The sequence below is a fragment of the Rutidosis leptorrhynchoides genome, chromosome 4 (assembly GCF_046630445.1).
Source record: "Rutidosis leptorrhynchoides isolate AG116_Rl617_1_P2 chromosome 4, CSIRO_AGI_Rlap_v1, whole genome shotgun sequence".
NCBI lineage: Eukaryota > Viridiplantae > Streptophyta > Magnoliopsida > Asterales > Asteraceae > Rutidosis > Rutidosis leptorrhynchoides.
The window spans coordinates 406,160,819-406,232,907 of record NC_092336.1 but is presented as its reverse complement, the minus strand read 5'-3'; the positions used below and the strand labels follow the sequence as shown (position 1 = coordinate 406,232,907).

The following is a 72,089-nucleotide window of genomic DNA, read 5'->3' as shown; positions in this document are numbered from 1 at the left end:
CCGGATTTACGCCGTCGTAGTAACACCGCGGGCTGTTTTGGGTTAGTTAATTAAAAACTATGATAAACTTTGATTTAAAAGTTGTTATTCTGAGAAAATGATTTTTATTATGAACATGAAACTATATCCAAAAATTATGGTTAAACTCAAAGTGGAAGTATGTTTTCTAAAATGGTCATCTAGACGTCGTTCTTTCGACTGAAATGACTACCTTTACAAAAACGACTTGTAACTTATTTTTCCGACTATAAACCTATACTTTTTCTATTTAGATTCATAAAATAGAGTTCAATATGAAACCATAGCAATTTGATTCACTCAAAATGGATTTAAAATGAAGAAGTTATGGGTAAAACAAGATTGGATAATTTTTCTCATTTTAGCTACGTGAAAATTGGTAACAAATCTATTCCAACCATAACTTAATCAACTTGTATTGTATATTATGTAATCTTGAGATACCATAGACACGTATACAATGTTTCGACCTATCATGTCGACACATCTATATATATTTCGGAACAACCATAGACACTCTATATGTGAATGTTGGAGTTAGCTATACAGGGTTGAGGTTGATTCCAAAATATATATAGTTTGAGTTGTGATCAATACTGAGATACGTATACACTGGGTCGTGGATTGATTCAAGATAATATTTATCGATTTATTTCTGTACATCTAACTGTGGACAACTAGTTGTAGGTTACTAACGAGGACAACTGACTTAATAAACTTAAAACATCAAAATATATTAAAAGTGTTGTAAATATATTTTGAACATACTTTGATATATATGTATGTATTGTTATAGGTTCGTGAATCAACCAGTGGCCAAGTCTTACTTCCCGATGAAGTAAAAATCTGTGAAAGTGAGTTATAGTCCCACTTTTAAAATCTAATATTTTTGGGATGAGAATACATGCAGATTTTATAAATGATTTACAAAATAGACACAAGTACGTGAAACTACATTCTATGGTTGAATTATCAAAATCGAATATGCCCCTTTTTATTAAGTCTGGTAATCTAAGAATTAGGGAACAGACACCCTAATTGACGCGAATCCTAAAGATAGATCTATTGGGCCTAACAAACCCCATCCAAAGTACCGGATGCTTTAGTACTTCGAAATTTATATCATATCCGAAGGGTGTCCCGGAATGATGGGGATATTCTTATATATGCATCTTGTTAATGTCGGTTACCAGGTGTTCACCATATGAATGATTTTTATCTCTATGTATGGGATGTGTATTGAAATATGAAATATTGTGGTCTATTATTATGATTTGATATATATAGGTTAAACCTATAACTCACCAACATTTTTGTTGACGTTTTAAGCATGTTTATTCTCAGGTGATTATTAAGAGCTTCCGCTGTCGCATACTTAAATAAGGACGAGATTTGGAGTCTATGCTTGTATGATATTGTGTAAAAACTGCATTCAAGAAACTTATTTTGTTGTAACATATTTGCATTGTAAACCATTATGTAATGGTCGTGTGTAAACAGGATATTTTAGATTATCATTATTTGATAATCTACGTAAAGCTTTTTAAACCTTTATTGATGAAATAAAGGTTATGGTTTGTTTTAAAATGAATGCAGTCTTTGAAAAACGTCTCATATAGAGGTCAAAACCTCGCAACGAAATCAATTAATACGGAACGTTTTTAATCAATAAGAACGGGACATTTCAGTTGGTATCCGAGCGTTGGTCTTAGAGAACCAGAATTTTGCATTAGTGTGTCTTATCGAGTTTGTTAGGATGCATTAGTGAGTCTGGACTTCGACCGTGTTTACTTGAAAAATGATTGCTTAACAAATTTGGTTGGAAACTATATATTTTTAACATGTGAATATTATGTGATATATTAATCTCTTAACGCGTTTGATATTATGTGATAGATGTCTACCTCTAGAACAAGTCTCATTGACTCACCTAATAATAATGAAGAGTCAAATGTAAATTGGAATGATTCGTGGACTGATTCACAAGTTCCCGAAGAGGAACCGGAAGAAGAGTCGGAACCGGAAGAAGAATCGGAACCGGAAGAAGAATCGGAACCGGATGAAGAAATAGAACCGGTGGGGGAAATAATAAAACGGTTAAGTAAAAGAAAATCCTCAACCAACCGACCAAGGTTAATTATGGTCAATGGTGTTTCCGCCAAGGAAGCAAAATATTGGGAGGATTACCAATTCTCCGATGAATCGGATTTCGACGAGAATTCCGATGATGTTATAGAAATTACCCCAACTTAATTTAAAAAGGCAAAAGAAAATAATAAGGGAAAGGGCATAAAAATAGAGTAATCTAATTCCAACCCCGATGAACTTTATATGTATCGTCAACCCCCGAAGTCCTTAAGTTGTAACAATGACCCGGGAACCTCTAAACCACCAGGTTTTTTTAAACCAATGTGGAAAACGACGGCTCGTATTAGGGGAACATCATATATCCCTAGAAACTTGGCAAAACGAACCAAAACCGAAGAAGAAGAAACAAGCGAGTCGGAATAAGATAGTTGTATTCGTGTGGTGTAATATATGTAATATAGTGTGCTTATGCTTTATGATATATGTAAAAATTGCTTGTATTAATAAGTATTTTTTTTTTATGAATCTAACTTTTGTCTATTTTACAATATAAAAACACAAAATGGATAGACAATCCAATATTTTAAGAGACCTACCCGGAGACATGATTGATGAAATCTTGTCTAGAGTCGGTCAGAATTCTTCGGCACAACTATTTAAGGCGAGATCAGTTTGTAAGACATTCGAAGAACGTTCCAAGAATGCCTTGGTTTATAAAAGGCTTTCGTTCGAAAGATGGGGGATATCACATTGGGAAATCCATAAGTTACGATGTGTTTACTTTGACGCATATATTGCGGGGAACACAAATGCTATTTTACGCAATGGGTTAAGAAATTATTTTGACTCAATATATCCGAATATTGGACTTCGTGATTTAGAAAAAGCGGCTAACATGCAACATAAAGAAGCATGTTATGCTTACGGATTAGTAATGTTCGCTTCTCACCAAAGTGAGAACAAGAACATCGGCTACAACTATTAAACAAAACGTTCCCACAAGTGACGGAGTCGGTAATTGGGGTAAGAAATGAGGTTTTTAGATTGTTACGGGACTGTTGGACATTACGTAACCCTCGTCCCTTTGATGACGTTACAACACGCTGTCTTATCAACGGCCATAACGGTTATGTTCCACAAGACCAAGGATGGGAAGTAATCCTAGTAAAACCAGAATGCATGACTTGTTTCTGGACGTATGAATTACGTGTCTTTATTGCCTTTGCTGAACGACTTGTGTACTAGCTAGAATTATCTTCACAACCATCATGTATCAAATTTATTGTGTGCTATATTTCATGCTATATGTAAAATAAGCGGTATTGTAAGTTTGTAAAATATTGTGTAAAAGTTTGAACGCGAAATATTATTATAATCAGTTTTTCATATAGAATTGTAGTAGTTGAATTGTATATTAGCTACTAAGTATGAACTTAACGGGTAGGTACTACCCGAATTTAAACTTATAAAACGCTAATATGAAGAAAAAGCTTTTATAAATGAGTTCATATTATGCTACGAAATACTATTAACTACTCTTAATATTCTGTATGATTAACTTGTTCCATTTGACTATTTTGAAGGAAATGGCACCGACTACTCGACACACCGTGAATATGAATGAAGAGGAATTCCGTACTTTTCTAGCTTCAAACATAGCCGCAGTACAGGCTGCGCTACATACCAACAATAACTTTGGATCTAGCAGTACAGGAAATCGTGTAGGATGCACCTACAAAGAATTCACTGCCTGCAAACCTTTGGAATTTGATGGAACCGAAGGACCAATCGGATTGAAACGGTGGACCGAGAAGGTCGAATCGGTGTTTGCCATAAGTAAGTGTACTGAAGAGGACAAAGTGAAGTACGCTACGCATACCTTCACAGGTTCTGCATTAACATGGTGGAATACCTATCTAGAGCAAGTGGGACAAGACGATGCGTACGCACTACCGTGGTCAGCATTCAAGCACTTGATGAACGAGAAGTACCATCCCAGAACTGAGGTCAATAAGCTCAAGACAGAACTTAGAGGGTTACGAACCCAAGGATTTGATATTACCATGTACGAAAGACGATTCACAGAATTGTGCCTATTGTGTCCGGGAGCATTCGAAGATGAGGAAGAGAAGATCGACGCGTTTGTGAAAGGATTACCGGAAAGAATCCAAGAAGATATAAGTTCACACGAGCCCGCCTCCATACAACAGGCATATAGAATGGCTCACAAACTAGTGAACCAGATTGAAGAAAGAATTAAAGAACAGACTGCTGAAGAGGCCAATGTGAAGCAAGTCAAAAGAAAGTGGGAGGAAAACGGTGATAAGAATCACCAATACAACAACAACAGCAATTACAACAATAATCGCAACAATTATCCCAACAATCGCAACATCAATCGCAACATCAATCGCAACTACAACAAACGGCCCAACAACAACAACAACAACAACAACAACAACAACAACAGCAACTACAACAATCATCCCAACAACAATAATAACCGCAACAACAACAACAATCAGAAGCAGCTATGCCAAAGGTGTGAAAAGTATCACTTGGGGTTCTGCACCAAATTTTGCAACAAGTGTAAAAGAAATGGTCATAGCGCGGTGAAGTGTGAGGTCTACGGACCAGGGGTTAATAGAACGAAAGGAACAAATGGTGTCGGAATGAGTAATGGCGGAGCAAGTAGTGTCGGAGCAAGTTATGCCAATGTAGTTTCTTATAAATGTGGAAAACCGGGCCACATTATTAGGCGAACCAGGAGAACACGAATGGACAAGGCCGCGGAAGAGTTTTCAATATTAATGCGGCAGAGGCACATGAAGACCCGGAGCTTGTTACGGGTACGTTTCTTATTAACAATAAATCTGCTTACGTTTTATTTGATTCGGGTGCGGATAGAAGCTATATGAGTAGAGATTTTTGTGCTAAATTAAGTTGTCCATTGACGCCTTTGGATAGTAAATTTTTACTCGAATTAGCAAATGGTAAATTAATTTCAGCAGATAATATATGTCGGAATCGAGAAATTAAACTGGTTAGCGAAACATTTAAGATTGATTTGATACCAGTAGAGTTAGGGAGTTTTGATGTGATAATTGGTATGGACTGGTTGAAAGAAGTGAAAGCAGAGATCGTTTGTTACAAAAATGCAATTCGCATTATACGAGAAAAAGGAAAACCCTTAATGGTGTACGGAGAAAAGGGCAACACGAAGCTACATCTTATTAGTAATTTGAAGGCACAAAAACTAATAAGAAAAGGTTTCTCTGCTGTTCTAGCACACGTCGAGAAAGTACAAACTGAAGAAAAGAGCATCAATGATGTTCCCATTGCAAAAGAATTTCCCGATGTATTTTCGAAAGAATTACCGGGATTACCCTCACATCGATCCGTTGAATTTCAAATAGAACTTGTACCAGGAGCTGCACCAATAGCTCGTGCTCCTTACAGACTCGCACCCAGCGAGATGAAAGAACTGCAAAGCCAATTACAAGAACTTTTAGAGCGTGGTTTCATTCGACCAAGCACATCACCGTGGGGAGCTCCTGTTTTGTTTGTCAAGAAGAAAGATGGTACATTCAGGTTGTGTATCGACTACCGAGAGTTGAACAAACTTACCATCAAGAACCGCTACCCACTACCGAGAATCGACGACTTATTTGATCAACTACAAGGCTCGTCTGTTTATTCAAAGATTGACTTACGTTCCGGGTATCATCAAATGCGGGTGAAAGAAGATGATATTCCAAAGACTGCTTTCAGAACACGTTACGGTCATTACGAGTTTATGGTTATGCCGTTTGGTTTAACTAATGCACCAGCTGTGTTCATGGACCTTATGAACCGAGTGTGTGGACCATACCTTGACAAGTTTGTCATTGTTTTCATTGATGACATACTTATTTACTCAAAGAATGACCAAGAACACGGTGAACATTTGAAAAAGGTGTTAGAAGTATTGAGGAAGGAAAAATTGTACGCTAAGTTTTCAAAGTGTGCATTTTGGTTGGAAGAAGTTCAATTCCTCGGTCACATAGTGAACAAAGAAGGTATTAAGGTGGATCCGGCAAAGATAGAAACTGTTAAAAAGTGGGAAACCCCGAAAACTCCGAAACACATAGCCAGTTTTTAGGACTAGCTGGTTACTACAGAAGGTTCATCCAAGACTTTTCCAGAATAGCAAAACCCTTGACTGCATTAACGCATAAAGGGAAGAAATTTGAATGGAATGATGAACAAGAGAAAGCGTTTCAGTTATTGAAGAAAAAGCTAACTACGGCACCTATATTGTCATTGCCTGAAGGGAATGATGATTTTGTGATTTATTGTGACGCATCAAAGCAAGGTCTCGGTTGTGTATTAATGCAACGAACAAAGGTGATTGCTTATGTGTCTAGACAATTCAAGATTCACGAACAAAATTATACGACGCATGATTTAGAATTAGGCGCGGTTGTTTTTGCATTAAAGACTTGGAGGCACTACTTATATGGGGTCAAAAGTATTATATATACCGACCACAAAAGTCTTCAACACATATTTAATCAGAAACAACTGAATATGAGGCAGCGTAGGTGGATTGAATTATTGAATGATTATGACTTTGAGATTCGTTACCACCCGGGGAAGGCAAATGTGGTAGCCGATGCCTTGAGCAGGAAGGACAGAGAACCCATTCGAGTAAAATCTATGAATATAATGATTCATAATAACCTTACTACTCAAATAAAGGAGGCGCAACAAGGAGTTTTAAAAGAGGGAAATTTAAAGGATGAAATACCCAAAGGATCGGAGAAGCATCTTAATATTCGGGAAGACGGAACCCGGTATAGGGCTGAAAGGATTTGGGTACCAAAATTTGGAGATATGAGAGAAATGGTACTTAGAGAAGCTCATAAAACCAGATACTCAATACATCCTGGAACGGGGAAGATGTACAAGGATCTCAAGAAACATTTTTGGTGGCCGGGTATGAAAGCCGATGTTGCTAAATACGTAGGAGAATGTTTGACGTGTTCTAAGGTCAAAGCTGAGCATCAGAAACCATCAGGCCTACTTCAACAACCCGAAATCCCGGAATGGAAATGGGAAAACATTACCATAGATTTCATCACTAAATTGCCAAGGACTGCAAGTGGTTTTGATACTATTTGGGTAATAGTTGATCGTCTCACCAAATCAGCACACTTCCTGCCAATAAGAGAAGATGACAAGATGGAGAAGTTAGCACGACTGTATTTGAAGGAAGTCGTCTCCAGACATGGAATACCAATCTCTATTATCTCTGATAGGGATGGCAGATTTATTTCAAGATTCTGGCAGACATTACAGCAAGCATTAGGAACTCGTCTAGACATGAGTACTGCCTATCATCCACAAACTGTTGGGCAGAGCGAAAGGACGATACAAACGCTTGAAGACATGCTACGAGCATGTGTTATTGATTTCGGAAACAGTTGGGATCGACATCTACCGTTAGCAGAATTTTCCTACAACAACAGCTACCATTCAAGCATTGAGATGGCGCCGTTTGAAGCACTTTATGGTAGAAAGTGCAGGTCTCTGATTTGTTGGAGTGAAGTGGGGGATAGACAGATTACGGGTCCGGAGATTATACAAGAAACTACCGAGAAGATCATCCAAATTCAACAACGGTTGAAAACTGCCCAAAGTCGACAAAAGAGCTACGCTGACATTAAAAGAAAAGATATAGAATTTGAAATTGGAGAGATGGTCATGCTTAAAGTTGCACCTTGGAAAGGCGTTGTTCGATTTGGTAAATGAGGGAAATTAAATCCAAGGTATATTGGACCATTCAAGATTATTGATCGTGTCGGACCAGTAGCTTACCGACTTGAGTTACCTCAACAACTCGCGGCTGTACATAACACTTTCCACGTCTCGAATTTGAAGAAATGTTTTGCTAAAGAAGATCTCACTATTCCGTTAGATGAAATCCAAATCAACGAAAAACTCCAATTCATCGAAGAACCCGTCGAAATAATGGATCGTGAGGTTAAAAGACTTAAGCAAAACAGGATACCAATTGTTAAGTTTCGATGAAATGCTCGTAGATGACCCGAGTTCACCTGGGAGCGTGAAGATCAGATGAAGAAGAAATACCCGCATCTATTTCCAGAAGATTTGTCAACACCTTCAACAGCTTAAAATTTCGGGACGAAATTTATTTAACGGGTAGGTACTGTAGTGACCCGAACTTTTCCATGTTTAGATATATTAATTGAGATTGATATTTACATGATTAAATGTTTCCAACATGTTAAGAAATCAAACTTGTTAAGACTTGATTAATTGAAATATGTTTCATATAGACAATTGACCACCCAAGTTGACCGGTGATTCACGAACGTTAAAACTTGTAAAAACTATATGATGACATATATATGGATATATATATAGTTAACATGATACTATAATAAGTAACCATATCATTAAGTATATTAACAATGAACTACATATGTAAAAACAAGACTACTAACTTAATGATTTTTAAACGAGACATATATGTAACGATTATCGTTGTAAAGACATTTAATGTATATATATCATATTAAGAGATATTCATACATGATAATATCATGATAATATAATAATTTAAAATCTCATTTGATATTATAAAGATTGGGTTAACAACATTTAACAAGATCGTTAACCTAAAGGTTTCAAAACAACACTTACATGTAACGACTAACGATGACTTAACGACTCAGCTAAAATGTATATACATGTAGTGTTTTAATATGTATTTATACACTTTTGAAAGACTTCAATACACTTATCAAAATACTTCTACTTAACAAAAATGCTTACAATTACATCCTCGTTCAGTTTCATCAACAATTCTACTCGTATGCACCCGTATTCGTACTCGTACAATACACAGCTTTTAGATGTATGTACTATTGGTATATACACTCCAATGATCAGCTATTAACAGCCCATGTGAGTCACCTAACACATGTGGGAACCATCATTTGGCAACTAGCATGAAATATCTCATAAAATTACAAAAATATGAGTAATCATTCATGACTTATTTACATGAAAACAAAATTACATATCCTTTATATCTAATCCATACACCAACGACCAAAAACACATACAAACACTTTCATTCTTCAATTTTCTTCATCTAATTGATCTCTCTCAAGTTCTATCTTCATGTTCTAAGTGTTCTTCATATATTCTACAAGTTCTAGTTACATATAAAATCAAGAATACTTTCAAGTTTGCTAGCTCACTTCCAATCTTGTAAGGTGATCATCCAACCTCAAGAAATCTTTGTTTCTTACAGTAGGTTATCATTCTAATACAAGGTAATAATCATATTCAAACTTTGGTTCAATTTCTATAACTATAACAATCTTATTTCAAGTGATGATCTTACTTGAACTTGTTTTCATGTCATGATTCTGCTTCAAGAACTTCGAGCCATCCAAGGATCCGTTGAATCTAGATCCATTTTTCACTTTTCCAGTAGGTTTATCTAAGGAACTTAAGGTAGTAATGATGTTCATAACATTATTCAATTCATAGATATAAAGCTATCTTATTCGAAGATTTAAACTTGTAATCACTAGAACATAGTTTAGTTAATTATGAACTTGTTCGCAAACAAAAGTTAATCCTTCTAACTTGACTTTTAAAATCAACTAAACACATGTTCTATATCTATATGATATTCTAACTTAATGATTTAAAACCTGGAGACACAAAAAACACCGTAAAACCGGATTTACGCCGTCGTAGTAACACCGCGGGCTGTTTTGGGTTAGTTAATTAAAAACTATGATAAACTTTGATTTAAAAGTTGTTATTCTGAGAAAATTATTTTTATTATGAACATGAAACTATATCCAAAAATTATGGTTAAACTCAAAGTGAAAGTATGTTTTCTAAAATGGTCATCTAGACGTCGTTCTTTCGACTGAAATGACCACTTTACAAAAACGACTTGTAACTTATTTTTCCGACTATAAACCTATACTTTTTCTGTTTAGATTCATAAAATAGAGTTCAATATGAAACCATAGCAATTTGATTCACTCAAAACGGATTTAAAATGAAGAAGTTATGGGTAAAACAAGATTGGATAATTTTTCTCATTTTAGCTACGTGAAAATTGGTAACAAATCTATTCCAACCATAACTTAATCAACTTGTATTGTATATTATGTAATCTTGAGATACCATAGACACGTATACAATGTTTCGACCTATCATGTCGACACATCTATATATATTTCGGAACAACCATAGACACTCTATATGTGAATGTTGGAGTTAGCTATACAGGGTTGAGGTTGATTCCAAAATATATATAGTTTGAGTTGTGATCAATACTGAGATACGTATACACTGGGTCGTGGATTGATTCAAGATAATATTTATCGATTTATTTCTGTACATCTAACTGTGGACAACTAGTTGTAGGTTACTAACGAGGACAGCTGACTTAATAAACTTAAAACATCAAAATATATTAAAAGTGTTGTAAATATATTTTGAACATACTTTGATATATATGTATATATTGTTATAGGTTCGTGAATCAACCAGTGGCCAAGTCTTACTTCCCGATGAAGTAAAAATCTGTGAAAGTGAGTTATAGTCCCACTTTTAAAATCTAATATTTTTGGGATGAGAATACATGCAGATTTTATAAATGATTTACAAAATAGACACAAGTACGTGAAACTACATTCTATGGTTGAATTATCGAAATCGAATATGCCCCTTTTTATTAAGTCTGGTAATCTAAGAATTAGGGAACAGACACCCTAATTGACGCGAATCCTAAAGATAGATCTATTGGGCCTAACAAACCCCATCCAAAGTACCGGATGCTTTAGTACTTCGAAATTTATATCATATCTGAAGGGTGTCCCGGAATGATGGGGATATTCTTATATATGCATCTTGTTAATGTCGGTTACCAGGTGTTCACCATATGAATGATTTTTATCTCTATGTATGGGATGTGTATTGAAATATGAAATCTTGTGGTCTATTATTATGATTTGATATATATAGGTTAAACCTATAACTCACCAACATTTTTGTTGACGTTTTAAGCATGTTTATTCTCAGGTGATTATTAAGAGCTTCCGCTGTCACATACTTAAATAAGGACGAGATTTGGAGTCCATGCTTGTATGATATTGTGTAAAAACTGCATTCAAGAAACTTATTTTGTTGTAACATATTTGTATTGTAAACCATTATGTAATGGTCGTGTGTAAACAGGATATTTTAGATTATCATTATTTGATAATCTACGTAAAGCTTTTTAAACCTTTATTGATGAAATAAAGGTTATGGTTTGTTTTAAAATGAATGCAGTCTTTGAAAAACGTCTCATATAGAGGTCAAAACCTCGCAACGAAATCAATTAATATGGAACGTTTTTAATCAATAAGAACGGGACATTTCAAATATAACGGTTGGTGAAGTATTAATGGTGCGAAATTGACCTTTACAGGTTATAGGCTATATATCCGAAATCACCGACTATAATTTACAGCATCAATTACCTAACTACTACAAACTTAGATTAACGGCAATTGGGAACTAATTGAGGAAGATAACTGTGGAAGATAATTATCGAACTCTTGCAGATGCTATAATGGCAACAGGGAACTAATTGAGGAAGATAATTATCGAACTCTTGCAGATGCTATATTTGAATCACTGATGTGTGGTGATTGCATCTAATATTTTTGATTGTAAATATTAAGAACATTTGGGATTTAACTGTTGATACAGAACTGCTAGTGGAACTGCCCGAAGAGTACACATTTGAGACGGCATTGGCTGATTTGATTGGGAGTAATAACGCGCGTTTAATAGTTATCACTCACAGTCAAATCAGCCAGTGCGGTCTGAAATGTGCACTCTTCGGGTAGTTCCATTAGCAGCTCTGTATCAGGAGTTAAATTCCACATGTTCTTAATATTTCCAATCCAAAATATTAGATGCAATCACCACACATCAGTGATTCAAATATAGCATCTGCAAGAGTAAGATAATTATCTTCCTCAATTAGTTCCCAATTGCCATTATACAGATTTAGAATATTTGTAAGGACTGGTCTGATATCTTCAGAAGTTAGACGTAACTCTCTGATGGCTTCCAATGGCGTTTAACGACATCTTTGAAGTATACCTAAAAGATTAATAAAAAAATTCAAATTAGTAACACTTTAATTACTAATTTGTTTGATAATAAACATAAAGGAGTTGTTATTTACTTATTAGGACTCCTTTTAACCATTAAAGTTGTTCGAATATATTTCCTACTGGCAATTCTATCAAGATCGAGCTGAAACCGCACAAAGCATTTAAATAATCAATCTACCTAACATGACACACATGATAACTTATGTCAAATATCAAACATTTTTTAAAAGTGTTACTTGGAGGGGAATTAGCTATGGAGGGGAATTAACCTTTGGAATTGAGTAGTGGATGTATACTTTCCTTCTCCGCAAACGCTCATTTCGCAACGCACGCATGGTAGTTCGAGCAGCACGAATATCGGAGTACGATATCATCAAAAAATACCCTATGTTTACCAGCGTGTGCACTAAATATGTTACATCACTTAATATAGTTGTTTTTTTTTAAGTCACTAAATATAATTATCAAGAATACGACCGACCAAGCATAACTTTAAATCATAATCTAAAGTAAATTAATTTAAAAAGTTTCAATAAATATTATTATTTACCTCAAATAGAGCTCTTAACTATGAATCCTCAACGTCACTGAACTCTAAACCCCAAATCCTAAACCCTAGCAATTCATCTTCTTCGTTGTTATTCAACAGGATAGCCCATGTAAAGCAATTTTCTCTGTTGAATATCTTGTTTGCCTTAAGAAAATCTACAAACTGCTAACACAAATAACTGAATAATTATATGCAGCTATCAACAACTATGATCGATGGATAAAGTAAAGTAAGTAAATATAATAACGAACCGAGGCTCAGATTGATGTATAAACTTAACTAAGAAAGTATCAAACCGTATGGCTGCAACCTGCATTTTGCCCCGCCAGTACACGATTCTATTTTTTTATTAACACTAAACCAATAGCGTTCGAATTGAGCATACATTTTTTATCTTTTCAAACAACAGATTGAGCAATAAAGATCATCGAAAACCAAGAACCACTAAAAAAATGGCTAAGAAACCGAGGCTCAAATCGATGCATAAAGTCAACTAATTAATCCTGAATCGTATGGCTGCAATCTGTAGATTGCCCCGCCAGCATACGGTTGCAACTTTTATGAACGCTTCCGTATCATACAAAAATGACCATCATTTCCTTTTGTATCTTTCCATATAATACATCTGAAATAATGAACAACCATCGCAGTTAAGCAAATAATACTGTTAACACAAATAACTAAATAATGACATGCAGCTATCAACAACTATCGTCGATGGATAAAGTAAAGTAAGTAAATATAACAATGAACCGAGGCTCAGATCGATGTATAAAGTCAACTAAGAAAGTATCAAACCGTATGGCTGCAATCTGCATTTTTCCCCGCCAGTATACGATTTTATTTTTTATTAACACTCAATCAATAGTGTTTGAATTGAGCATCCATTTTCTAAGTTTTCCAACAATAGATCAAACAATAAAGATCATCGAAAACCAAGAACCACTTTAAAACCGGCTAATAAACCGAGGCTCAAGTTGATGCATAAACGCAACTATTTAATCCTAAATCGTATGGCTGCAATCTGCAGATTGCCCATCCAGTATATGGTTACAACTTTTATGAACGCGTCCATAGCAGACAAAATTGATTATCATTGCCTTTTGTATCTTTCCATATAATATATCTGAAATAACAAACAACCATAACAGTTAAGGAAATCTAACAGGAATTAGCTATGGAGGGGAATTAACCTTTGGAATTGAGTAGTGGATGTATACTTTCCTTCTCCGCAAACGCTCATTTCGCAACGCACGCATGGCAGTTCGAGCAGCACGAATATCAGAGTACGATATCATCAAAAAATACCCTATGTTTACCAGTGTGTGCACTAAATATGTTAGGTCACTAAATATAGTGTTTTTTTAAAGTCACTAAATATAATTTTCAAGAATACGACCGACCAAGCATAACTTTAAACCATAATCTAAAGTAAATTAATTTAAAAAGTTTCAATAAATATTATTATTTACCTCAAATAGAGCTTTTAACTCTGAATCCTCAACGTCGCTGAACCCTAAACCCCAAACCCTAAACCCTAGCAATTCATCTTCTTCGTTGTTATTCAACAGGATAGCCCATGTAAAGCAATTTTCTCTGTTGAATATCTTGTTTGCCTTAAGAAAATCTACAAACTGCTAACACAAATAACTGAATAATTATATGCAGCTATCAACAACTATGATCGATGGATAAAGTAAAGTAAGTAAATATAACAATGAACTGAGGCTCAGATCAATGTATAAACTCAACTAAGAAAGTATCAAACCACATGGCTGCAACCTGCATTTTGCCCCTCCAGTATACGATTCTACTTTTTTATTAACACTCAACCAATAGCGTTCGAATTGAGCATACATTTTTTATCTTTTCAAACAACAGATTGAACAATAAAGATCATTGAAAACCAAGAACCACTAAAAAAACGGCTAAGAAACCGAGGCTCAAATCGATGCATAAAGTCAACTAATTAATCCTGAATCGTATGGTTGCAATCTACAGATTACCCCGCCAGCATACGGTTACAACTTTTATGAACGCTTCCGTATCATACAAAAATGATCATCATTGCCTTTTGTATCTTTCCATATAATACATCTAAAATAATGAACAACCAGAGAAGTTAAGCAAATAATACTGTTAACACAAATAACTGAATAATGACATGCAGCTATCAACAACTATCGTCGATGGATAAAGTAAAGTAAGTAAATATAACAATGAACCGAGTCTCAGATCGATGTATAAAGTCAACTAAGAAAGTATCAAACTGTATGGCTGCAATCAGCATTTTGCCCCGCCAGTATACGATTTTATTTTTTATTAACACTCAATCAATAGTGTTCGAATTGGACATCCATTTTCTAAGTTTTCTAACAATAGATCAAATAATAAAGATCATCGAAAACCAAGAACCCCTTTAAAACCGGCTAATAAACCGAGGCTCAAATTGATGCATAAACTCAACTAATTAATCCTGAATCGTATGGCTGTAATCTGCAGATTGCCCCGCCAGTATATGATTACAACTTTTATGAACGCGTCCATAGCAGAGAAAATTGATCATCATTGCCTTTTGTATCTTTCCATATAATATATCTAAAATAACAAACAACCATAACAGTTAAGGAAATCTAACTGAAAAATTAAAATACAAACAACCATCATGTTCATTCACCCATTCTCTAATAACCTTTATACTTAATATTCAAATTTGCAACTGTCCACTCGTAGATGTAAAAACAGGAGCAGTTCAGGCGAATAGATTACAGGTTCATAAATGTCTTTGTTACATATATAATAGACTAAACAAAGAATGACATAAATATTTTGACCAACACTCTACATAGTTAATGAACTAACCAAACCAGCATGAGTAGATATTTTCCATTCTATTACACGATCAAACACTGTTGGTTCATCAAACACTGGTTAATTCAGTGTAGCTAAAACAAAAACAAATATTCAATGTGTATTTACTATGTGGTGGTAAGTTCTAGTCATGCATTTAGGCATTTCGTCAATCTTAACTTGGTATGCTTATAAAACAATAAATTTTCTTACATAGATAGATATAAAGAATTTTGTTTTAGTAGCTATTTTAATCATGCTCCCTACAAAGAAAACATTAAATTTAAAACACATAAACTAACATTACCAAGCGTACAATCTATATCTAAATGAGCTTTTATTTAACAATCAAATTGAAAAATGGGATGAATAACAACATTAAAAACCTACACGATACATTACCTCTTTGAGTTCGTAAATTCGTTGGAAACATTGACAGAGGAAAACAACTTAAAGACTTCCAATAACGGCATGAATAACACCTAAAAAAACAATCATCATCACCTGAAACAATTTTCAGAAATACATGGTAATAAACATTTTCAAAACACATAAACCCCAAAATTAAATCAAAATCATTCAAAGAAACCCTAAACTTACCAATCCTAAATCAAACAGCAAAGTAAATTAAACTTAACAATTAAAAACAAACCTCAAACTAAAAGGAACGAATGTTACCTGTGGAGAATATGCAATCGAAGAAAATGATAGATCAACTTTTTTTTACCCTCTGTATGATGATAGATATCGGATGGTGATGGATCAGAAGAGATGGTGAAGATCAGAGAGGATATGGCTTTTTGTTTACCTAAAAAAACAATCATCATCACCTGAAACAATTTTCAGAAATACATGGTAAAAAACATTTTCAAAACACATAAACCCCAAAATTAAATCAAAATCATTCAAAGAAACCGTAAACCTACCAATCCTAAATCAAACAACAAAGTAAATTAAACTTAACAATTAAGAACACAAACCCTAAAGTAAAAGGAACGAATGTTACCTGTGGAGAATATGCAATTGAAGAAGATGATAGATCGACTTTTTTTTTTTACCCTCTGTATGATGATAGATATCGGATGGTGATGGATCAGAGGAGATGGTGAAGATCAGAGAGGATATGACTTTTTGTTTACCCTAGCACGCCACATTTTTTTTTGTGGTGGAGAGTTGCCCAAGCGTGAACAGTAAAAAACATGTGAGGGGAGCTGCCACGTGGACCAATGAAGTTGCAAAATTTAGTTCCCCTAATAGAAGATGGGTAATGTAACATAATTCAAATATTTCTAAAAAACATTATACATACATAATAGTTCAAAGATATCATACCAATGAAAATTTTTTAAAACATTTCTTCAATTAAGTCTATAAGTGTTGCAAGACTTCTTTATATACCACATTTTTTGTTGTGTTGGAAATTTTGTTATCCTTGTCTAAGATTAATATCCTGATTCCTTCCCGATTAGTAACCCGAGATAGTGCGACGTATAGTTGTCCATGACTAAATAACAGTTTTTGAAGAAATAAACTGACACGCGATAGTGATTGTCCTTGGCTTTTATTTATTGTCATTGTAAAGCAAACCGACAATGGATATTGTCTTCTTTGGAATCTGAAAGGTATTCTCTTGTCCGTCGGTACGATAAGCATACGTGATAACGCTGTAATCTTCCCCACGTTTGAGCCTGTTAAAATTTTTGCTTTGATGATTTTTTCTCCTAAGTGCACAATTTGTAAACATGTACCGTTACACAAACCTCCTGCCTGATCTATATTTTGAAGTAACATAACTAGTACACCAATTTTGAGCCTCATATTGTGCTTTGGTAAACCACCAACTTCAATGCTATTTAGGAAATCGGTAGTGTATAGTTCACTATTAAAGTCAGCGTCTCTATGTGACACACATATACTGTCTGAGCTCAAATATGACATTTCTTCTCCATCCAAACACATCATCATTTTATCATTAATGATGTTAACTACTTCATGAGTTGAAGCAAGAATTGCACGTTGCTGATAATATTCTGGATTGCCAAGATTAAAAAGATAATCTGGATAAATAGTTGAGATGATCGAACTAATTGATTCATCAAGATCTGTTATCAAAAGATCTTGTGGAATTTCAATATCAAAAACTCCGTCTTCAGATTCACCGACATCACCGTTGCATATGTCAAGTATCCATTGAGTAAAACTTCAAGTATTGGCATCAGTTTCAATACCACATAATCTCATGTTAACTGTAAGTTTTAAAACAGTAACATAATCCCACAAATAGGAAGAATTTAGAGATGCATCTACTATATCTTCTCTTTTACCTTTTTGAATAACCGGTAATATTTGTCTAAAGTCACCACCAAACACAACTATTTTACCCCCAAAGAGGGTATCCATACTGTCAGGATTGGATTGAAAACATATATCACGCATAGAACGATCCATTACTTCAACGCACATCTTGTTAACCATCGGGGCCTCATCCCAAATAAACAATTTTGTTCTCTGAATAAGCTCACCCAATTTGCTGCTTGGAGAAATAGAACAAAATGACTCATCCGTAGGATGAAGCGGTATGTAAAAACGTGAATGCGCAGTCCGACCTCCAGATAATAGTAAAGCTGCTATCCCACTTGACGCAACATTTAAAACAATTTCTCTTTTTCTGCGCAATGCAGCTGAGAGTGTTTTCTAAAGGAAGGTTTTTCCAGTACCACCATAACCGTACAAAAAGAACACACCTCCTTTGCCGTGATCAAACGCTTTTATTATCTGATCGTATGCCTCCTTTTGTTCGGATGTTAACTTTGTAATGAAATCTGAATGTTCATTTGTAAGTGAACTTTTGTCGTAGGAGAGCTCATCTATAATAAGATAGTTTTCTGAAATATTTCTTGTATGATTCGATGGGCATGACATTGAACTAAAACTTCTCAATAAACTACTATTGCGTTGAAGTAGTTTGTCAATCTCTTGTAAAGTCAAATCTTTTAATAGTTCAATCTCAATTTGTGTCCCTGCAATCAATTAAATTTAATTTAATAATATAATCCAATATGACAATTGAAGTATAATATAATTTAAATATCCTTACCTGTTCTGTGCGGATGAACGATATCCACCGACAAAAATCAAAATGTTTTCTCAAATACAACTTCAGGTCGACTCATAGTGTTAGATAAGAGTAATTGTGCAAATAATTTTTTGACGAAATGATCACCCTCCCCAAAAAAACGCCTCTTGTATACCTTCTATATACTCCTTATCATCATCCAATAAACCTAAATCGTAGCAGGCGTCTCTGTAGCTATTAAATACCTGACCATTTACTGTGCGGATATCTTCATAGGAAGTTGGACCTTTAACCTTGTTGAGAAGTATTCTAATAAAAAAAAGATCACCAGACGCTGGTGCAACATGATGAATACGACCAATTGCACCGGTGTTTCTTTTATGCCTAATCCAACTTCGATTATCTTTGTTCCAAATAAACTTTGTCGGGAATTCAGCATAAGTCAGTTCGCGTGCTTCTTGGTTAGAAGCGTCACAATTCATCCATTCGATGAACATTGACGTATTGACTGATGGCTTTTCTAATACCTCATCAATTAATTCCTCTTCATCAAAAATGATTTGCTGTTGTCCCTCCAAATGGAACAGTAGTCTTATAACGCTGGGGTAATGATGATGTATATCGAACTTCATAATCCTCCAAACGGTGATATCAGCTAAAAAGTCATGTTTTTACCCCCGATATTGAGTCCCAAAAGCATAAAGTTCAAAACTTTATTGGTAAAATAATTACTTTTTTGGTTAAATTTGTAGGTAAAGTAATTACGAAGACGATGCAAGAAGAATCGAGAAAATCAGAGCTAAAAATGAAGATTCTAGAGCGAAAACGGTGAAAGACAAGAAATCAAGTTACGATCCAGGAAAATCAGTTGACCAGGCAAGCCAAACGGCCTGCCAAATGGCTTGCCTGGATCACAAATGGCCTGCCAAACAGCCAGGGCAAACGACCCTTGCAAACGGGCTGGTCTGGAAAACGGGCCCTGCAAACGGCCTGCCAAACGGCCTGCCAGCCGTTTGTAGGGAAAATTCAAGTCTATTTAAGGGCTTTTTGTCATCCAATTTCAACACGCTTCTCTTCACTCTCTCACTACAATACACTTTCTCTCACTAGAGCTTTCAAGGCCTTCTCACCTTCGAGCGGGAAACTAAGTACCCGAAGGCGAACGCCGAAGATTGTAATAGGAGCAGTCTAGAGGATGTCATCACTTGTAATAGTCCGAATCTCGTCTGTAAACGGTGAACGCTTTACTTGTTATCTTAAGTTTCCTTCATCTTGCATTCCTATCTATCCATTGCAATTGTTTATTATATGTTGAATACTTTATCTGAAACTTATGCTATTGTTATGCTGAAACCTTGACGGTTTAGAAGTTTAATTTACGGATCACCCTTTCCGCTTATTCACGTGGCTATAACCTAGTATTAGGACTTGATCAACCCTAGAATACGGGTTAGTAATTATGTGTGCTTAACGTCACAATAGGGATATAGTACCTACGTATGAATAATCAATTGTTCATCAAAGAAGAGCTGCCCATTTAGGTTGTGATTAGAGTAGACAACATAGAGTTCAGTGAACACTAGCTTGCTTAAAAGCATGATTCGCGTCAGAAGCAACGTTCTTGAGATGTTGTAAGATGATCCGGGGTTGAATAAGTGATCGCAAAGGAGAGACCTCTAATTCAATTAGCAGTACCTTAGAATATCTAAGATTGCACGACTGTTAATGTTAAGGCATAGCGTAGTATTAAGTGGTGGAATATTGCTTTAGTTAGACCAACTAGGATTAAGAAAAGATGAGACTTTCCATTATGGGTATACCACTTTGTTCATGCACCTAGGATTCCATCCATAAGGTCGTTTAAACCCTTAGGTTAACGTTGGGAGTAGGGATATCCGTCTTAGCCAGAATCTTTAAGGCCTAAACTCTTAGTGACAAATCAGTTAGGTTAATAGCCCAGTTGATTGAGGTTTAGTGTTTATCCTAGGAAGTTAACTCCTGCGATAATTCCCCATCAGAATTCTATTCTCCATACCTATCTATCTTTAACCTTTTTAGTCATATTAATATATTAGTAGTTAATCTTAATTTATCACCGCTTGTCGCTAAGGTTAACTATATAGGCACTTTTGTCCCACGTTACTGATCAAACATACAAAAATACGAACCTGAATTATATTTACCACTTAGTCATTAAAAGGAAGACAAGTAGGTGAGTTATAACTAGGAAACCCCAGCTAAATATAAATAATAAAACCCTTACTCTCTTTTGGTAGCCGATTCTGACGTGTTGCGACCTAACAACACCGCACAAATAAAACCGTCCGTTTTGGCCATATCAAGAGAGAAGTAAAGTTTTTTGGCGCCACTGCCGAGGACTTATTTTCTATCTGTTAAGGTAACCGTTGATTCTGTCAAAATATCTGCGATTCTTGAGTGGTGTCTAAGAAAGACAATTATACACGGACTTGGTTGTTGGATTTTCCGAACAGTTTCCAATTATATTGGAACCAAAAGGATCATGCCTCTCCGTTGTTGGCTTGGCCATTTGTTTCAACAATAGATTGATAAGAAACACACATACTTAACAAACAGTGAGTTTGTCGGTAAAGGATTTAAAGTCGCCATTATAGTAGACCTTTTCAAAACTATAAAAACAAAATATAAATTATGGTATTAAGTTCTGTAGATTTCAGTTCAAACTTAACCGGCTACGAAGAAAGTGCGAAAGGCAGTTGCTCTCCCACAACTTCGGAAACCGGAGAAGTTTTTCTTTATAAAACAAAAACAAATCTAAAACCTAATGAATCTCATCAAGAATTAATTATTGATCCTTATAGTCCAAGAAGCCGGATAATTTCATCTGACTTAGAGATTTCATTGCTCTTGGATAAGTTTTGCTCAAACGAACCAGAATTTGACCCTCTTCGCGATCCAAAAGGGTGGCTCAGCCTTAACGAACTCCTGATTATGGAAGATGAAATACGGGAAGAATATCCAACTATTTTCAAATATCCAGACTTGTTTGAATTTAATCCTAAAGAGAAACGACACAATGATAAAACAAAAGCTCCGTTTACTGGAAACCTGTTAAATCCTAGTAGAAGGTTAGACGTCTATAGAGAATTCATTAGGCACCTCTAATCTCAGACTTCTCGTTCTCAACATTTCAAATCAATCTGTTAAAAGAGTTGCGTTCTCAAGTTCGTTCTCTTCACAAACTGTTAAAAGAATGTGGGGATGATATTTTCGTCAAGTATCGGGATACAGAAATTGATTTCAAATTCAATTTAGAGTCATTCATCAGTTTCCTCCCTCACTTCAGTGATAAGGAATTTTCTCAGATTCATATCAATCGTTATGTCTCCGCAATGATTTCTGAATTAGAATTTTGGACTGAAAACAAGAAACCTAACCCTATTTCAAAATACGAAGATCGAGATTTCTTCTACTTCGATCCAGCCTCATTTCTCATCAAAAGATTAATTGAAGTTTTTTCGGATTCTACCGAGGAAAGAATACATCAGAATTTCTTCACAACAAGAAAGGAAATATATTCGGAACTTATACAAATTCTCACTATGTCAAAATTTCCATTTACAACCCCGCAAAGAAAGATCATTCGGGAAATATCTAAAAACTTTAAAATTACAATCGGTGATCCTGACTGCGCGGAAGATCTGTTATTTCAAGACACAGTGTCAAAATTTCTTTTTGAACTTAATTATCGAGATACTGGACCAAGGGATGGAATTTCCAACGTTAAAAAAGTCAGAAGGGCTTTGGTTAAACTTATAGATGACATCGGAGATTTACAAAAGCGCGAGCGTAAAATGCTAAATGATTTTGAAATATTGTCAGTACACTCCGCTGATTTACTCTGGATGGTCAAAGAAGCTTTAAATTTCTCTTTCTTTCCGCGTCATTTCTGGAACTTAGTTGTGGAACCTGTGTAATCTGAGTTATTAATAAAATAAAATATTTTAATTTTACTCCTTCTATTTGTCTTTTAAATTGTAGTTTAATTTATAAAAATAACCGGATTAAGATTCGAAGAAATTTTTTACCTTTTATTAACCTAGTTAAAATTTTAAAAATATAAAAATTTCGCGAGTCGGGTCGGAGAAATAAGCCCACGAGCCGTACGGGCCCAATTTTTCTCCTCTTTTCTTCTCCTCCTTTCCTTTTCCTCTTTCTTTTTCTTTTTTTTCTTCTTCCCTGACCCTTGCGAACGACGGCTCCATCACCACCATCATCCTCAAATCTTGACCAATTTTTGCAATTCAAAGCTCAAATCCGACTCTCTCGTGCCTCCTAAATGTGTTTCCATCATCAATTTGGTGTAAAAGGTACTCTTTCATGGTTAAAATTCGAAGTTTTACTTAAGGTCAAATTTTTGACTTTTGAGAAAAATTGTGTTTTATGCCCAATTTTGAATTCCTTTATGCTTAGTTAGATAATGTGATTGTTGTGTGTTAGTTTTTAGGTTCAAATGAGGCATTTTGGATAGTTTTTGGCTCTCGATTCGTTAATTAAGGTTTTAGGCCAGGAATTGATAAAATTTTGGAAACTAGGTGTTTTTCTAGCTTATTTAGGCTTAGTGATTTAGGAGGCTTAGAAACTAATTTTGGAACAATTTAGGATTGTTTACTTTAAAATTGATGTTTTGGTAAAACTACACTTAATTAGGATTAGGGTTATTCCTATAGTTAAAACGTTTTTAAAACTTAGGATTGCCTTAAAACTAACCCAAATGAAGATATCATTGACTTGCTGATGAAAATATAGCTTAGTCTTTGATTTTCCTTATTTTGTACGTTTTTAGCAAAATGATTAATTTTCGGTAAAACGGTCTTAATCCTTGACTTAAGAATGTTATAGCTCAAGTTTGATGATTAAAAATGTTTAAGGTAATTAAAAATGATCATTAGAATCATTGTACGCTTAAAAATCATCACATTAAGATCAAAATTGCTTATTACGACTAACTCGCTATATTTATTATTTTTAGCATCGTTTATTGCAATCACGGGTACGCTTTGAATTTTGCTTAAAAATAAGTTTGTAGTAAGATTAGATATTGTTTGCGGTAATTTTGGCAATAATTGACTATAACAGGAATTTGGAAAATGCCAATTTTAAAGCTCTCATTTCGAATTTTTTCCGAAAAATATATGCATTTTTAAATTCTAAGTGTTATTTTAAGTCTTATTATTTTGGAACATAACCTATATTACTTGACCTTTGCAGATGGCTAATTATATACCAGCAAAATATGAGTTGTCCCATTACCTTCGCAGACAAGATGATCTAGCAGAAAATGAACAGTTTATGAGAACCTGGATTAATCGGCCAAAAGGGGCCAACAAATATATTAACTGGGTGATTATGGAACAGTGTGGATGGATCGATGAGCTTAGGGCAATCTTGAACGTTAGAGTAAACGGGAGAACAAACAGAGCCTGGCAAAACCTGTTTGAGATAAATGAAAAGGTGTATGAGGAGCCATACGCAGAGTTTATGGCAACTTGGAGGTTTGAGTCGAACGTTAATCAAGAGGATTACAATGATTCCGCCATCAAAATCAGACGTATCACTTATCTCTCGCACGATTCGCAAGGTATCTGGAACTGTACAAGCCATCACAGCTTAACCGTTCTATATTCAAGAGAGGGTACACCACCTTAAACAACATAGACCATCAAGCTTTCTGGCGCGAATACACCTCCGATAATGAACCATGGAGGTCAAGTAAAAAGGCTTCGAAATTCATCAATTTCGTACACCGCATTCTTCGCCACCTCATCACCAAAACCCTTCACCCGAAAGCCCAACATGGTGGTGCCGTTACCATTAATGATATGCGCCTGATGCACACCATGATCCACAACCAGAATATGCAAGTTGCACACTTTCTAGCCCAGACATTCACCAATGAAAGGAATGCCGCAAGAACAGTTGTGCCAGTTTTGGGAACCCTTGTTACCAAACTCCTCTGTAGGATGCAAGTTTTGGGGAGTATTGAGAGATTGGGTTACAAGATCGGAGCCGAGTCAGAAAAGATAGGGTATAAGCTACTGAACACTTGGGAGTACATTCATATCGAGGGTGAACAGCTAATCATTGTAGCTAATCCAGCAATACCTGACTCAGAGGACCAGACAGTACCAGGGGTAAGAGTTACAGGGTTCAAGCCTGATACAAGGACAAGAGATGGTCGGAGACGGCGAGGTTCTCAGGAACCACGGGATGAGGATGATCCCACCACACAGGGACGTCCCACTGACACCCGCCGACACTCATCAGTAGGGGAAGGGGATAGGCCGCGCTTTTCGCCGTACCACTATCACATGGGAGACTTGCTAGGGCATGAGAGTTGGTTTGCCCAACACACTATCTTTTAGAACCTGGACCATGTGATGACCCGGAAATTTTCGACCAAATTTAAACTTAATCTTTATATGATTTCGACACGATAAGCAAAGTCTGTTAGGTTGAGTCTCAAAAACTTTGAACTGTGTTCATGTAAACAATTTTCCTTTGTCTGTGCTCGATGATTCACGAACGATTATTTGTAAATAAATAGGTATAGATATTATACAAATATAACTATAAGTATATGTATAATATTTTGAATTAATAAAGCATACTTTAATTATTTGCAATTTAAAAATTTAAAATAATAAATAGAATAGTTAAGTTACTAATAAAAGGAATATATATGAGTATATTTGATATTATTATAAATCTATATAGGATAGGATTTCTATTAATAACAATTAATATATTGCTATACATTTATAAAATAGATAAATATTAATAAATGTTATCATATAATATAATATTACAAAATTAATAAATTGTAATATTAATATACTAAATGTAATTACAAGTTTAATTAAAATTGTTATATTATTATTACTCTCAAATATTAATATTAATATTAATATTAATATCAATATCGGTATGTTGTTATTTTAATATAATATATAGATATAAAATTGATATATATTTAATTTGTTATATCACTATTATTAAATTGATTAAAATTATCATTATTGTTAGTATTAATAATATCATATTATAATTTATCATTTATTATTACTAATCTCTTTATCAATAATATTATTATTAATTAGTAACATTATTATTAATGTTATTAATAGTATTAATATGTATGTATACTTATTAATTATAAAAATTGGCGAAATATATATTTATATATATATATATATATATATATATATATATATATATATATATATATATATATATATATATATATAAACAGATATATAACCACCTATATATATATATATATATATATATATATATATATATATATATATATATATATATATATATATATATATATATATATATATATATATATATATATATATAAAATCAACAATATATATATGTATATAAATACATATACAGATATATATAAATATATATTACAGATTTATACATATATGATTATAGATATTATTACGCGTAATTACATATCCCCATCTGATTCAATTTTTGTTCCTTTCTTATCTGTATTTCCTGTTATACTCGTGAAACCTGTCAATGTCCATCAACCCTACACAAGACTTTGATCAATTAACTTTGGAATTTAACTTCCATACCGTACCAAATAATCTTTCTCTTCCTCTCTCTATTCTCCTCGTGAACTCACCATTATAACCACCTCACCACGAACAAATAACCGAACACCAAAATCACTGATGTTTTTATTTCTCCTTTCGTTATTTTTCAACTTTTTGCTGCTGCTATTTTGACGCAGCTGCAGTCTACTTTCCTGATTCTCTTGATTTATTAGAACCCAACAACAATGCGAACCACTAATCCTCGACTACCACTGCAAACGAGAACCACCATCAAAACCCCTTTTCTTTCTATTATTTCATGTACTCGCCTGTTTTCTATCCTTCTGTGTAAACATCGTAAAACACCACAACCTACACATCCACCTTGCATCACTACCATCATCATATCCATGCTCGATCAAACTTCTATCGTAATCACCGTGTTCATTCCTGTCTAGTAACCATGAACTATCACCATATTAACACCATGACACTATGATCTTCAAAAACTAACGACCACCATAATCAAAACATCATCAAACCTACAACACCCACTTACTGTTACTTCGAACCTCATTAATCTACTATTTCTAGCTGCTTTTCGAAACCCTCTTTTACTATTGTTTGCAGCTGTTATTCGTATCTCTTTCCGTTAATAAAACCACTCTTCAAATTCAAACACCACATCACCAATATTTTTTTTATGAAACCTATCAATCAAACTTTCACCCAATTCGTGAACCTGCTGTTGCACCCTCCTGATGATAGTTTTTGGTTATGAACAAAAGAGAGGAATGATGATAGTACAATGGAGAAAAAGATCGAAGAAGAAGACGAATAATAACAAAACGATTACGGTACCTGTTGTGTTTCCTCTTCTAATTTTAGCCAACTCTTGCTGATGTCGCCATACTTCTTTCTTGATCCAGCCTACAGCTACCCTCTTTGTTTCTATTAATTATATGAATGGCGATAATGAGTAGGAAGATATGGTGATTATAATGTAAAATGGAGGATGAAAACATTAGTGCTGTTAGGTGTAAAGTGAGTATATAAAAAAAGGGAAGATGGGACGTTCCATTATTATCTTAAAAGTAATTATGATAATGGTGTTGTTATTTAATCCCAGGCGAACCCCACCTAATATTTTCCTGTCAACCTACTTAATTTGCAAGCTGGACTAATTCGATTATGGACCTGAGCAAATCGTTTGGACCAGCTGCTGTTGGGCCGTAGAGAAACTAGTCGATTGTTATTTTGAACGAAGCCCAATCTCCTGCTACCTACGGTTATTCCTGTTGATGCTATATTATGTATCTGTTTTAATTCTCGAATCCTTGCTATCGTTCCTACTGCTGCAACTGCTCGAGCTTATTAGTTTCTATTTTGATTTAAACCGTGAAGAAGATGAAGTATGATGATGAACGTAATATAGCATGATATATTAACTGTACCTGTGACTGCTTCTATTTCTATCGATTACAAAATACCACAAATTCTATTGGGCCATTAATCACTTGTTGGACTGTTTTCTTTCTTGGGCCGAATATATATCGTGTTGTTGGGCCGAAACCCAGTTCATGCTTCTGTTGAAAACGAATTATAGATGATGATGGGTGATTTTATTTTCAATCGATTTGTATGTGCTGATGAAGGAAAAAGGAAACAAAAAGACGGGTTATATAGATTTAAGATGTAAATTAAAACAGAATAGAAGAGACAGATGAATGGCTGGGTGTATTGTCAGGAAACGTGAGGTCTAGTGTTCGAGCCCGGGCAATGACATATTTTTCTTAACAAAGCTTATAAGGTAGTTCCCTTTATTATTATTTTTATTATTATTATTATTATTATTATTATTATGGTTAGTATTGTTAGATTAATTATTATTATTAATAAAATTATATCTTAAGTTAGTAGTATTATCATTAAACGTTATTAGTATTATCATTACGAACAATTTTTATTATTAGTACTATTAATATTTCAAATGAAGATTTTCTATATAAAAATATATTTATGACATAAAGCCTAACCATATTAATGCTTTTGTAATAAATGTTAATTATCTATATAAAGATAAATATATCTGATTAAGTTATTAATAAAACACGTGATATAAAATAATAACTAAAATCACTAATAATATATATATATTCGTCCGATTACCATTACATGTATTAATATACATGATTGAATAATAGGTTCGTGAATCCGAGGCCAACCCTACATTGTTCAGTTATTCAATGCCGTCATATGTATTTTTACTACAAAATACAGTATTGTGAGTTTCATTTGCCTTTTTACCCTTTATATTTTTGGGCTGAGAATACATGCGCAATTTTTATAAATGTTTTACGAAACAGACACAAGTAATCGAAACTACATTATATGGTTGAATGATCGAAGCCGAATATGCCCTTTTTGCTTGGTAACCTAAGAATTAGTAAACCGATCTACTAATTGACGCGAATCCTAAAGATAGATCTATCGGGCCTAACGAACACCATCCAAAGTACCGGATGCTTTAGTACTTCGAATTTGTTTTTATCATGTCCGAAGGATTACCCGGAATGATAGGGGATATTCTTATATGCATCTTGTTAATGTCGGTTACCAGGTGTTCAATCCATATGAATGATTTTTGTCTCTATGCATGGGACTTATATTTATGATAAATGAAAAATGAAAATCTTGTGGTCTATTAAAATGATGAAAATGATCGATTATGATAAAATAATGAACTCACCAACCTTTTGGTTGACACTTTAAAGCATGTTTATTCTCAGGTATTAAAGAAATCTTCCGCTGTGCATTAGCTCATTTTAAGGATATTACTTGGAGTCATTCATGGCATATTTCGAAAGACGTTGCATTCGAGACGTTGATTTCAGTAAAGATTATGATTAAGTAAATGACAGATTAGATCATTTATAGATAGATATTATGAAATGGTATGCATGCCTGTCAACTTTCGATGTAATGAAAGTTTGTCTTTTAAAACGAATGCAATGTTTGTAAAATGTATCATATAGAGGTCAAATACCTCGCGATGTAATCATATGTTATTGTATTCGTTCTTATAGATTAGGACGGGACTTTACAGACCACTTCACACATTACGCAGGCAGACATCTAAATGTTCCGCCATATCCTCACGAGTATCCGGTACTAGTATCCCACAGGGACCCAAGAGGTGCAAGCCCGAGCCGTTAGTATACAAGACCCCCATTTCCTCCTCATCAGCATCAGTACACGCAGCATACAGTCATCCCCACCTCCTCCTAGGGAACCGAGCACAGGGCCGCGGGTTTTGTCGAAAACCTGTTTGACACATCCCACATGAGCACTCACAGAGATACATCCGTCGATGCTCAGGCTTCCGTGTAGGATCAGGCTGCAAGACGATATACGACTGAGGGAGTCACGCAGGGAATAGACGGTATGGGTATGAACCCGCATTTGGGAAGCGATTTGTAAGAGTGGAAAAATTGGCGTACGGGGCTTATGATTCATACAAGCACCTCATCGCTCACAGGACTGATCGCACGGTCAGATGAGATTCAGTTCAGGGTATCTTCTAGGATGAACACGGCGGAATTGGCACATCAATTCGCTACAGATGAGGAGATGACTGATGAGGGGCAATCAGCCCTTCGACCCCCACGACAGCCCCGCACCAGCGTATCGTATTCCTTACCTTACCCTCCACCTCAACCATGACTTCCCTTATTTCTGAACTATTTTTTTTTATGATTACTTATGCTACTGTATTACATTATTATGTCTGTACGCCAATCTTGGCATAACTACTTTATGTTTTTGAGTATGTATGATATTTAGAATAAAATTGCATGAATAAAAACCTCACAAATAAACGACGATCGAGACCGAACAAGATGGAAGCACGACTTAGAGCAAGGACGCACTGAACGAGGGTGACGCCGATACGAGAACTGAAGAAACCATAATTGGACGCCATCCGATTACACGCCTTGCAACCATAGGGGAGTACTACGTCTTCACCACTTTTTCAATAGAATATACACAAAATACTACACCACTTTAAAAACTAAGTGTGAGATTGGAAACCTCACCTAAACTTTTAATAACAAAACACCTCTTTCAAAACATAAAGTGTGGGATATGCAGTATCCCTAACATTGAGGACAATGTTATTTTAAAGTGTGGGATAGCAAATGTTGCACATAACGATTCTTGTAAAACCTCAAGTGTTGATAAACTAAGTTTTCACAAAACTTAAAACTTTTCGAACTATAAAACACCAAGGATTATAAAATTCTATAAAAAATCAAAAAGTTTTTACTACGAAATAGATAAAAGAGTAAAACAAGGTTAAAACTTTTTGCGAAAATCAAACCAAGTATTCCAAAAGAGCATTGCATAACGAAAGGCGCTATTCAACCCATTATAATTGTTGTGAGGCACCCCCAAAATAAGGCTTTATAAGCACTCATTTTTAGTCCTTCACTATATTTCCGTTGAGCGCGCCGATGTTAATATCTCGGAATCAGAACTTGCTCTTGATCTACATTTCAGAATCACACATTTTGACGAGGATTACTAAGTTAGAACCGTGGCTATTCGCGAAGACAAAAACATCCCCATTACACACCTTCATTTCCATCTCCATTCTACAATCCCATTTACCACTACCCATCCATTCTAGCCACTTCATAAATAAATAAATAATCCCGACAAAATCAATTCTTTCGGGAAAGACACTATAAACCCATTTTAGAAAACGCGAGCATCCAAGCCAACTATTAAGAGGCTACCAATAAAAAGGAGACCTCGAAGAGAAAAGCAAAAGATGTTTGCCAAAAAAAAAATTAAGGTTCTGAAAGAAGAACGGAACCAGAGAAAGATTCGAGAAAAGAACTTCTGGCAGTTAAAAAGAAGGATGCTCGATCTTGAAATTCCTGACAAGAAGCTGAAAGGATCATCAAAAATTCGATCTTTCAAACTCCTATCAATTCTTTCACATCCCACAAAACCTCCAAACCACCATCTCTTCACGAAACAAGCTGAGACCATAACCGAAAGTTCTCTCAAATAAGTGATGGAGATTTGAGTCTTGATCAAGCCTATGACGAAGAATGTGAGCATGACTAGCTATGAGTGATTTTATTTCTTAGAACTATAGGACACCCAAAACACTTTAGTGAATTGAGTGACCCTAGTGAGATAGCCTCAGTTATGTAACCTCCTCTCATGCTTGCAGGAAAAAGGTTTGGGAATAACAAAAAGGAATAATACCAAGTTTTCGCTCCTCCGCCTTACGAAACAAAAACCGCTTGATCACTACGAATAAAAGTCCTCAGTTTCTAAGGTTCGAAAGTTTGCTTGAGGACAAGCAAAGACTAAGTGTGGGATATTTGATATCGGCTAAAAAGTCAGGTTTTTACCCCCGATATTGAGTCCCAAAAGCATAAAGTTCAAATCTTTTTCGGCAAAATAATTACTTTTTCAGTTAAATTTGTAGGTAAAGTTATTACGAAGACGATGCAAGAAGAATCGAGAAAATCGGAGCTAAAACGAAGATTCTAGAGCGAAAACGGTGAAAGACAAGAAATCAATTTACGATCCAGGAAAATCAGTTGACCAGGTAAGCCAAACGGCCCGCCAAACGGCCTACCAAACGGCTTGCTTGGCTCACAAATGGCCTGCCAAACGGCCAAGGCAAACGGCCCTTGAAAACGGGCTGGTCTGGAAAACGGGCCCTGCAAACGGCCTGCCAAACGGCCTGCCAGCCGTTTGTAGGGAAAATTCAAGTCTATTTAAGGGCTTTTTGTCATCCAATTTCAACACACTTCTCTTCACTCTCTCACTACAATACACTTTCTCTCACTAGAGCTTTCAAGGCCTTCTCACCTCCGAGCGGGAAACTAAGTACCAGGAGGCGAACGCCGAAGATTGTAATAGGAACAGTCTAGAGGATGTCATCACTTGTAATAGTCCGGATCTCGTCTGTAAACGGTGAACGCTTTCCTTAATTTAATAAAGTTATCTTGTTATCTTAAGTTGCCTTCATCTTGCATGCCTATCTATCCATTGCAATTGTTTATTATATGTTGAATACTTTATCTGAAACTTATGCTATTGTTATGCTGAAACCTTGACGGTTTAGAAGTTTAATTTATGGATCACCCTTTCCGCTTATTCACGTGGCTATAACCTAGTATTAGGACTTGATCAACCCTAGAATACGGGTAAGTAGTTATGTTTGCTTAACGTCACAATAGGGATATAGTACCTACGTATGAATAATTAATTATTCATCAAAGAAGAGCTGCCCATTTAGGTTGTGATTAGAGTAGACAACATAGAGTTCAGTGAACACTAGCTTGCTCAAAAGCATGATTCGCGTCAGAAGCAACGTTCTTGAGATGTTGTAAGATGATCCGGGGTTGAATAAGTGATCGCAAAGGAGAGACCTCTAATTCAATTAGCAGTACCTTAGAATATCTAAGATTGCACGACTGTTAATGTTAAGGCATAGCGTAGTATTAAGTGGTGGAATATTGCTTTAGTTAGACCAACTAGGATTAAGAAAAGATGAGACTTTCCATTATGGGTATACCACTTTGTTCATGCACCTAAGATTCCATCCATAAGGTCGTTTAAACCCTTAGGTTAACGTTGGGAGTAGGGATATCCGTCTTAGCCAGAATCTTCAAGGCCTAAACTCTTAGTGACAAATCAATTAGGTTAATAGCCCCGTTGATTGAGGTTTAGTGTTTATCCTAGGAAGTTAACTCCTGCGATAATTCTCCATCAGAATTCTATTCTCCATACCTATCTATCTTTAACCTTTTTAGTCATATTAATATATTAGTAGTTAATCTTACTTTATCACCGCTTGTCGCTAAGGTTAACTATATATGCACTTTTGTCCCACGTTACTGATCAAACATACAAAAATACGAACCTGAGTTATATTTACCACTTACTCGTTAAAAGGAAGACAAGTAGGTGAGTTATAGCTAGGAAACCCCAGCTAAATATAAATAATAAAACCCTTACTCTCTTTTGGTAGCCGATTCTGACGTGTTGCGACCTAACGACACCGCACAAATAAAACCGTCAATTTTGGCCATATCAAACGGCTTCACACGATGAAACATATCGACAATCGTAGTACTATTGAATTTCATCAGTTTCGGTATTACATAGCTGCGCTGTAATCCTATCATTACCTTTGTTGATATATTTGACCAAATAACTTATTGAAGCAACTTGGTCACACCACTCAACATTGAGATGATCTTGGTACCTTTTAAGGAGGTAAGGATTATAAGCTACCACACTTTTGTTATCCAATTCATGATCTTATTTTGTTACCGTTCTTCCATCATCCCTTCTTAGGTAAATTGGATAACCGTCTTCATCAGTTTTTGTTACATCTGAGAAAGGTTTTGGAAACCTTTTTGTACATTTTCTGTCTGAATCAGTGCACTGGCACGATGGATTCTTTTCACCGCAAGGACCGTGAATCATTAAATCTGACACAAGTTGATAAAGTTCTGGTTCTTTGATTTCATCCGGTATTTCAGCACATATATACTGATCTACATCATCTGGTTGAGGCATTTTTTCTTTCATCATGGAATAAGCAGATATGGGCATGAGTCAAACCACGTTTCTGAAATTCCACGGTATAGACTTCTGAAAAATAAAGAAACAAATTATTAATTAGGATGTTTTATATTATTCAATAATCTAAAATTTTGTTGTATATTAGTGATTATTCAATTAGTATGTACTCATTACATAAAATTAAATATTTTAACAGAAGATTATATACAAAAACTAATTAAAAAGTAATAGATAAACCTGCTTTAACAATACCAAATAAATTTTTTTTGTTGATATCTTTCATCAGTTGATAGAGCTTCATTTTAAACTGATGTGGTAGCGTGGGGGTACGTGATAGTACTATATTTTACTACGAAATACGTTACAAATTACACAAGTTTTAATTATTTATTTACAAATGGGATATACCTAAACCTTGCTACAACACTATAGGCAGTGTACCTAATCGTAGAGTAGTATAGTTTTTAGTAAGTCCGGTTCGTTCCACAGGGAGCTGGCTTATTTCACACTATATTTTAAACAATTTTCGTACAAAATATATTATATTAATAATATATAAAAGGGGGTTTTACCGTTTAATGACCGGTTTGTTGATTTATATTTTAAGCGAAGCGTAAAGTAAATGATGATATTTAACTAACAATATAAAATAAATAACAATAATTAAAATGACAATAAATAAAAGTACGAGGAAAAATGAAATAAAATATATTATGCTTATTTAAACTTCCGTAATCATGATGTTTGACGTGTTGATATTAGTTTTATGCCCATGGGTTAATTGTCCTTTATCCTGGATTATTTAATATGTCCGTCTGGTTTTTGTCCATAACAGTCCATCGGTCATAAATTTAAAGTGCGAGTGTCCTCGTCAAATTATCCTTATACCCGAAGTCAAATATTCCAACTAATTGGGGACTTAAACTGTAACAAGATTTTAATACTTTGTTTAATAATTACACCAGGATGTCGACTGAGTGTAACCCAAGGTTTTAATACTTTGTTATCAATTATGCCAAGTGTCCTTGTACATAATTTCACCCCTGTTTTAATAATTCTAGTGGCTATTAATCCATTCCCGTGTCCGGTTAAATGAACGATTATTCGTACATATAAATACCCCGCCCATCGTGTCCGATCGAGTGTAAATGGTTATTTATAGGGACGCCCAATTGTAAATCTTTATATTAACATTAACAAACTATCATTTAGTTAAACAAATATAAAGCCCATTAATAGACCATAGTCTAATTTTCACAAGTGTCGTTCTTTTGTCCAAACCCCAATTATGGTACAAAGCCCAATTACCCAATTTTAGTAATTAGTCCAACATCATGATTACTTCGTCTTAAATAAGCATAATAATAACTTAAGTATGAGACATTAATTTAAAAAGGAGAACATAGCTTACATTGATTATTTATCGCGTAGTGTTACACGGACAGAGCTCCGACTTTAAAACCCGTAAAATAACCTTTACATAACCCGAACTAATCTCATATAACACTAATCTATATTATATATATATATATATATATATATATATATTTATTTATATATATATATATATATATTATATATATTTATTTATATTATACTACGGAGTATTATTATTATTATGTTTTTTAAACTCGGCAGAATTCTCGACTTTTTATAGGCATTCTGAAATTTCTGTGCTCCGCGAGTCGCGATATAAAAAGGCTGGGATCTCCGCGAGTCGCGGAGATCGTGAATACAGCTCATCCAAGTTTGGAACTCTGCTTTGCCGACATATTATTTATATAATTATAATATTTAAATAATTAATATAATTATTTAAATATTATATTATATTCTCGTGCATAGTTGACTCGTAATTTTTAGTCCGTTGCGTCGAACGTTGAGAGTTGACTCATGTCCTGGTTCCAGATTTTCAAACGTCCTTTCGTACCATTTTATATCGTGCACTTTACGTTTCGTGATTTGTAATTTGCACAAAAATTGTTCTCCTTAAATTTCAAAATCCGTGCGAGTCTTTTACTCACTTTTTAGTGGCACTTTTAAGTGTACTATGGCTTTAGTGGCACTTTTCAGGCTTTAGTGGCACTTTTTCTTCAATTCTTTAATCTTCGTGCTTCGTCTTCACATTTATTTATTTAAACAATTACAATGAAAATATAATACAATTACATATAAAAATATATTATTTAGGAGGGATATTGCTATGAAATATATGTTCCTCTTTAGCCTTATCAAATATCCCCACACTTGAGCGTTGCTTGTCCTCAAGCAATACAGAACTTGAAATAAAAACATACATGAATCACTTTTTTATTCATCACACTTTGTACATTAGTGATTTTGATATGGTGGTATAAATAATGATAGTAACGATAGAACCATGGTTAAAGGTGGGTGTGTCATCCGCAGTTGCCTCGGGTTTAGGTCAACGACACTTGCAATCAAATAGCCAATTTACTTTCGGTTTCCAAAGCAAAGTGCACATTTGAAAGGCGGTTTACAGTCCCACATGACTATGAAAATTTAGATCCGTAAGGAAATTGGATCTTTATGAAAACATTTGATCTTTTGAAAATTCAATCTAGTTTTTACCCTAGATAAGTTTTCCGGAATAACCCTTCACCGGTGTTTGCAAATTATTTTTGTGGGTTGTGTGGGTTTCAGATTTGAAAATTTTAGCTCAACACTTGTGGTTTTGTGTTACCCACTTGCTAACCTTCTATTGGGAAAGCAACACGTCCAGTATACTTGCTCCGTATATTACCTTTCGGTAAACTACCGTCCGGTTGTAAAGGAAAGCGATGAACAAGAAACTGTTAAGGCAATGTCCCGTGACTTGCTTTTGATTATGGTCTATAAACGTGTCGGATGCTATTACTATCCTTTGTAGGAGCAATAGTAAAGATCATCCTATGATTTTTCGGTCTGGCACAAGGTCCTGTCTCCGACCATGCTATGCAACCACCGTTGTTACGGTTGACACCCGATTTGGTTCAGGTGACCTAATGAATTCCAGGTGAATTTCTAGGATTTTACGTTCAATGGTAATGAACGCATTGAAAATGGTTTTTCAGAAAACAAATCGGTTTATAATTTTGATCAAAATATTTTCTCGTTCAAGCTCGAGTTTAGATATCATTGAATTCCATGAGTTTGTAATTCTCAATCGTTAAGGTCAATCTCAAGGATTGAGTAATATCAGGCTTAAAAGCTGATTTTTGATCTTTAAGGAGATTATCCTTTCTGGGGATCTGATTCATTAGTCTTATCAAGCTAATTTGCACGGTGCCCCCCATTGTACGAGATAAATCCTTCTCATGGTTAGGATAAATCTGACCACTTGGCGACCCTGTTTGATGCTGAGGTCCGTGGATTTCCTACTGATTTTAGAGATGACTTTTCTAGATTTTTCGTCAACCTACAGCTGGTCTGGACGACAATTTCTTGACCTAAATCAAGAAGCGCGTGTCTTTTTCAGAAGACTTTACTTCCTTTTAATGATGGAATTGATTCATCGTGTAGATCCATCTCTCTTTACAGTAAATCGAGTAAAACAGTTAATTTAGTCCAAAACAAAAGCACCTGCAATAACTTTACAGAAACATGTGATAGATAGTTTTTAATTGAATAACTTGGTACATTCTCTCCACACTTGGCTTTTTTCATGCGTCTTTTTATATTTTAAATAAATAAATTCAACCGTTTTAGTTGTTTCTCAATTTATGTCCTTTCCGAGATAACGATAATTTCGGCATTAACACCTAGTTTTATCGTTCATAAATATGTATAAACATGATTTTGAATTCATTTAGTTAAAAATTTTTAAAATTTTCATAAAATTTAGAAAATAAGCCAAGTATAAACCCGAGAGAATTTATAACCCTTCCCCACACTTAAGATCATGCAATGCCCTCATTTGCATGAAATCAGACTATATTTATAAATTCATGAGGGTGATAAGTGTAGAAAAGTGATTAAAAATACCCAGTTTGTAATTACAAAGCTCATCGAATGATAGATGGCGAGCCTCATCGTTCATTCCTTCTTGTTTTATCACACATGTTTTTTTTCAAAAATGGCTGCTTTTCTGAACTGTTTACTAATATTTGAAAAAGCGTCTTTTACCCTAACTTATCATGCATTTTTATTAACGAGTTATGCACTAACCCGAACCCCTAATTTAACGTTAAGTAGGGTTAGACTTCCCCACACTTAGCTGACGACATGTGAAGTCGGTAGAATGAGTTCCACGAATTAGAGTAGTGAGCCAGTTATTTACATTTCGGGTGGTGTATAATATATCAATGGGTTTAAAGTTTAGACTCACCAGATCGTCACCACTTAATTCTTCTTTAAGTGTAGCTTTTAGTAAATGGATATGTCTCTTTTTTGGTTCTTGGTCAAATGGATCGATATACACCGACATACTTATTTCTATAGGGTGGACAATTCCTAATATTTCCTTCCTTTTATTCTCAGGATCAAAGTTTTCACCTCTATTACCCAATTGGGTGAAATTCGAGGTGTCATTATCTATTACAGCTCGTAGTTCATTTCCGGTGGATGACTCGTCTATTGAGAATATTGGGTTGGAAGGTTGTGGAATGGTGAAGTTCGGTTTGGCCTCGGAGGTAAAATTTTCAACGTTATCGTATTCCCAAGAGTACCAATTTGTCACACTTACTTCTTCTTTATCCATTGATGGATCAATGATTTCGTCGGTAGAGGCTAATGTGTCGATATGTTGTGAAATTGGTAAGAATGAATAAAAAGTATCATCGGGATAATTGGTGATTTCGGAGCTCTCGAATTCATCAAAATTCGATGATATGAGATTTTCTTGCACAATACTCCTCAGATCAACAAGTGTCTAGTCTGATAGAGTTTCAGCTTGCCGGTTTATAAACTCTCTCATTTGTTCATTTTGAGCATTGAGTTCTTCGAGTTTGATTTTCATATTGTCTAATAAATTTTCAGACACGTAATTTTCCTCGTCTACTGGTTGTTGAGTTTGGAAATATTCTTGGGAATAATCCCAATTTGAATTGTATTCTTCATAATCATTCCATTCAGGTTCCGTGGGTGCGTAATTTTCCATATGAACGTAATAATAACATTCCCATGTTGAGTGATAATCTCCACAGATTTCACAACCAGTTATTGTTTCGTCATTCGTGATCCAAGATTGACTGAATGAATTGTCATCAACACCCATTTGATTTAATTGATTTAATTGATTTTGGATATCAAAAAGAGTTTCCATAGCCTTGTTTTCAAAAAATTTCATTTTATTGCGATGGCCAAATTTTAGCTACAATGTGGTGCATTTACTAATTATCCTATTAGTTATAAAAATAGAAAAACTTATATAAGTTGTCCAATTAATAGACTTTTCTGCTTTTGCCCACGTTTCGAATAGCCAAAAGATGCAGCAGGGAGCCAGAACCCTTTAAATCGGAAGCTCACAACTCAGCCACTAACAACTCAGCCACTTAAATAATTTTTCTTTCCGTTTGAGATATTAGATAAGAAATAGAGAAAATTTCTAAGTCCTAAAAACTAAAGCGTCGAGAAAAAAGAAAGAAAAAGAATGCGCGTCGAAAAACGTCGAAAAATAAAAATAAAAAAATAGCGCGTCGTGACTTAAAAGGCACTAAAATTTTAAAATCGTCGCAAAATTCTAAAGCACCTAAATCTTAGTCTAAAGAAATAGCACTTAAGGGATTTTACGGCAAAGCCTAAAAATCTAGAAGTAAAAATAACTATGGCAAAAACTAAGTTTAAAACTAAAAACGAGCGAAAAATACAAAAATTACGCTAAAACAATTAAAAAGGGACAAAATATAAAAATATACTAAAATCCGTAAAAAGTACAATTTTTATAAAACTATTATTTTTATATTATTTATTTAATAAAACTATTAATTTTATAATTTAATAAAACTAATTAAACTAAATACACAAAATAATAATAAAACTAAAACTAATTAATAAATTAATTAACTAATTTAGGGTTTATTAATAATAATAAATAATAATATACCGTAATAAATGCTGGTTTAGGGTTTCAGGCGCGTCAGATAGGGTGGCTCCGCGAGTCGCGGTTCCACTTGCCTTAAAACTCCGCAAGTCGCGGAGAATGTAAAACGTTTTTTTTTTAAATTTTATATTGTTTTTCTAAAAATAATATATATTTGTACAAAAAATGAATTAAAAATATAGAGTTTCGCCGAGTTCCCCGGCAGCGGCGCCAAAAACTTGATGTGGTAGCGTGGGGGTACGTGATAGTACTATATTTTACTAAGAAATACGTTACAAATTACACAAGTTTTAATTATTTATTTACAAATGGGATATACCTAAACCTTGCTACAACACTATAGGCAGTGTACCTAATCATAGAGTAGTATAGTTTTTAGTAAGTCCGGTTCGTTCCACAGGGAGCTGGCTTATTTCACACTATATTTTAAACAATTTTCGTACAAAATATATTATATTAATAATATATAAAAGGGGGTTTTACCGTTTAATGACCGGTTTGTCGATTTATATTTTAAGCGAAGCATAAAGTAAATGACGATATTTAACTAACAATATAAAATAAATAACAATAAATAAAAGTACGAGGAAAATGAAATAAAATATATTATGCTTATTTAAACTTCCGTAATCATGATGTTTGATGTGTTGATATTAGTTTTATGCCCATGGGTTAATTGTCCTTTGTCCTGGATTATTTAATATGTCCGTCTGGTTTTTGTCCATAACAGTCCATCGGTCATAAATTTAAAGTGCGAGTGTCCTCGTCAAATTATCCTTATACCCGAAGTCAAATATTCCAACTAATTGAGGACTTAAACTGTAACAAGATTTTAATACTTTGTTTAATAATTACACCAGGATGTCGACTGAGTGTAACCCAAGGTTTTAATACTTTGTTATCAATTATGCCAAGTGTCCTTGTACATAATTTCACCCCTGTTTTAATAATTCTAGTGGCTATTAATCCATTCCCGTGTCCGGTTAAATGAACGATTATTCGTACATATAAATACCCCGCCCATCGTGTCCGATCGAGTGTAAATGGTTATTTATAGGGACGCCCAATTGTAAATCTTTATATTAACATTAACAAACTATCATTTAGTTAAACAAATATAAATCCCATTAATAGACCATAGTCTAATTTTCACAAGTGTCGTTCTTTTGTCCAAACCCCAATTATGGTACAAAGCCCAATTACCCAATTTTAGTAATTAGTCCAACATCATGATTACTTCGTCTTAAATAAGCATAATAATAACTTAAGTATGAGACATTAATTTAAAAAGGAGAACATAGCTTACATTGATTATTTATCGCGTAGTGTTACACGGACAGAGCTCCGACTTTAAAACTCGTAAAATAACCTTTACATAACCCGAACTAATCTAATATAACACTAATCTATATTATATATATATATATATATATATATATATATGTATATATATATATATATATATATATATATATATATATATATATATATATATTATATATTATATATTAATTTATATTATACTACGGAGTATTATTATTATTATGTTTTTTAAACTCGGCAGAATTCGCGACTTTTTATAGGCATTCTGAAATTTCTGTGCTCCGCGAGTCGCGATAGAAAAAGGCTGGGATCTCCGCGAGTCGCGGAGATCGTGAATACAGCTCATCCAAGTTTGGAACTTTGCTTTGCCGACATATTATTTATATAATTATAATATTTAAATAATTAATATAATTATTTAAATATTATATTATATTCTCGTGCATAGTTGACTCGTAATTTTTAGTCCGTTGCGTCGAGCGTTGAGAGTTGACTCATGTCCTGGTTCCGGATTTTCAAACGTCCTTTCGTACCATTTTATATCGTGCACTTTACGTTTCGTGATTTGTAATTTGCATAAAAATTGTTCTCCTTAAATTTCAAAATTCGTGCGAGTCTTTTACTCACTTTTTAGTGGCACTTTTAAGTGTACTATGGCTTTAGTGGCACTTTTCAGGCTTTAGTGGCATTTTTTCTTCAATTCTTTAATCTTCGTGCTTCGTCTTCACATTTATTTATTTAAACAATTACAATGAAAATATAATACAATTACATATAAAAATCTATTATTTAGGAGGGATATTGCTATGAAATATATGCTCCTTTTTAGCCTTATCATAAACATCCTTGTGCAAAAAGATGGTTTGTCTTCTGGTTTAAAACCGGTCCCGTCCAATTCTCTTGTGATTTCTGGCCACTTTGGATTACATGTGAAAGTTAAAAATAAGTCCGGATAGCCAAATACACGACAAAGTGCCATAGCATCACGATAATTCTCAATCACATATCTAGCACTCCCTGTGAATGACGAAGGAAGTTTTATCCTATTTCCCATCATACTATTTTCCGAAGTACCTGACGCCGCTGAATTCAATAAGTTTGTGAAAGTATCTGCTCTTAGAATATTCTGATTTTTCCTGATGTATGAGATTCTTTCGGCCTCAATCATAGTGTAAGCATCAACTACAAATTGTTAATACAACTTACGACCAACAACATGTTCTTAAAGTTTATATGCAAAGAATTCACGCATAGTAACCCTCTTTTTCACTCTTGTGGAATGCTCATCGACATCACGATGCAGAATGTCTGTCCTGTACCCATCTTCTGCATAAATAAATAGAAGTGGATATTGTAGGGCTAAATATTCGGTGTGAAGCTCAGAAATTCTTTTTAACCCTTCAATACGACTGTCTATTACAATATCCCTTCCGTCATATGAAGAAACATTGATATCACCTACAATAAGTGCTGCTACTTCGTCTACCGTTGGCAGATTATAATTACGTCCATCTTTCGTTCGTCTACCAATTAACTTAATTTTCATCTGCAAATTAGGTGTTTCTAGAAACCGATCACGAGCCATCCGAAATGTCTTGACAAGAGGATTATGTTCATCGAGAACTTCCATTATTTGACGAATGTGATCCCCGTCTAGTGAATAGCGTGAAGACGAAGGCTTTGTTTTGTTTTTGCCACTGTCATGAATTCAACAAATCATAAATATGAATGTTAATATTCTCATATATTAATTTACTACATTGTTTATTTGATGTTAAGCTATATGAATTACACGAATCATACCTGATTGCTTCTTTCCTGTTATTTTTTTCATTTACAGTATCATATATGTATAACTGTCTGAATCTTGGTTTTCGGCCATCCGTTGGTAATAAACCTCCATATTGGTGACAATTTTGACCACGAATATAAAATGTATAAGGGCCACGACCTTTGTTTACAATATCGTCCACCTTGCCCCCCATCAAAGTAAATGCAAAAATCATGTTGTATTGTCGAACATTCTCAATGAAATTTTGACTCTTGGGATGATTGTTAGTATATAGATCCCAAATTAGTTTAGGAGGAGCTTTGTTGAATTTGGGCAGCGCTATTTTACCTCTCAAACAACAAAGTGAGAATGCCTGGGAGAGACCGTATTTTTTTTCCTACTTTCGTCTCTTTATACTATAATTTAGCACCACAAGCGGAACATATATAACTAAGGTTGCCGTAATCAACATAGTCTGCCAAAAATAACAATTTATTGGTTTAATTTATAAAATATAACATAGTTTAACAAATTAAAAAAGTTATAAGAACAACCCTTTGAAATTCCTTTGAATGATTTATTTTCAAGATCATCAGTGTTTGCTTGGTCAAGGTCAAAAGGTATCAATGCAATATTTTCCTTCCAATGCTTGTTGTTTTGATTCCACTTTGACCGTACTTGTAAAAATTCCGACTTAAAAAAGTAAGTATGTAGATTTTAAAAATAAAACAGGTTTGAATATTATATATCTCATAAATAAATACCTTTAGATACACTGTATGATGAAGTGTAACATTTGTCAGTATTATTAAGTGATTCCTTTGATATTCTAAGAGATGGTGTTAACGGTGCCGGAGTTGCAATTTTATATGAACATTCACCCGTTGTATTTGTCGTATGTTGAAAAATGTTTTCTTTCATCATACTCGATGTATATTGGGTTGTAGATGAAGTCACCACTTTTGATCAAGTTGTGTTGGTTATATCTGAATAACCAATGTATAAGATTTGAATTTAGAAATTCAGAATAAATATTATTTTCATATATACACCATAGATTACAAAACTTTTGTTGTAATAACATGAAACACCTGTTAGAATTGAACACGATGATGAGGATAGTTATCCAATTGCTGCTGTTGTACTTTGTTTTTTGTGTTTCATCATAACATTTCCAACGATTGTCTTTGCCATGGAAGAAATTTCTAAAAATAATAGACATTTATTAGTATTTAAATTTGATGTATAGTGAATATGACTGAATACTAAATCTCAAAATATATGCCAAGAGTAACTTTCTATAAAATTCATATTAATAAAAAGAGTAAGTAGTACCTGGATTTGATGCATTAACATCAAAGGAATCCTTCATCCTTGTAGGATGTTTTCGTTTATTTGTAACTGGTTCCGAAAGATTTGTCTCATTTTTATTTGATTTATTTAAACGTGAAGATCTTCTGAAGTTATTATTCATGACAATACAGTTTGGCCAAAATTATCTGTTAACATAGGTTTTTGAAGATAATGAAGGATTATGTTTGTTATGATGCAGAATTTCGAATTTGAAAATGAGATTATGGTTATTGACTAAATACCAACGGATAAAGAAATGTTTTGTGTTGTACTTGACTTTATTGGTAACAGGAATTTACATCCATAATGTGTAGGGATTAGAATATGGTATATTTGGTTTGAAAGTAATCACAATTTCTAATAATGTGATAACTATTTTTATTAGTGTTTAGTATTTTATTATACATTACTTAAGTCAATTGGTTAGTAACTAGAGTGCTGTTATTAGTAATACAGTAATTGAAAAGACAAAATTAAGAGGAAGAAATGTGCCAACACTGATATCATAATATAAAGAGGCATTTATATTAATATTACAGGAGTAATTTGCATAGTTGTTACAAAATTTTTTTTTCCCATAATACTAACATACATGTAATTTTAGGGAGAAAAAAACACAAATCTAATTAAAACCATATTGATTTACAAAAAGCTTCAACTCATAAGCCCAAACGCACGACATGCATTTTGGATTTTTAATTCAAACCCATTTCTTCTTGGTAAATAACCATTGTGGCTGGATATAGGGCACCTCGTTTCCAAGTCAGCAAAAGGATGGCGGTTCATTCTCCAGGTTTGATGTATAAGGTTATAAACCTTTGTTCTCACAGCAACCACATAATCCGGTATCGGTGGGAATGTCTGATTAAGAATTTTTAAACCGATTTCCTTTTCATTTACATCGTGAGAAGCAAACATAACCAAACCATAAACATAAACAGCCTCTACTAATTGGCAGTTTGATGCTTGTTTTAAATAACGGAGGCCATCTTGGCTATATTTCCCATCAAAATAAAATAACAAACCCTACGAAAAATAGCATTAGGGTTTTTATTTACCAAACAACGATGGTAAAGATAAATCATTTGAAGGATACCCCAAGAACCTACAGGTAAACGATCAAAGGAAAGCCTTTGATAAACCAATGGATGCTGGGCTTGCTTATAAAAGGCTTTGCAAACTAATCGAGCAACACCCATTGTTGATCTTATTCATTTTAATTTTTTTCATTATTTTTAAAAAAAATATAAAATCTGGAAAATAAAGTTGAAGTTTTTTTGAATGGTGTGTACTTGAGACCTTGACCTTCTGTAGCAGCAGAAAATAATATCAGAATGATAATATTTTAGCCGCCTGAAAAGTAAGCCTTGAAAGTTGTTTTTTGGGGTTAATAATGCGACGTGGTATGGGAACACGTGTGCAGTTAAATGATGATATGGTTACTTCCTCAAACATCTTTCAAATACTTTTATAAAAAAGGCTCAATTTGGAAAGTATATTTGTAATTTTTTATTTTTTTTGAAAAGCAAACATTTTTGACATAAGTTTTTAGTTTGAATTTAAAATTAAATAAAAAATAAATTCGAATATTTAACACTTTTAGAAAAGATTTGACTCAACATAGGTGAAAAAATGGATTCTAGAATATTCTTTTGAATTGCATATATTTGTTGTATTATTTACAAAAAGTATTAAATTTTTTTTTAAATAGATATCTTTGTGTAAAATAGACACTTATTAGGTATTGTAGAACATGAAAGTAGTTGAAAATGATGCAAGTTTTAGTGTGAAAATGATGGGTTTAAAGTAGTTTTTTTAGCTAATAAATTGACATGGTATGTCAACACTTGTCCAATGGTATGATGATAAAATTAATATATATATATATATATATATATATGTATATATATATATATATATATATATATATATATATATATATATATATATATATATATAGTTGTAAAATATTATATAATAATTTTATATGAAGAGACATTTTAGGAATTAAGGCTCAAAAAAGGTCCTATTTTCTAAATACATTATATATTTCATTATTTAACAATTAATTATTTTAGATGGAACATTTATAATAATATCAAATAAACATATTATAACAGTTGAATTGATACCAAACTTGAAGGAAAAATGAAACATTTATACTAATATCCTTCTGAAAATTTATAATAATAATAAATGAGTAATTTTGATACAAAATAACAAAAGATTTTTCACATAATAATAACATAAATTTAATTATACCTAAATCGATTTATAATCAAACCTAACTCATAAGCCCAAAAACACGACATACACTCTTGTATGGTGAGTTCAAAGCCATGAATATATGGGAAATAACCTACGTGACTGGATATATGGCAAGTGGTTGCCAAGTCAGCAAAAGGATGGAGGTTCCTTCACCATAATTGCTGTAACAAACCATAAACATCCATTCTAACAGAAACCACCAAATCCGGCAATGGTGGAAATCTTGCATTAAGTATTTTTAAACCCTTATCCTTTTCCTCCAAATCATGAGATGAAAACATGATCAAACCATAAACATAAACTGCCTGATTCAGCCCATTGTTTGAAGCTTCTTCTAAATAACGAAGCCCTAAGTCTGTGTTTACTCCATCAAAATAACTTATCAAACCTAATCGAAAAATAGCATTAGGGTTTTTATTTATCACACACTGATGGAGAAGATAGACCATTTCTGGGATACCCCAAGCTAAGATAGGCCACCGATCTAAGGAAAGCCTTCGATAAACCAAATAATGTTCGGATTGCTTAAGAAAGTCTTTGCAAACTAATCTGGCAAAAGACAAGTGAACTGATGATTGTTGACTGACTCTTGACAATATTCCACCAACTATGTCATTAGGAAGAACATCTCGAATATTCTTTGAAAGTTGATCCATTTTTGCATTATTTGAAAAAAGTAAAAAAAGATGGAAAATGAAGTTGATGCTTACGTATTTGAAAAATGCAAGTTGCTTTCTGACAAGTAAGGGTTTAAAGTAGATTTTGAGGGCTACTGAATCGAGTTGGTAGGTTAACACGTACGTACAACAATAAATGCTTGAAAATTTATAACTTTAATTTCCTTCTAAATTTAATTTTATATAGGAAAATGGAAAGTCACATTTTAATTAAAATGGTAGTGTGTTACTTTTATAAAAAGATGTAAATCCTAATAAAAACCTCAACACAAAAAACATCAACACAAAACACAATAAAATTTATAGAAAATAAATTAGATTGTTATCCATATCAAGGTGGATATGGAGGAGAAATAGTGCAGGGAAAACATAATTATATAGTTTACAAGCCATTGGAATTCCATAGAAGAAAACCAAAAATAACTGTTAACAAATGTATGTTGTTCAAATCATGAATCGGATGAGCGTAAATGTTTCGGACGATCGGAGAATTTAACCTTGGTTGTTGAAGACTTAACAGATGGTGGAGCTTTGATTCCTTCTTGTTAGATTTTTTTGAGAGGTGGGCTAAAATAGGTATCATGATTGAGATCAACGGTCTGACTTACAGAAACATTAGAGGCACAATACAAAAGTAAATTATAAGTTGTTATCAAAATAATAATCATTAAAAATGACCGTGATATGAAAAAAATTTAGAACTGAGTATTATATAATGTATTCATACATTCCCAACTGAACTAAGTTTCTCAGATGATTCTTCAATCTCAACATCTTCAAAAACCACTAGTTGATTGACCTTAGTGATATTAAAGATAGGTTAAGAAACTATTGATATTTTAGACATCACACAAACAGCAAGTTAAAATGAATAACAATACCAAAAAAAGAAAAGACAATGAGTGCGTATAAAACAACTTATATATTGAATCAAGGTACAAAGTCATGTAACAGTATTAAATGTTACCTTGAAACTCTCATAGAGTTCGAAACATGTTGGGTCATCGGTCGCATCTTTAACAGTGTAGTTTCGAATTCCACGTTCTTTGTTATAAGCACCAACATCTATCTTAAACAAAAGGGTCTTTTGTAAAAGAAGTTCCAGCTCTTCGGGATAATCATCATCTTCAGACAATGCCTTCATTAACTCATAAGCCGATTGGGTAACGAACTTCTTTACCACATATTCGAAAACAGTGAAAGATGTTGTGCCGGTTTGATTTTCTACACGAATCGGCACTTTAAACCTGTTATGTAAAAATTTAAAGACAGACAAAGTATGATTAAAGTGATATACTAATATTTTGCAAATCTATTTAGAATGTTTTGTAATTCACCTAACTACCATGTACGGCTTATTGATACAACCGTAACACTTCCTTTTCAAGTTTAAAAGTTGATCAACGTCGAAGGTAAGATCACAGTTGGGGATAACAGGTTTAGCACTCTTGTTACACTTCTTGCAGGCAATGTAGTACAAAGTGTCATCAGGAAGAATGGTATTGATTGTGGCCTGAATAATATAAAAGCCTTCCTACAATAATTTTAACAACAAAGTTGAAATTTGGATATATGTTTGGTTAAATATGGGTTCACAAAAATTCATTCAAATGATTACCATGGACGGGTTCAAGCGATCTAAACCAACATACTGAGCCTTTTTAAAACAGGAGTTTGGATAACGTGCAGAAGAAATTGACAACGAATGAGCTAACGAACAAATGGAATCTTCAGAAGAATGGATTTGAGTGAGGCTACGATAACAATAAGCAAGTTAGTTATTGTAATTGAAGTATCAAACAATGTTCAATAGATGAATGCAAATACAAATTTACTAATAAGTTGTAGAATATTTGTTTTAAATGCACAATTAATGTACTCCTTTATGGAGTGAACAAATGATTGAGCATTAAATCGAAATTGGTTTAGTTGTTTTGGGAACTACTATGTTTCATTAAGTGTTATTATTATGAATTAAAAAGTTGAATGTACAACAAAGTGAATTATTTACCTTTAGATCATTTGTCAATACTAACATTTAATGAGTACTAATAGAATGATTTATTTATCTTATAATGATTTTTAAATTTATTAATATACTTTGTAGGATAAGTAAATGTAGACTTTCAACATGTATATTTCAATTTATTACTTGAATGATTGAGTATCTACTAAATTTATAAAAACCCTCACTTTTTGACTTCTGAAATGACTGAAATGACCCTAGGATTTACTGGCTGACTATACGTATTAATTATTTAAGGGTTGTTATATACACAATCAATTTAACGTTGACCAAATAATAAACTTTTAGTCGACACTCACTGCTAATTAAAATTTATGCATTTTTGTAATATTATAAGTATTAATCTATAAGAAATAAATAAAAAGTGACATTTATATAAATAATAAAACAATTGGGATCTAAATAAAAAATAAATACAAGTCATGAATTAGTAAAAAGAAAATAATACTTATCATGTAGTAAATGTAAAAAAAAAATATAATAATAATAATAATAATAATAATAATAATAATAATAATAATAATAATAATAATAATAATAATAATAATAATAATAATAATAATAATAATAATAATGAGACTAAAGAATCTTTAACAATTACATTCTTATGTTGACTAAAAATAAAATATATATAAAAAAAATATAAACTAGTACCACCTATTGTTGACTAAAAGAATTATAAAATAAAATAAAATCATAAATTAGAACATTCTTATGTTGACTAACACTCTAATACTTGCACTATATAAACACCCCTAGACTCCTAGTTTCTCATTCACAAATCAAACCAAAATCCCCTCTCTAAAAACTTGAAGAAGTCTTGAGGTAACTTTCCTTTTCATTTTCTTAATTATTTTTATTCATTTTATTTATTTCTTGTATTTTGTTTAGCCAATTGTTATTTTAAATTGTTAATAAATATTCACATCAGTAGTATTTGTTTGGAAATTATTTAGAATAGTTGTGGTACTTATAAAAATAAATATGATAAGTTTTGGAATATTATTTGTAATTAATTACGAATTAAGTACTAATTAAACATGAAAACCATATAAAATTCGTAATAAAATATTAAACAGTAATAAAAATAATTATAATTTTTTTTTTGAGATTATTATACTTTTATAAACAAGCAAAAATTATAAAAATTAAATAAATGGGTCGATTATTATTTAAATAGAATTTTCTTTTACATTATTCTAAATCGAGAGAAATAATAAAGAAAATACAAAATAAATACAAACATGTATTAAATCTATTTTTATAAAATTTATATGATTAGTAGCATCACTAGATATTGTAAAAAAATATAAAAATTAATTTTAAATTGTTTTTCCTATTTATTTAATTATAGGCCGATTAGAATGGTTAAATAATTAGAAAATATTAAATAAATAATATTCTGGTATAAAATTTGATTTAATAATTTTAATAACATTTTTTACAGAATATAGAACCTATAAAAAATATAAAATTATTTATTTAGGTCGATTTGATATTTATTACCTAATTAATTTTGATTTAATCTAAACCGAGAACATATGCAAAGAAAAATGGAAATAAATATAAAAACTTGGAAAAAATAATTAAATACATATAAATACATTAATATTATATTGTTACTATTATTATAAAACATCAAAAATAATACTTATAATAACTAATTAATTCCTTTCCCTATTATACTAAAGAATTAAAAAAAATCAATAATAAAGAATAATACTTATATTATAAGATTATAACGTACACGATAATATGAAATTACTCGAACGTCAACGCTACTTATGGCCTAGGGTGATCCTTGGTACCATTATGGGACGCTTGTGGATCTCGAAAGCCAAGACTTAGATTCTGGTCAAGAGATCCTAGGCCGACCGGTAACAATAGATCATTCAAGTGACTCGGCGGTGGCATAGATGTTTGGGTATGGTGCACAATATAAACCTGACTAGTAATCATACACTCACTAAGTGAACAACACTTAGTCACTTACACACTTAATAAGTGGTGGACTTATTAAGAACAACTCACTAGTGTTCAACACTAACTTACTAAACATGGAAACTTACTAAAAATGGAAACTTACTTAGAATGGGAACTTAGTAAAACAAACTACACTTAAACACTTGCATACTTAAACTTAAACTTGGGCAAACATTTAACTACTCTTAAATGTCATTAGATTGACTTTCTGCTCACAATCATCCAACTCTTCTTATCCGAGGAATAACAAACTCTTCCCCTACTTACTAAGGTGAACTTCATAGCCCCACTTACTATTGCGCAATTTATTTAAACTTACTGGGGTGAGACACATGCTTCTTTTAATATTTACAACTTAGACACAAGTACCAACTATTAAACTGTGCTATACATGGCTATGTCCTGCAAGTCCCCACTGTGATATTTTTAATTGCTTTTACATAACGCATTCTTAATTATTGGGGGTAGGCCTATCGGGAGTAACGTCCTCGATACATTTGACCAAGTCATTGTATTACTTAATAATGATTCAAACTGACAAGGATACTACAACTTGTCACGGGGCAAACTTCGAACTGTTTAGTCTAAATATCACAAACTTGGCACTACTTTAGATCCCTGCGAGATCTACTTTTCTTGTGGTCTAAACAACGGTCAACTATTTTGTTAAACCTATGAACTTCACTCAACCTTTTTGGTTGACACTTTAGCATGTTTTGTCTCAGGTTACGATTGATCCACTTACTCTTATCTGTGTGATGTTACTTGGACTCTAGGACTTGAAGAAAGAGTCACATTTATTATTTATGCATTTAATTACATTCTTGTAATTTCAATTCTTGTAACGACATTCCATTTCTTTCCGCTGCGTAATCAATAAAGTTTGTTTTTATCATATAGTGTCGTTCTCATTATATAATATGTTAGTATTTTTGATATTAATGTCACATTCACCCAGGCCTTAACTGGGGGTGTGATAGATTGGTATCAGAGCATAACCAGGCTATTATAGAGAACCAGGATTGCATTTTTATGTGTGCCTTACTTGCTAGCTAGGGTGACTTAGCAATCTAGGGAACTATAACCTTTCCTGCCTTAGACTTAAAGCACTTAGGATTGCCTTATAATCTTAACAACCTTGCTTTAATAATCTTAGCTTAAAATTCTAATCAAAGACTCTTTTCTAATGTTAGGATGTCAAGCTTTAATCAAATAAACAAAACAACTCTCTTCAAACCATCTGAAGTAATGGCTCACTTCAAACCTGCCACCGAAGAAGATACTGGATACTCTTCAACTGCAAGACCAGTATGAAGCCCTCTTTATGGTCCTGACCCACCACCATTGAACTACAGTCCAAACACTCTCCAAGATTCATCTAAGTCTCTAGAATACCACCCGATTCCAAGATCGGAAAGTAAAGGGAAACACCCTACTGATTTTAAAGAAGATGGCCCGTCTAAGAAAAGAGCCCGATCTCCTTCCTACGATAACTATAACGCCATGTGTGAAATCAAGAATCTGCGAAAAACTATCGAGAAGAACTTTGATGGCTTGCTTCGCCATGTTGCAAGGGTCGAGGCTCGAATGGATGAAAAAGACCTAGCGATCAAGAAACTATTGGAAGAGAATGCTGAGTTAAAGAGAGAGATAAAGTTGGTGAAATATGAAAGTGAAAGAAGTGCCCGATTGTGATGCCCCGTACAAAACCATCGTGTACGAATCATCAACAACAGGATCATTACAAGGTCAAACACTATATGTCATTTCAAAATACGTTTGCATTCATGATAAAAGGTGACGTCATAACTAACGTCGAATGTTTTACATCAAATGTATGCTTCTATGAATAGAAGAAATTAATAATTGTACGTGACCCCAATGGTCGTTACAAATCATAGTTTCAAAAGTAATAATGTTTATGAATGCAAGATAAACGTTCATGCGGTGACATCTCTAAAGCAGCGAGTGTCTACAGCAAGACTAGTACAACAGCGGAAGCAACCTTAAGCACCTGAGAAAAACATGCTTAAAAACGTCAACATAAAGGTTGGTGAGCTATAGTTTAAGTATAACAGTATGTAAGGTAGGCCACGAGATTTCAGTGCTACAAAGAGCGTTTTAAAATAGTATGATAAAGTATATGTTTAACCGTGGGCACTTGGTAACTAACTTAACATTTATAACCCCCTGAAAGTACACTTGGCAAGTGCGTATGTTTACGAAGTATTAAACACCCATTAAATGCTAGCGCTACTAGCCCGAATGGGGATGTCAAACCCTATGGATCCATATCTAAGATTCGTGTTCACCGGTTCAAAAACCAATGACTAAACGTTACCGAGCTAAAGGGAATGTTTATGCCATTGTATAACCTACACATATATAAAGTTTAAGTACTCGTTCCTAGTATGTAAAATGTAAAATGCGCATGTATTCTCAGTTCTCAAAATAGTTAAAGTAAAAAAGGGATACTATAACTCACAGTGATAAAGTAGTGGTAAAGTCTAGTCAGGAAGTAAGCAAGTACGTAGGTCCAGAAAGTCCTCAACCTAAGTCAAATATTACTAAGTTAGTAAATCATCTCAATATGTTTAAATATATGTAAATTAGGTCTTAAAGGTCATCATCATTCATCATCAAACAAAAAGGTGTAACGTAAGTTTCGTTCATGAAAAGAGTTTAAAACAAAGGCTGAATTCGTTCAGTCACCACGACCTATATACCTACTGAAATAAGGTGAGACCAGTGGCCATGGCTCCGTATATGAGTCCTTTAGTTGTGATAAATATTCCAGAAGCAAACTCGTCTTCGTTTGACTGTGGCGATGGTTTAAGTGCGAGTAGGTCAGAATTTTCAGCACAACGTTAAAAGGACATAGTGACGATCGGAGGGCCATAAATCCTAAACCGTAACTCGGATTAAGATGAGTCTTAAATGAAAAGTTATCTACATGACCTGGGAAAACTGAAAATCATCTTTACAGCAGCCCAGGTGGTCTGACAAGTTACAGAAAACAGTAAACAGTAGGTTCCGGTGGGTTCTTGGTGCTTGACGTTCATCACGGTTCTCATCCTTGATGCATATAGCTTCAAGTGTACAACTCGTTGATGTGTTTACATCATATTTACCAAGTTTTAAACATCATAACACAAGTGTAAGTCTAAGATAAGTAGCACAACTCAATTAAGTGTTGCAAGTAGTTTGATGAACCAAAGTTACTTCAAGATCTTAGATTTAACACATACATGAAATATAAAAGTAATATTGAACTACAAACTTGAAAGTAAACTAACTAATCAAGATCTTAAGTTGTAGAACATAGTTCTTAGTTAGATCTTGAAGATCCATGACCCAAAAGTCTAGATCTAAAGTTATTAAGTCAAATCCTAAGTAATAACACTTGAATCTTTACTTTAATGAAACCATAAGCTATAAAACTTAGATTTTCATATTGTAAAGTACATGTAAGCTTTCAAGCTTTTGTTTATGACAAAATAAGTAGACCATAAGCTATAGAAGCTTAGATCTTTCATATGTATGTGAAGTTATAACTAGAAAGTTAAACCTCCATGTTCTTAAACTTATAAAGTTAGCTTTTGTTCAAGAAAAATGAGATCAAAGTTAACAAGTAACACTTGGCCAAGAACAACATAAATCACGAATTTAAAGATGCTAGAAATGAAGTAATAAACTAAATAAACAAGTAACTAGTTCATGGTTGTTCATACTTTAAAGATTCATGCCAAAGTCTTGATCTTTAAGGAAGTAAACTTTAAGTTTACAACATGAACTTCAAGTATTATTTTTACAACTCATGAACTTTAATCTTTTAAAACTTTAATTGTAGAACATAACTAGTAAGTTAGGTTCTTGGGTGTTCTTGTAAATACAAGATAATATGAAGAATCTAACTACAAAGTTTGATTCTTAACAACATTAAACAAGTACAAGTAAGTAAACAACTAACAAAACAACAACAAGAACAAGTGATGATGATGATTATGGGTGTTTGGTTTCAGTTTTCAAGAGGAAGAAAGGAAGAAAAGAAACCTTGTTACTTACAAGAATGGAGAGAAAGTTGAGAGGAAAATGCAAGTATTTTTTTTGTGTGTGTAAAAGTGAAAGAATAAGTTGAGAATACTAGTAGATAAGTGAATAAAATTTGAAACAAAACACTCCCCATCCATTACTAAAGTCGACGGTTTCCAAAGGGGGAGGGGGGAAGGAAAAATCCACAAGGTTCTTGCATGTAATTGACTATAAAGATGGTTATTAGAGGTGCTTTGATGGGGAAGATGTGTAAGTATCATGTAACTAGATTCCACACAACTTAATTAGTCTAGTTTAGTTTTAAAGTGACACTTGCATAAATAAAATGGGCTAGTTAATCCATTAAGGATGTAGTGTGGGCTTCTAAGTCCACTAATCATGAGCCCAAGTCCAAATAAATAATAATTCAAGTAAAAGCCCAAGTAATTAATTAGTAACCATAGTTAATTAAAATGATTAATAAAACTTAATCATGAATGTAAATAATATTCTAAAAATATTATTCGTGTAATGTTCGTGTGTCACAAAGATGTGTCGGGCATTTAAAGTCATGTATGGTAACAAGTAAATGTATAACAATACATTCATTTAATCACAAGTATTAATAATAAATATTAATAAGTAAACGTTCGAAAAATCCAGGGTCGTTACATTACCCACCTGTTAAAGAAAATTTCGTCCTGAAATTTTATGCTGAGGTAAATGGAGGAGTTAGGAAAAGGTGAGGATACTTCTGCATCATTTGATCCTCTCGCTCCCAGGTAAACTCAGGTCCTCGTTTGGCATTCCATCGTACTCGGACGATCAGAATCTTATTGCATTTCAAAGTTTTGACCTCACGGTCCATAATTTCAACAGGTTCTTCCACAAAGTGGAGTTTATCATCAATCTAAGTTCTTCCACTGGTATGATAAGTTCGGGTGCAGCGAGACACTTCTTCAAGTTTGACACGTGGAAGGTAGGATGAATTGAGCTCAATTGAGTTGGAAGATCCAAACGGTAAGCAACGGGTCCAACACGTTCCAAGATTTCAAAAGGACCAATATATCACGGGTTCAACTTTCCGCGCTTTCCAAAACGAATAACACCTTTCTAAGGTGCAACCTTCAACATCACACGGTCACCGACGTTGAATTCAAAGTCTTTACATTTAAGATCGGCATAACTCTTTTGACAATTGCGGGCAGTCTTAAGTCTCGCTTGAATTTGAGCAATCTTCTCCGTTGTTTCATGGACTACCTCGAGTCCGGTGATTTGCTTTTCGCCTACTTCGGACCAACAAATAGGAGATCGGCACTTGCGGACATACAATGCTTCAAAAGGTGCGGCATTAATACTCGAGTGATAACTGTTGTTGTAAGAAAATTCGGCGAGTGGCAAATGCCTTTCCCAGGCCTTTCCAAAATCAATGACACATGCACGCAACATGTCTTCCAAGGTCTGAATCGTTCGTTCACTTTGCCCGTCGGTCTGTGGGTGATAAGTAGTACTCATGTCGAGACGGGTTCCCATGGCTTCTTGTAAAGAACGCCAAAATCTAGAAGCAAAACGGGGATCGCGATCTGAGATGATCGATAAAGGTACACCATGACGAGATACAACCTCTTTGATGTATAGTTGAGTGAGTCTCTCCATCGTATCCGTTTCCTTCATAGCTAGGAAGTGTGCAGATTTAGTAAGACGGTCAACGATAACCCAGATGGTATCGTATCCACCCACCGTCTTTGGTAGCTTGGTGATGAAATCCATTGTGATCCTTTCCCACTTCCATTATGGGATTTCCGGTTGTTGAAGCAATCCAGAGGGCCTCTGATGTTCGGCCTTAACTTTCGAACAAGTCAAAAACTTACCAACATAAGTTGCAACGTCTTTCTTAAGATTTGGCCACCAGTACTGTTCCTTAAGATCGTGGTACATTTTTCCCACTCTGGGATGAATCGAATATCTTGACTTGTTGGCTTCATCTAATATAAGGTTTCGTAGATCTCCATAACAAGGTACCCAAATTCTTCTGGCATAACATCGGAGTCCAGTATCCCTAACCTCGAATCGAGAGACAAGAATGTTCAAATGTTTATGAGATATATTCTCCTCCTTGAGAGCCTCATCTTGGGCTACTCAGATCTGACTGTTGAGATTCGAATGGATGGTGATGTTCAGAGCCCTAACATGAAGAGGTGTCGTCCTCTCCTTTCGGCTTAAAGCGTCTGCTACAACATTGGCCTTGCCAGGATGATAGCAAAGTTCACAATCATAGTCATTCAGCATCTCGATCCATCGACGCTGTCTCATATTCAGTTGCTTCTGATCAAATATGTGTTGGAGACTTTTGTGGTCGGTGAAGATAGTGCTCTTAGTTCCATAAAGATAGTGTCTCCACAATTTGAGCGCAAAGACAACGGCTCCAAGTTCGAGATCATGAGTAGTGTAATTTCGCTCATGAATCTTCAGTTGACGGGAGGCGTAAGCGATAACCTTTGTGCGTTGCATCAGTACACAACCAAAATCACTTTTCGATGCATTACAATAAACAACAAAGTCGTCACTGCCCTCAGGAAGTGATAGGATAGGTGCGGTGGTTAACTTCTTCTTCAAAGTTTGAAATGCTGATTCGTGTGCGGGTTCCCAAATGAACTTCTTCCCTTTGTGAGTCAGCGCGGTCAAAGGACGCGCAATCAGAGAGAAACCTTCAATAAATCTTCGATAGTAACCGGCGAGGCCTAGAAATTGGCAAATATGAGTCGGAGTAGTGGGGGTCTCCCACTTGCTGATAGCTTCAATCTTGGCGGGATCAACTTTGATACCCTGGTCACTCACAACATGACCCATAAATTGAACTTCCTTCAACCAAAATTCACACTTGGAGAATTTCGCATAGAGTTGTTCTTGTCTCAAAAGTTCGAGTACTAGTTGGAGGTGTTGCTCATGATCTTCTTCGCTCTTAGAGTACATGAGGATATCATCTATGAAGACGATAACAAACTTATCCAAGTACGGCTTGCAGACACGATTCATGAGGTCCATAAATACGGCAGGTGCATTGGTCAATCCGAACGGCATAACAAGAAACTCATAATGACCATAACGAGTTCTGAACGCAGTTTTCATCACATCGCTTTCTTTCACCCTCAACTGGTGATATCCGGATCGTAAATTGATCTTGGAATAAATGCTCGATCCTTGTAGTTGGTCAAAAAGATCATCAATATGGGGAAGAGGATACCGATTCTTGATTGTCAATTTGTTGAGTTCACGGTAGTCGATACACATACGGAAGGATCCATCCTTCTTCTTCACAAACAACACAGGTGTGCCCCAAGGCAAGAAACTTGGTTGGATAAATCCACGGTCAAGTAGTTCTTGTAGTTGACTCTGTAATTCTTACATCTCGGAAGGTACGAGTTGATAAGGTGCGCGAGCTACATGTGCAGCTCCTGGTACTAAATCGATCTGAAACTCTACTGCTCTCGGTGGCGGTAATCCAGGCAATTCTTCAGGGAAGACATTGGAAAATTCGTTCACAATTCGAACGTCGTTCACACTCTTCACCTAGGTTTCTACCGTTTTCACATGTGCTAGGACAGCAAGACGTCCCTACTTCATGATCTTTTGCACTTTCACGCAACTAATTAGGTTCAGCTTCGAGGTACATATCTCTTCGTAAATAATTATGGGCTCACCATCTCCTTGTGGTATACGAAGAGCTTTATCTCCACAGATAATGTCGGCCCTTATCTTGGTCAACCAATCCATACCGACGATTACGTCTAAACTTCCCAATTTGATGGGTATCAAATCAATTTCAAAATCTGCACCAACTATGTTGATAATAGCTCCTCGACTAATATGGTCAACTTTCTCAAGTTTTCCATTGGCTACCTCTACAAGCATACTTTCCTTTAAAGGGACTAACGGCCAATTAATCTTATCGCAAAAGTGTCTACATACATAACTTCTATCGGCACCAGTATCAAATAGGACAGAAGCTAATAAATTGTTGATAGTGAATATACCTGTCACCAAGTCGGGGTTCTCTCGGGCGTCCTTTGCATTAACATTGAAAGCTCTACCACGCGGTGGTCCGTCGTCTTTTCTTTTGTTGGGGTACGCATTTCTGAAATGGCCCGTCTGTCCGCATTCGTAGCACTTTTTAGGTCCATTGGTGTTCGGCTTCCCATTCAAAGTGGTGACCTTGCAGTCCTTACCGATATGTCCAGTCCGTTGGCACTTTTCACAAACAACGTTACAATACCCAGTATGGTGCTTGTAGCACCTCTTGCATTGTGGTAGGGTACCCTTGTAGTTGGGGTTTGAGTTGGTGTTCGGATTGGGGTTTCCACCGTTGTTGTTTCCTCTGAAACCCTCATGTCGTTTCGACGGGTTTTGATCATAGGTCCTTCCCCTGTTGTTATCCCATTTGCGCTTTTCACTACTACCCGCTTCAGACTTAGCCTTCTCCGGTTCATCGATGATAATTTGGTTTATTAAAGTATGCACCATGCGCATCACTTCCGGGACATTGGGTGGCTTGGACGAGGTGACGTTTCCCTTAATGGACTTAGGAAGTCCCCACAAATATCTCTCCATACGCTTGAATTACGGGGTGACCATGGTAGGACACATCAGGGTTAGTTCCAAATATCTACGATTGTACCCATCGAGATCGTTTCCCACGACCTTCAACTGCATAAACTCAATCTCCATCTTCTGGATCTCGGTCCTAGGGCAATATTCTTCAATCAGGGCTCCTTTGAATTCCTCCCATGGGGTAGCAAATGCCTTATCAATACCTTTTGCTTGAGCCAACGTGTTCCACCACGTTACTGCGCCGTCAGACAGAGTGCATGAAGCAAACTTGGTTTTATTCGCCTCTGAACAGTTACTAACTCGAAACACAGATTCTAATTTCTCGAACCATCTAGTGAGACCAACCGGCCCCTCTGTTCCACTGAAGTTGTGGGGTTTGCAGCTTTGGAACTCTTTTTACGTGCACCCATTACGAATGGGTTGAATAACCGGTGGTGGTGGCGGTGGCGGTGGAGCTTGGAGGTTCCTTTCTGCTAAAGCTGCGGTGATTCGCTCATTGATCATCTCCTCGATTTGGGCTGTGGTAGGTGTTGATCGCCCGTTGGCCATGGTGTTCTAAACAAAAATTTTGACTCAAGTCAAAATCCAGTATTCAAATAGTAATAATACAGTATATGGTAACCAACATGGAATCAACACATCACATGTTTATTAAGTAATGCAATCCAGGTATAAATACCACAGAATCATACAGTAACGTAAATAGAACATCGTGCAAGAATTAAATAATTCAAAGTTCCATTCATTAATAATAAGTTGCATACATCAGCATAGGTTCGTACAATACATAAGTAATACATAAATCAACAACTAGATTACATAATGAAATCTACTACAAAAGCCCTACGGTGAAGGTGGGTGTAGGATGTCCAATACATGGGACATCTAGTCCTCGAGCTCAGCTACCCGAGCATGGAGGATCTCCACCTCCCTTGTCAGTTCCTCGACAGTGGGAGATGGTGGGGCAGGCGATGCAGTCGGTACGGGTGGTGCTGGTGGAGCTGGTGGTGCAGACGGTCCGGCTCCAGAAGTAGAGGCTGCGAAGCGGTAAGGCTTACGGATGAAAGGATCAGCAAGATACTGCACAATCCGCTTTCGGGCGGTAACCCTACGACGTCGACCATATGCGTCAGTGAATGCTCAACCTCCATTAATCCCTGGAATGACGATACCATCGAAACGGTACCGCTTCTTTGGTGGGGTGGAGGGTGGCTGAACAGGTGCATCATCGGGGTCCTCCTCGTCGGAGTCATCGGTGGAATCCTCGTCACTAGAGTCGTCTGTGGATGAGTCGTCAGATGATGGGTCATCTGAATCATGTGGAGGTGGCTGCACGGGTGGCTGTACTGGCTCTCCTCGGGCGGCCATCATCTGTCGGTATCTGAAAGGCGGGATCAGCACCAAACGTCCATTAGGAAGGTGTCGGCACTAATAGCGATACTGATTACGAAATGGACCTTCCCCAAATTCCGCGGGAATCACAACATCACCGGGGCGGGGCTGTGGCTCCTGAGGCACTGGGGCTAGTGGAGCTGGAATCTCCGGGATGTCCTGGGCTCCGTCTGCAGTACCCACTGGGGCAGGCGCATGACTACTAGTTCCAGAGGACGAAATGCCTGGGTCACTAGAGTGTGTCGCCGACGGGATCGGGGGATCGGCAACAGTGGCAGGTGAAGTGGCTGAAGTGTCTGAATCACTGCCTAAAATGATAGCAGGTGGAATATCCGACATCTGAACAAGGAAAAATAAATTTTTCATGTCAGTAAGTCATAAAGCAAGCACGTATTAGGCCAAATAACTACGACAGTCTAGATCATGTGTAACAGTAAGTTGCATGGCAATAACGGCAAGTATCATGCAATCGGGAGCAGATAATAGCATGCAGTAGTGAAATCATATAGTAGCATACGGCATATAGCAGTAAAAGTAAGCAGCAGCATGCAGTAAGTTCAGCAGAAACAAGTAAACTAGCAAGTTGTAGATTAGTCCTATTAGTGAATCCTACTCGGGTTGGTCTTAGACTCACTAATGCAACCTAATTCCCTACAACCAATGCTCTGATACCAAATGTGATGCCCCGTACAAAACCATCGTGTACGAATCATCAACAACAGGATCATTACAAGGTCAAACACTATATGCCATTTCAAAATACGTTTGCATTCATGATAAAAGGTGACGTCATAACTAACGTCGAATGTTTTACATCAAAAGTATGCTTCTATGAATAGAAGCAATTAATAATTGTACGTGACCCCAATGGTCGTTACAAATCATAGTTTCAAAAGTAATAATGTTTATGAATGCAAGATAAACGTTCATGCGGTGACATCTCTAAAGCAGCGGGTGTCTACAGCAAGACTAGTACAACAGTGGAAGCAACCTTAAGCACCTGAGAAAAACATGCTTAAAAATGTCAACACAAAGGTTGGTGAGCTATAGTTTAAGTATAACAGTATGTAAGGTAGGCCACGAGATTTCAGTGCTACAAAGAGCGTTTCAAAATAGTATGATAAAGTATATGTTTAACCGTGGGCACTTGGTAACTAACCTAACGTTTATAACCCCCTGAAAGTACACTTGGTAAGTGCATATGTTTACGAAGTATTAAACAGCCGTTAAATGCTAGCGCTACTAGCCCAAGTGGGGATGTCAAACCCTATGGATCCATATCTAAGATTCGCGTTCACCGGTTCAAAAACCAATGACTAAACGTTACCGAGCTAAAGGGAATGTTTATGCCGTTGTATAACCCACACATATATAAAGTTTAAGTACTCGTGCCTAGTATGTAAAACATAAAATGCGCATGTATTCTCAGTTCCCAAAATAGTTAAAGTAAAAAGGGATGCTATAACTCACAGTGGTAAAGTAGTGGTACAGTCGAGTCAGGAAGTAAGCAAGTACGTAGGTCCGAAAAGTCCTTAACCTAAGTCAAATATTACTAAGTCAGTAAATTGTCTCAATAGGTTTAAATGTATGTAAATTAGGTCTTAAAGGTCATCATCATTCATCATCAAACAAAAAGGTGTAACGTAAGTTTCGTTCATGAAAAGAGTTTAAAACAAAGGCTGACTTCGATCAGTCACCACGGCCTCTATACCTACTAAAATAAGGTGAGACCAGTGGCTATGGATCTGTATATGAGTCCTTTAGTTGTGGTAAAAATTCCAGAAGCAAACTCGTCTTCGTTTGACCGTGGCTACGGTTTAAGTGCGAGTAGGTCAGAATTTTCTGCACAACGTTAAAAGGACATAGTGACGATCGGAGGGCCATAAATCCTAAAACTTAACTCGGATTAAGACGAGTATTAAATGAAAAGTTATCTAAACAACCTGAGAAAACTGAAAATCATCTTTACAGCAGCCCAGGTGGTTTGACCAGTTACAGAAAACAGTAAACAGTAGGTTCCGGTGGGTTCTTGGTGCTTGACGTTCATCACGGTTCTCATCCTTGATGCATATAGCTTCAAGTGTACAACTCATTGATGTGTTTACATCATATTTACCAAGTTTTGACTATCATAACACAAGTGTAAGTCTAAGATAAGTAGCACAACTCAATTAAGTGTTGCAAGTAGTTTGATGAACCAAAGTTACATCAAGATCTTAGATTTAACACATACATGAAATATAAAAGTAATATTGAACTACAAACTTGAAAGTAAACTAACTAATCAAGATCTTAAGTTGTAGAACATAGTTCTTAGTTAGATCTTGAAGATCCATGACCCAAAAGTCTAGATCTAAAGTTATTAAGTTAAATCCTAAGTAATAACACTTGAATCTTTACTTTAATGAAACCATAAGCTATAAAACTTAGATTTTCATCTCGTAAAGTACATGTAAGCTTTCAAGCTTTTGTTTATGACAAAATAAGTAGACCATAAGCTATAGAAGCTTAGATCATTCATATGTATGTGAAGTTATAACTAGAAAGTTAAACCTCCATATTCTTGAACTTATAAAGTTAGCTTTTGTTCAAGAAAAATGAGATCAAAGTTAACTAGTAACACTTGACCAAGAACAACATAAATCACGAATTTAAAGATGCTAGAAATGAAGTAATAAACTAAATAAACAAGTAACTAGTTCATGGTTGTTCATACTTTAAAGATTCAAGCCAAAGTCTTTATCTTTAAGGAAGTAAACTTTAAGTTTACAACATGAACTTCAAGTATTGTTTTTACAACTCATGAACTTTAATCTTTTAAAACTTTAAGTGTAGAACATAACTAGTAAGTTAGGTTCTTGGGTTTTCTTGTAAATACAAGATAATATGAAGAATCTAACTAGAAAGTTTGATTCTTAACAACATTAAACAAGTACAAGTAAGTAAACAACTAACAAAACAACAACAAGAACAAGTGATGATGATGATTATGGGTGTTTGGTTTCGGTTTTCAAGAGTAAGAAAGGAAGAAAAGAAACCTTGTTACTTACAAGAATGGAGAGAAAGTTGAGAGGAAAATGCAAGTATTTTTTGTGTGTGTGTAAAAGTGAAAGAGTAAGTTGAGAATACTAGTAGATAAGTGAATAAAATTTGAAAAAAACACTCCCCATCCATTACTAAAGTCGACGGTTTCCAAAGGGGGGGGGGAAGGAAAAATCCACAAGGTTCTTGCATGTAATTGACCAAAAAGATGGTTATTAGAGGTGCTTTCATGGGGAAGATGTGTAAGTATCATGTAACTAGATTCCACACAACTTAATTAGTCTAGTTTAGTTCTAAAGTGACACTTGCATAAATAAAATGGGCTAGTTAATCCATTAAGGATGTAGTGTGGGCTTCTAAGTCCACTAATCATGAGCCCAAGTCCAAATAAATAATAATTCAAGTAAAAGCCCAAGTAATTAACTAGTAACCATAGTTAATTAAAATGATTAATAAAACTTAATCATGAATGTAAATAATATTCTAAAAATATTATTCGTGTAATGTTCGTGTGTCACAAAGACTTGTCAGGCATTTAAAGTCATGTATGGTAACAAGTAAATGTATAACAATACATTCATTTAATCACAAGTATTAATAATAAATATTAATAAGTAAACGTTGGAAAAATACAGAGTCGTTACATCGATGGGGGAAGCAATCTCTCGCTTATTTGAGAGAAGATGTCTACTTTAGATTGAAGATGGAGGAAAACTGTGTCAAACACCAACTTGCTCTAAGAGACTACGAATGCAATGTAGTAAATAGTAGTGTTACTAATCTCTATGATAATCTAGAGTTCCTTTACGAGAAGCAAAAGGCGAAGAATGAGAAAGTAGAGAAGTTTATGAAGGAGGCTGAGAAGAAGAAGTGAACCCTACATTTATTTTATTTTTCCATTCTTTTATTTCCTAATTATGTAAAGGCTTTTCCTAAAACTATTTATATATCCAACCCGTGTAATAAAAAGGCTTATTTAATGCCTCGTTTCTAATAATATAAAGTGTTTTATTTATATCATGTTGATATCAATACTTTATCTTTATCATACTTGTAATTGCTCAAACTTATAACTTATCAAACTTATGTTCACTTTTATGTAGTGAAGCATCATGGTTCGCATACCTACTGTTAACAACATTGTGTTGACTAATGAGCAATTTCAACAATTACTTGCTGCCGCCCAAGGCAACGCCCAACCTAATCATGTTAACAATCAACCAAAAACTTGTTCTTACAAGGACTTTATGAACTGCAACCCTCCCGCTTTCAAGGGAAGTGAGGAGGCCGTTGAACTAGTCCGATGGTTCGAAAAACTAGAGTCCATCTTCCGTGTCTGCAACTGCGGGGACAATGACCGAGTTAAATATCCACTAGTTCATTAGCTGGCAATGCTATGACTAGGTGGACCACTCATGCTAAGTCTGTGGGAATCGATAATGCTAATGCAACCCCATGGGATGAACTCAAAGGCGTGATGGTTACTAAGTTTTGTCCCAGAAGTCAAGTCCAAAAGCTTGAATCCGAGTTCTGGGAACTCAAAGTTAAGGGTACCGACATTAAAAGCTACACTAATCATTTTTTTGAGCTTTCTACCGTGTGTCCCAAAATGTTTCCTACTGAGCCGAGAAAGCTCGAAAGGTACATTGAAGGTCTCCCTGAGGATGTTCAGGGAAATGTTATCGTTGCTGAGAAAGTTACCCTTGATGTCGTGATTCTCATGGCTCAAAATCTTATGATTTCCAAAAGAAGAAGTGCTTTGGCTAGTAAGCAAGTTGATACTAAGAGTAGTGATGGTAAAAGAAAATTTGAGCCGTCTCAGGGTTCAAATCAGAATATTGCTAAGAAGCCTACTGATAGTACTAGGACCGGTTATATAGGGACTAAGCCCTATTGTGCTCGTTGTGAAAGGCACCACCCGGGGCGGTGCACAGCTACTTGTTCTTTATGTAAGAAAGTGGAACATGTAGCTAAGACTTGTAAGACTCCTCCGAAAGATAAAGCTGTTATTCCTGCTAAAGCTTGATGTTATGCGAGGTGTAGTACGAAATACTATTATTTTTAATATGAAATACGGCGTAATATGATACAAGTTTTATTTATTTATATAGATGGGATATACATAAACCTTGCTACAACACTTATAGGCAGTGTACCTAATCGTAGAGTAGTGTAGTTTTTAGTAATCCGGTTCGTTCCACAGGGAGCTAGCTGAGTTTAACGCTAGATTTTTAACAACTATATTTATATAATATATATATAAATATATATAGTAATATTATTATAAAAGGGGGTTTTTACCGTTTAATGACCGGTTTGTCGATTTTATATTTTAAGCGTAAAGATAAATGACGATAATATAAATGACAGAATTTAAATTGCGACAAAGTAAATTGCAGTAATTAAAATGACAGTAAATAAAGGTACGATGAAATATGAAATAAAAGTATTATGCTTAATTAAACTTCCGTAATCATGATGTTTGACGTTTTGATTTTAATTAATTGTTACCCTGGTTAATTGTCCTTTGTCCTGGTTTATTTGATACCTATCTGGTTTTTGTCCATAATAGTCCATCGGTCATAATTATAAAATGCTCATCAAATTAACCTTATTCCCGAAGTCAAATATTCCAACTAATTAGGGATTCGAACTGTAACAAGGTTTTAATACTTTATTAACAATTACATTAATTATCCTTGTATGTAATCCACCCCTATTTTAATGAGATATGAATATTAATTTACCCACTTGATCAGAATGAATAATCAATTACCCAACCCGAATAATTAATTAAATGATCGTAAAAGATGTCGTATAAACGTACTAATGAGTTGTCATTGGTTTAGACAATAGCCCCTATCTATTAATAGTCAATAGTCCAATGTCCACAAGTGTCGGTCTTTTGTCCAAACCTTAATTATGGTACAAAATCTAATAACTTCATCTTAATATTTTAGTCTAACATCACGATTACTTCGGCTCAAATAAGCATAATAATAACTTAGTTACGAGACATTAATTTAAAAAGGAAGAACATAGCTTACAGTGGTGATTAATCGCGTAGCGTTACACGGACAGAGTTCCGACTTAAAACCCGTAAAACATTCTTACAATAACCTTATTATTATTAACTTAAATTAAAATTAAAATTAAAATTATAAATATATATATTACATGTAAAGAGAAAGAAAGAAGAAAATGTGTGTAAAACTCGTCCAAAAAATGTTGAATTTATAGACTTGGCCACCATTTCCCTGTCATGCGATCGCATGGGAATAAGGCAGCCAGGCCATGCGATCGCGTGGCCATCTGGATCCAGCTCAATCACTTTGTTTTTTAGTTTGCCGACGTTTTATTTAAATATATATAATATATATATATATATATATATATATATATATATATATATATATATATATATATATATATATATATATATATATATATATATATATATATTATATTATATTTTTGTGCATAGTTGACTTGTAATTTTAGGTCCGTTGCGTCACGCGTTGATAGTTGGCTCAGGTCCCGGTTCCGGATTTTTGAACGTCCTTTCGTACGCGGAGATATCTTGTACTTTGCGTTCCGCGGTTCGTACTCTTGTCATTTTTAGACGTTTCTTATCAATAAATGGAACCACTTGAATTATATCTTGTACATTTGAGCTTTTTGGTCATTTTCGTCTTCAAATCGTCGTTTTCTTGTTTTGTCTTCGCACTTATTTATTTAAACAAATATTACATAAAAATAGAACAATTACAACTAAAAGTTTTACATATTGGAAGGATATTGTGCCTAAATATATGTTCATTTGGAGCACTATCAAATATCCCTACACTTGAGTGTTGCTTGTCCTCAAGCAATACAGAACTTGAAATTAAATCACACTTCACTCAAATCACTTTTTTTTTATTCTCACACTTTATACATCAGTGATTTTGATACAGCAATATAAATAATGATAGTAACAATGTGATTTACAGTCCCACATGACTATTAAAAATTTAGATCCTTTAAGAAAATTGGATCTTTATGAAAACATTTGATCTTTTGAAAATTCATTCTAGATTTTACCCTAGATAAGTTTTCTGGAATAACCCTTCACCGGTGTTTGCAAAATATTTTTGTGGGTTTCAGATTTTAAGATTTTAGCTCAAAACTTGAGGTTTTGTGTTACCCACTTGCTAATCCTTGTATTAGGAAAGCACACATCCAGTATACTTGCTCCGTATATTATCTTTCGGTAAACTACCCTCCAGTTGTAAAGGAAAGCGTTCAACAAGCAACTGTTAAGGCGATGTATTTTGACATGCAGATGTTCATGGTCCACAACGTGTCAGATGCAGTTACTATCCTTTGTAGGAGCAATAGTAAAGATCACCCTATAATTTTTTAGTCTGGCACAAGGTCCTGTCTTCGACCATGCTATGCAACCACCGTTCTTACGGTTGACACCCGATTTGGTTTAGGTGACCTAATGAATTCCGGTGAATTCTTAGGATTTTACGTTTAATGATAATGAACTCATTGAAAATAGGTTTTCAGAAAACAAATCGGTTTGTAATTTGATCAAAATATTTTCTCGTTCAAGCTCGAGTTTACATATCATTGAATTCCATGAGTTTGTAATTCTCAATCTTTAAAGTCAATTCCAAGGATTGAGTAATATCAGGCTTAAAAGCTGATTTTTAATCTTTAAGGAGATTATCCTTTCTGGGGGTCTGATTCATTAGTCTTATCAAGCTAATTTGCACGACGCCCTTCCCATTTTACGAGACAGATCCTCTCATGGATAGGATAAGTCTGACCACTTGGCGACCCTGTTTGATGCTGAGGTCCGTGGATTTCCAGCTGATTTTCGAGAAAACTTTTCAAGATTTTTCGTATACTCTACAACTGGTCTGGATGACAACTTCCTGACCTAAATCAAGAAGCGCGTGTCTTTTTTGGAAGATTTACTTTCTTTTAATGATGGAATTGATTCATCGTGTAGATCCATCTTTCTTTCAAATATATTACAGTAAATCGGGTAAAACTGATTAGTTTAGTCCAAAGCAAAAGTACCTGCAATAATCTTGTACAAATATGTGATATATGTTTTGAAGAACTTGGTAATTCTTCCCACACTTAGCTTTTATTTATATTTTTCTTTGCCTTTTTATTCTCCTCTATTCCATTTTAAATGAATTCTAAAGTTTTGGGTTGTTTTTCAATTTATGTCCTTTCCGAGGTAACAATAATTTCGGTATTAACACCTAGTTTTATCGTTCATAAATATGTGTAAACATGATTTTGAATTCATTTAGTTGAAAATTTTTCAAATTTTCACAAAATTTGGCAATTAAACTAAGTGTAAACCCGAGAGAATTTATAACCCTTCTCCACACATGAGATCATGCACTGCCCTCATTTGCATAAAATCAGACTATAATTATAAATTCATGAGGGTGATTAGTGTAGAAAAGTGATTAAAAATACCGAGTTTGCAAACATATTATTTTATATCACACTTGATATTTTGCGTCTTGTCGTCAAAATTAGTAGCTTTTGCTGAACTTAATGCCAGTCTTTGAAAGTGCGCTGTTTTACCTTGTTTTGTACATAAGATAAACTACAAACATATATATATATATATATATATATATATATATATATATATATATATATGTATATATATATAATTTTTTTTATAAAACCTTTATTTATTAAAATAATTTAAATGAATAATTTTTTTTAAAATTTTGTTTCCTTTTACTTTAGGTAGTTTCGGTATGTTTACCTAGTCCGTCCCTCGACAAAATTTAAAATTTGTCGTTTTTAAAGCGATTGTTTTAAAAGCAAAGATTTTTTTTTTGGGTTTTTTTATTTTTTTTGGTATACTTTAGATCAATAAAATAAAAAATAATGATAACAAAATTTTTTGCCCCGCCCTCGGGTAAAGCAATTTCGGTTCCATGACCTATTCTTCAACTTACGATGAATTTTAGAAATAATTTTTTTTAAACTTAATGAAATAAAGTAAATTTTGTTTTTAAATTCACACAAAACTTAAATTTAAAAAGCGTATTAATTTCATACAAAACAAAAAAAAAAATATTCAGAATGGGGGTAGAAAATTAGTTCTTTAGTGTCTGCTAGTGGAAAAGACCAATCGGATTCCATTCTCGGAACTACATGAGAACAGAACAACTAACTCTAGACAGCGTTTTTCTTTTATAACATTTGAATCTCCCCACACTTAGGTAGCTGTGGTGTCGAAATTGTGATTAACTTCATCGTCAATTTCTTTTGGACCATAATCAATTTGCATATCTGTGACTTTTGCTTTAAGCCATTGGTCGGATTCCTGTGTAATATCCACAAATTCAACTAGTTTTGCCTTTTCTTTAGGCGAAAGATTGGATACTAACCGGTTACATAACTTAAAGTTCCCCTTGGTTCTGGCATCGCGAATTCGTTTAATAAGTTTCTTCATTGAACTGTTAATAACTGGGTCATTTAATTTCGTATCAACAACGGGGTTCTTTGTTATCAGGTCATCATTAGGTTTTACTTCATCTTCCCCACACTTAGGCGTTTTATTATTGTTAAGCACTACCGTTGGAGTTGGTAAAACAATATGATTCTCATCGATCGTTTTTATCGGTTCAACGGTTTTGGTTGGTGGAGATTTAGACTTTTGACTCACAAAGGTGATCAATTTTTCATCATTACTAAGTGTCATTCTACCCTCTCTTACATCAAATAACGCCCCGGTAGACGCTAAGAATGGTCGACCTAAATTTAGAGGAATGTTTGGGTCCTCTTCAATGTCAATGACAATGAATTCGACTAAAAAGGTTAAATTACCCACTTGGACGGGTAGGTCTTCAGCAATTCCAACTGGGTGCTTAATGGTTTGATCAAAGAGTCGAACACTCATTTCCGTTGGACTTAACTCACCTACTCCTAATCTCTTATATAATGAAAGGGGCATAACACTCACACTTGCACCTAAATCTGCTAGTGCATCATACATGACACAATCACTAAGTAGACAAGGAACAATTAATTCACCCGAATCACCCACCCTGGGTGGAACTTTTGGTGGAACTGTGTTCACCGGGTTTATCTTTACGGTTTTTGTTTCTTGTACTTTCTTATTCTTCTTCTTCTTTCCAGAGGTATCACAAACTTTATTACCTATTACTTGCTCATACTCAACTCCTTTTCTTGGAAACGAGATGGTTGGTCGATATGGTGCCACCACTGGCTTTACATACTCGGGTAGTGGTGGTGTTGTAACTTCTTCATTGTTACTCACATCTAAAACCTTCCCATCTTTTGGTGCTGGTTTTTCAGAATTTGTTGAAACCATATTAACATTCTCATTCCGAGGATTTACTTCAGTATTACTCGGTAGCTTTCCTTGTTCCCTCTCACTCATCATGCTAGCAAGAGTACCTACGTGTTTTTCTAGATTCAAAATGGAAGCTTGTTGAGTTCTTAATGACTCATCAAATCTCTCATTTGTTTGGGTTTGAGATGTAATAAATTGTGTTTGAGATTCCATTAGCT

At 34.5% G+C, this 72,089-nt stretch overlaps 2 protein-coding genes across 2 annotated transcripts; both read right to left on the bottom strand.

The window, feature by feature from the left end:
- Nucleotides 1-42,593: 42,593 nt before the first annotated feature.
- LOC139841980 (uncharacterized) lies at nt 42,594-43,356 on the bottom strand. Its single transcript, XM_071832162.1, has 2 exons — nt 43,175-43,356; nt 42,594-43,068 (listed from the first exon to the last, which is right to left on the bottom strand). Exons 1-2 carry the CDS (start codon nt 43,354-43,356, stop codon nt 42,594-42,596), a joined length of 657 nt encoding a protein of 218 aa, XP_071688263.1.
- A 3,556-nt stretch (nt 43,357-46,912) lies between these two features.
- On the bottom strand, nt 46,913-47,419 carry LOC139841979 (putative F-box protein At1g67623). The gene has a single exon (XM_071832161.1). The coding sequence runs from the start codon at nt 47,417-47,419 to the stop codon at nt 46,913-46,915; it is 507 nt and encodes a 168-aa protein (XP_071688262.1).
- Nucleotides 47,420-72,089: the final 24,670 nt, after the last annotated feature.

Coding starts and splice junctions, on each gene's coding strand:
- LOC139841979 (XM_071832161.1), bottom strand. CDS start 47,419: ATGGATCAACTTTCAAAGAATATTCGAGATGTTCTTCCTAATGACATA.
- LOC139841980 (XM_071832162.1), bottom strand. CDS start 43,356: ATGGGGGGCAAGGTGGACGATATTGTAAACAAAGGTCGTGGCCCTTAT. Junction 43,069..43,174: donor AACAGGAAAGAAGCAATCAG/GTATGATTCGTG, acceptor AATTCATGACAG/TGGCAAAAACAAAACAAAGC.